Here is a 72089-nt window from a genome sequence, read left to right as displayed (position 1 = left end):
CTCGGCCTTCATGGTAGAGGTTTGGGAAGACCTTAAGTGGGCATGAGGTCACTTGACAGAGGTGTTTTGTGATCCTGATATCTTGGTATTCGAATGAAGTTCCAAGTCTTTGATATGGCTGAGAGACTTGGACACTAACCAGTGACCTAAGGTGATGACGTAGTACTCGGTCTCTTCAGAGGATCCTTGGGTAGACTCAAATAAGGAGTATCACTTGCATTGTGTTGTAGTGTCTGCTACAATATTTTGGTCATGTGGTGTATTTCTCTGAGCATGATCCAGTGTGTAGGTGCCTCAGGATTGAGGGGACCTTAGAAGATGGATTAGACCAAAGGAACACCAAGGTTTGACCTGGCTACACCAGAGAGGTGGTTACTTTCAAAAGGTGGAGACAGAGTGGTTGATTACCTGAATATTTGCCATTTAGGATCTGGAGTGGTTCCATGGTGTGGTGGACGTGATAACTTGTGGCACCGGCTCATGCACCCAGACTTTGCCTGAACTGATATGTGATGCCACCAACAGATACAAGTATATAATCAGTTTGGCAGCACTGACACACTATTTATGTAATAAATTTGGTCAAAATGGGATGATGCTTAGACTTGTGGGCCACACCGTTGTCACTGCTTCATATTTCCTTCTCAACTTTCCACCATCCTGGTGGAAACAGAGGAAAGATCTAAGCATACCCTTTAATCTAGACCTTTAAAGATGACTAGTCCCTTCTATTGGCCTGTCCAGGAACTATAATCTCAATTTTCCGATATAAAGCAACTTTTTTGATCCTCTGTACCCTTTCAGACCCTGTTGCTGTTTCCATCAAAGGTGAAAGACCTTGGTCTTTAAGTAAATAAGGGGTGTTAGTCGGTAAATCTATGCTGTTTACACTACAATGTTGTCCTTCAGTTTCAAGGTGTTGAAAACTGTTCAAGCTATGCCCTGATTGCGGGTTTTGGTTTCAGCTTTTATCCAGATAGGGAAAATAAAATAAGAAAACATTTTCATCCGCTGTAATTTCGAGCTTCAACATGACCAGAGTTTGGTGAAAGTCTCTGATACGGTCTTGGCAAACATGTAAACTATCATCCTCCCAAAGGCAGCGCTTGTTGTACTGAATAACAGCAGATTGGACAGGTGTTCCTATTATTGTTTCATGCCTCGTATCTTGGTGTTACTGCCCGTGTTCTCTCCTCCATCACCCTTCTTCACACACCTCTTCTTTTCTCGAACCTTGTGGCGTTACACCTCAATTCTGACACTCGATTTAGGTTTGCCGAGGCACACATGATGCCGGAATAAAGTCTCGTCTTTTCAGAAGATCTCTTCTCAGCCATCTTTCTTATCCTCCTGCATCTTGTTTTCTTACCATCCTTCTATCTTTTCACCTGTGTTTTTCTCTCTGCGGGGATGTTTTCCCCTTCAGTTGTCAGTGCAGACGGTGAGGTGCGTAGCACTGGTTCTTTTGTTGATGTTCCTATTTGCCTATCTGCAGCGCAGTGTGTTTTTGAAACTCGCCCTCCCTTTGCACACCTGCTGAGTAGCTGCGTGACACTGGGAAACATCCCACAACAGGGTCAAAACACTTTTATCTTAGTTTTAGTTGTGGATTTAGAAAGTCTCTCAGGAATAAACGAAGAATGTGGAGCAGGCCAGAACTGGAGCCCTGTATGATTGCCCTCTTTGACTGAATCTGGGACTTTCTTGAGTCACAGGAGGTGAGTTCATCTCCTTCTCGTATAAATATCGTAACCTCAGAATAAATGGGATTTCTCATTGCATCCACCATCTGCCTCATTTAGGCCAATGTTTTACTTTATAGTGTCTTTAAAGATGCATAATCGCCATTTTGATACACTTTTGCAGTCACTTTCCAAACCATTTAACGAGAATAGGGAAGAAAAAAACTTTTTTCCTACCAACTCTATTCAGTTAATAAATGGGACATTATTAAAATCAACTTTCTGCTACTTTGAAATCTTCATGATCAGCGGCGGTTCTAGCTTAGGGGGAAGGAGAGGGGTGACTTGGTTGGATCCCCCATTCAAATGGAGACCGGAGATCAGAAACCAGAATTCTGTTCTATATGACTCTAATTTGTTGTGTGTTCAATTACATTATTCTTCCATTGTACACGAGCACAATTTTTTCTTATGTCAGCTGTAATTTTCCTTTTAAGATATTGCCATCCCAGTCTCATGTTTTTTTTTTGTTTTGTTTTGTTTTTTCCCGTGCCCCCATCATGAAAAATGGGTGCTTTTCATGACACGGTTTCTTAATTTTGCTGTTTACAATCTTCCCCTTGTCCTAACTCTGACCACAACCATAGCGTAAGTAGAGAAGCTTGAATCTTCGACTGGACTGGGTTGCTACTCCAGCTTTTATGGCTTCTGTTTATTCTTCTCTACAAGAGTCAAGACAGAAGTCAGACTACCAGAGCAAGAATTTTAGCTGAGGAAGCTTCTGCGATTTGAAGCGAAACGTCCTCGCGTCAAGCAACCCAGTCCAGTCGAAGATTCAAGCTTCTCTACTATGGAAACCACCTGGACAACTGAGAGCCTACACAGAAACATAGCGTAAGTGTGTACCCTCCCCAAATGTAAACCATGACCCCCCAGACACCCCCCTTTCACCTCATATTTTATGACCCACCACGAAATCAGTTCCTGCCCTGTTACAAAAAATGCCCCATTTTTGTTCCCCCGTCACGAACCCATAGATTGATGTACTTTTCATAACCCAGTCCCACGAACTGCCGTGAGACTGGGTTAGGTATTACACATTTGAGAAAATGATCAGAGCAGATGACCTCCTTACTGAAGCAGCTGACAAAACAAAGAAAATGAAATTTAGATCTCCGTTTGTGTCCATTTTTGTCCTGTACAAATAATTTTCTCATTCTTTAAATACATTCCTTGACAGCTGATGTCTGGTGAGTCCGCAACAAAGTTGTGTTCATGCTCAAAACTTTGAGCAGAAATCAGACTGAGCTTCTCTGGTGGTTGCGTGTTTCTTTACCATTTTGTCCTGTACTTATTTGTTAGCTTGGCAGTGGACATCCAGTAGTAGTTAATTTTATCCATGCACTGACATTTCATCTTCTGTTTGCATCAATCCAGCACGTGGATCCAGCCGCATCTCAGACAGAGAGAAAAAGAAAACAGAATCAGGCGGCCAGAAAAACTACACTGAAGGTATAATTCATCAGCAATAAGCAACAGGAAAGCAGAAGAAATACTAAGGTGATCGCCGGCCACTCACCCTAAGCTTCACTAACAGACCCAGACTTTAGATAAAGTTGAGGCCGATACCCGCTCTGTTTACCAGTAAAATGAATTTAAAAGGGTAGAAAGCATAGGACCATACTATACCAGTATGCGCGCCATACATAAGGGAGAATAGATGCTTTTTAAGTCTGAACTTGAAAGTCTCTACAGAATCTGACTGTTTTATTGACGCAGGGAGATCATTCCACAGAACAGGGGCATGATAAGGACACAAAGTAGGCCTGCACCCTGAGAACCCACAGCCCGGGCCGAAACGTAGGGCTTGACTATGTCAGCTAAATAGGGTCAGCTAAATGGCCTGCTGACAACCCCAATTCCAATGAAGTTGGGACGTTGTGTAAAATGTAAATACGTAAAAACACAATACAATGATTTGCAAATCCTGTTCAACCTATATTCAATTGAATACACCACAAAGACAAGATATTTAATGTTCAAACTGATAAACTTTATTGTTTTTTTTTTTTTTGTTGTTGTTGTTGTTTTTGCAAATATTTGCTCATTTTGAAATGGATGCCTGCAACATGTTTCAAAAATCTGGGACAGTGGTATGTTTACCACTGTGTTACATCACCTTTCCTTCTAACAACACTCAATAAGCGTTAACAGTTACGAAGCCAATGCACTTCCCCATAGGTTGAGTAAGGTGTAGACTAGGGTGGTCCTCTTCAGTATGCCTAAAATAAACATGTGACTTTCTTAAGTTGCTTCCTGACAAAATTGTTCATTTTGATGAGAAAATGTTTTGTACAAAATTTTATTTTGATACAACTGTTGTAACCACTGCTGCACGCGGGGTGGAAATTGCAGTGGTTGAGCATATGAAAGCAAACCATCCATAGTACCTGTTCACAAATGAAATACAAATTGAAACAACAATCCTTTCTCCTTTAACTGACCACACAGGAGAGATTTAAAAAAGTATTACATGTCACTGTCCACCTATTTGGTAAAAACAGTCATGGGGAGTGATGTTTGGTTCCGATTTTCTTTGCCTCCTGGAGCTGATGTCGATGACACTCAACAACTTACAACAGGTGGCGCTGCTGTTCATCCGTGGTTAGGATCTGATTGTAATCCTGGATAAGTGCAACTCCTCACTCAACAAAATCATTGACGGCAGCAACGTTATCCAGAACCTGCTGGGACAACTGGAATGACGGGTGATCCTCCCACTCTGAGGGGTCCTTGATGAGGAAGTCCATGTTGACATTGAATGCCTCAAAAATGCGACCTGAGGCAGATGTAACAAAATCTGCCACTCATGAACTAATGTATCCAGTCCATAACGCAAAATGTCACTCACATGTCACAAAAAAACAAAACAAAAAAAAAAACAAGGGCTGTGTGGCAGGGGTTAATATTTTTCAAATTTCATGAAATTTGCATGTTGCAAAAGTTGAAGGTTGTTTTTTTGGACCTCGTCTAGACATTATGAGGGATGACTTATGTTATTGGCAGTCTATAGATAAATTGAATTGTATTGACTGTGGTTGTGAGAATCGGTGACCAAAGGTGACAACCGGATGTCTGTGGCACCATGTCCTTCCACAGAATCTGTGGATGCCACTGGCATGATTTTGTGTCAAATTAGCGGTTACAGGAGGCGTACTTCCTGCACTGTGAGAGAAAGTCATCTACGACACCATGACCATGTGGTGCCCTTGGTGCCTCAGTGCTGAGGAACCCAAGCATTTGGAACAGATTAGTGGTAAACCCACGTAGTATCACCGACTGGCAGATAGATGACCGCTTGGACCTAATGGATGGATGCCATCATAACTCAGGGCGGTTCCACAGTGTGGTGGTTGTAGTAACGTGTTGCTGCTCCCAGGCCTGACCTAACATTACCAGGTGACAGGTTAATGATAATCACTCATACCAACATGATTTATGATGTTATTTTGAATCCAGTACAACAGGATGTGGCTGTGGTCATATCCCCATTGTAAAGATTATGCTCAACAACACAATGAATGACTGTCATGTGGATCCGGTAGTTTTATGGTGTCCGTGATGTCTCCTGTCCTCAGAGTCAACACTTAAACAGTGGGTTACTTGATCAGCACGCCATTTCAATTTGACTCATCAGTGAAAACATTTGCTGTCACGCTGAGCCTCACACACCGAGTCCTTGTCAATTTAAACTAGCACAGGTAGAGTTTTGTTTGCCTGCTGCTGCATGTCGGGCGTTTTTACTTTATCATTTGTATGACACATTCAGGGTGCGGGTGAAGCTCAAAATAATCAAGATTTGTCAAGTATAATAAACTGGCAAAAGTTTCCAACCTAAGAAATATAATGGCTACAAAATGTAGTCATATCCTTGATTTTGTGTGTGTGTGTGTGTGTGTGTGTGTTGCAGTTGCATTATATTAAAATTGCAAATAAACATTTTGAAAATTGTTCTTTATACTCAAAGTTAAAAAGAATCACTAAATTGTGATCAAAATCATTGGCAGCTCTAGGATGTGACTTAAAATGGCTTTAGTCTCCACATAATCCGCCCCCACACTCCTTTCCTAAGAATTGTTGGCTTGAGGGTTAGTGACTTGGGGCTGTGGATCATAGGCTCTATTCCCAGATAAGACAGAGAAACCACTAAGCTGCCCTTTACCAAGGCTCATAATCATTAACTGTCTCCTGGTGTACAGATGGATACCTTGCATGTTTGCAAAGGGCTGTCAACATCTATTTACCACTACAACCCCATCAGAGTTTTGTGGGATAGGGGTTTGGACTACCAATATGTAAGCCTGGGTTTGATTCCCAGTCATGCTATCTGTTGATGAACAATACTTGGTCTGCATTGCCATCCACCCAGCTGTAAATGTGTCGCAGACTTGGTTGGGTTAGCACATCCACCTGTGCTAGCTGTCTGTCTGTACCATCCATCTGTCTGTACTGTTGATCCATCTGTTTATCTGTACCATCCTTCTATCCCCTCCATCCATCCCATCCACCTGTACCATCCGTCCATCTTTACATTGCGTTTGTCCCAGCTGGCCACCCGTACAGGCTGTCTTGGCAGACATTTGCTCACATAAGATTGGTTTTCTTTGCTTAGTCAAAACAGATTAGGCTCAGCATCACGCGCATTGTCTCTATACGTTATTAAACTTTTAATCCACCGCAAAACAGGATTTTAAGAAAAAAGGGTCGAGTGGGAAAAGAGTGTAATTATTCATCCTCGGTGTTCAAACACAAGCCCACGTCTTCTTTAGCAAATTCAGGAGAAGTTTGAAAAGCCGACAACACCGGTCTTTAGAAACACCTTTTTAAAATATTACCTGACTGCCTCTTCTTGGGACTTCTTTAGATTTTTCCCTGAAGTTGAAATTAAAGTTTATTTTGACAGATTGTGCCTTTCATAAGGAATGGTCTTTAACGAGCCATAACGAGCAGATGAATGGCTGGCTTCTCAAACTTTAAGGGTGTTATGCACCATGTCCAACTTCAAAGACCGTCTTAACTCCACACTTTAATTGTATCTTTTTCAAGCCTGTCTGCCTGAGCGTCATCTGATTCTGCTGACAACTGCACTCCTCTCTCCTTCATGCTCATCTGTCTATCTCTCTATTCCTCCCTTTTGCCATCTGTCAGGACAGATACCCCCCCCCCCCCTGCAACAGCCCCTTTTTTTCTTCCTTTTCACTCTTTCAAAGTCGCTGTGCTACAAGTGTCAAGTTGGCCACGAGCCCCAAATTACTTTTTTCAATGAGTGTTGATGCACCACTCAGCCTTCAGCTCATGCAAACACGATACTCTTTTTTTTCTTTCTTTTTTTTGCCCCCCGACTCTTTTTCTCTCTTGTTCCTTTTTTCTGTTTTTCTCTGAGTCTACAAACAGACATTCACGCTTCTCTCCATATGGGCTTTAATTTGCCATTGTCCCCCAAGATATTCCTCGCTCAGGCTTGAGATAAAGGGATAATCACTTCAAAGGGAGGCTGTGGGGGGGTTTGGGGGGTAGACTGCCCCCTCCCTCCAAGCTGAAAGGAGAAGTGGACAATACGCTAATTGAGAGGGGGAACTGATCACAGGGTCTGTTCAAAGGGAGGCCTGGCCACGCCCCCTCCTCCCTCCAACGCACTTAATGTTATTAATGTTTATGGTGATGCTTCAGTCAGAATTATCACTCAAACCCACCACAGCCTTTGAACTCCCAAATATTGGGTTATTTGCAATTATCCACCCTGTCCTCCGTTTTCCTGTGCTATTTCAGCACGAGTGTAGGATTTAAGCAGAGAAGAGAGAGAGAGAGAGGGCGCGATAAAACCGGCTGTACGGAATTTATTGTTCATGGAATAACATTATAGGCTGAAATATGATGCAAATCCAAAAGTTCTTATGAAAAAGTGACAAAAAGCCGCATTGTCTGACTGATGCAACTAATGACACACCATCAGACATCTGCCCCACAGTGCTGACAAAGAAGGAAAGTCACAGAGAGAAACTTTGAAGGCAGTGTGTCGCACCACTGTGTGAAGAGAGAAGACGCTCCGTGTTTCCTCCCACTCGCGACCGGATGCAATATCATACAACGACATCTTCCACAAATTAAATGGTAAAGACGCTTGCTTCTCTAGCATTTGATACTGCTGCATAATGAAGCACGTGTCTATGAATCTGTCCTGCCCCATTTACTCATTAAAATTTGGAACAACACAAGTATCCCCCAAAGCCCATCGGCCACGCAGGTTTTCGGTACCACATAAGGGTACTAAACAACACTTACAATTAGGGATGTCCCGATCAGGTTTTTTTGGCCCCGATCCGATTCCGAGTCATCTGATTTTAAGTATCTGCCAATACTGAGTCCCGATCCGATACTTTAAAAAACTGAATGAACAATGAACAAATGCTAAATATATAATATTTTCATTTTAATCACCTTATTTTATTATTTATCACTTAAACAGTGCACTTCTCCTTGAGGTAGCTTGAAGAATCAAGTAATAATCTACCAGACTTAAAAAATGTACAAATTTCCATGTTATTTTATTTGTCTAAAAATAAATGTCCAAGGTTCCTTAGGTTAAACAAGAAATGATCTAATCTGAAATAACAGGTGGTTTTAATTTACAGATGAAAGGTTTCTAAAGAACCATTTATTGATTTAACTATTTTAATTACAAGTGTTCTAAACTTTTTTTAGGCAGTAATCAGAAATTTTGAGGTAACAAACAACAACAAAAAAACATTTCCAAGGATTTTTCTTCAGAAAACTGCTGTGTATAAATGAGCAGTCCTGTGACACGTTTCTGTTTTGTACAGATCAGTGGTTTCTGCCACTAGTCTTCTGTGTTTTGGCCCGACGCGTCATTCCTATTGGATAGCGTGAAGCTACGTCACAGCTCAGAGCGTCGAAAGTTGGATTGGATTGAACTTATTTTTTTCTTTTGTTCAGTAAAAAATAATATAATAAAAAAGATTGGGTTGAACTTTGACCACGTCAGCCTGCCGACAAGTGGCAATGGGCGCTCCCATCAGAAGCGTCGCTTTAGTTCAGCTTTTGACGTGACGCTTCTGACGCCTCTAAAAAGCAACACGTGTCATTGAAAATAATGCTTTTTAGACTGATTCTTGACACTTCCGATGCATGAAAGGCCCATTAATCTGCAATAATGAGCTTGAAATAGCACTGATCAAAATAATGAGGATAAAATCTATATCGGATTCCTGATCGGGATGCAACGTCCGATTTCGATCAAGTCTGAAACCACGTGATCGGGCCCGATTTCTGATCACGTGATCGGATTGGGACATCCCTACTTACAATCCAGCCTCAGTATACTGTGGATTACACCAAAATATATGATGGCCATCCCAGGGTGGTACCTGTTGCTTTAGGGGTCAGTGAGGAATTACACAATGGTCAAAATTTAAAAGTGCTCCAATCATATGGAAAAGTATACTGCATTATTTGTCTAATCATAAACATTCCAACAATGTATAGTTTAGGCTATCTATGACTAAATGTTATGGAGTTATGGGGTAAAAGCAGCAAAAATGGTGACAACAGTCAATTTCAGTTTGTCAAACGTTAAAGTTGCTCCAATTTTGGCAAAAAGTGATAAATATTGGTTGAGTTGACAGGATTAATAAATGGTTTTGAACGTGTTGAATGTTTGCCATCAAAATTACAGTTCAAACAAAGTTGGAATCCATTGGATTCTATGATATATGACATATTAACCTATAACATGATAACTAAGCATGACACATGGTGCAAACTATTCCTTTTTAAAAACCTATTAACTCAACCACTATTTTTTACCAGTATTGGAGCAACTTTAATTTCTGACCCCTGTATTGTCCTTTGTCGCCATTTTTGCTGTTTTTAACCCGTAATTCTGTAACATTTCATCATGGATAGTCCAAACTATACCTTTTCAAATCTTTATTAGCAGATAAGTAATGTGATATACTTTGCAAAATGATTGGCACATTTTAAATTTTAACCCATATGTAAGTTTTCATTGACCCCAATCTGGCTGTAGCAACCAACCTGGGATGGATGGGATGGATCATACGTTATTGTGCAGGCCATGGTCTACTGACATTGGATTGTAAGAGTCATTTAGACCCTTTAAGTGCTATTGATTAGGTCAAAATTGTCTACTGGCTCATGGTCTAATACTATCAGGTCTTGGCGTATGCACTGATGCCACACATCCACCACACTATGGAACCACGTTGTGTCCTTGATGCCAACCACCCAGGCAGGCAACTGGTCAAACATACTGTCAATGCCTTAAATGGGTACCATCCCAAGAAAAATGCAGGATGTACGGCTCGAGCCCCATTTTTAATGTTCCAGAACACAAGTGACTGAATTTGGGAGGTGATCTGGAACATATTCTACAACTGAGCCCATAATAATGTTTGTTACATAGCAACATTTAACCCAAAAAGTTGTGAAATTTGGTAAGCAGATGGACTGTGTCGTAGAGCGCAAAGTTTTCTCATTCCTAGTCTCACTTTGCCCCTCACATGACTTCACAAACTTTCTGAATTTGAGAACAGACTAATACAGAAATAATGCCCAAAGAAAATTGAGCCTCTGCCATTGCTGGGTGTATTTTCTTTCAATGTAATCAATTCCAAAATAAACAAGAAAGAAAAGCTTGATGTGATACAATACCTGTGGGGGGGCTGGAAGCATTGAAATTATTTCTGTGCTTAAAACCATGATCCTTAAAGATGAGTTTGATTTCCAATCCCTGATACAACAGATGCCTTAAAAAAAAACCCAACCGTGACCTCTCCGTTAGCCTCCAGGTCACCCCGTTTTATTGGGGCTTCACAGCAAGTCAGTGGCGTCTCTCACATCCTGTATTGTGCTTGTAAAGCATTTGGATCTTCCTGTGAAATGCTTAGGTCCCTTAACAAAGGGGTCAGGGCAGGGTCAACATCAAAAAGGGGCTTCTTGTGACTGTTTTATAGCTTTTGTAGCTGCAGACCAGAAGAGTGAACATTCAGCACTCAGCAGGTGTTGTCTCATGGACTGAGCCTCTCCACAGAATTCCCAAATGAATTAAACCAGACTGGATTATTTTAAAGGAGCATACCACCTATTTTGATGTTTGTATCCTATATATATATATATATATATATATATATATATATATATATATATATATATATATATATATATATGAATGTATAGCGTCATTGTTGCATTACCGGCTGACAATTTCCAAAGCAGTGTTGGGAAAGTGTAGTGACACGGACCCACAACAGGGGGCGCAAATGAACGGTCAATAGATGAGCCAAAATATAACAATTTAATGTTGTGAATGTGCACAACGAACATACAGACAATCTCAGAATATCATAACAGTCAATACACAAAGGTGACGTGTGGGCAGGCTCGAGGATAGAAGACGTCTGTCCTAAGAAGAGCCGGAACCACACGATTTCCGCCGCCCCAGAACCTGGTGAATACTGGAGCCGCCAAGTCCCGAATTCCCAGGTGATCACCGTCCCCGACTGTCGGATCTGGTACTGCTGGCGAAGAACAAAGACAGTCAAGTGTGGGTGTGTGTACACCCAGTAACAACAACGGTGGGAATGCCACCTCCACCTCTCACTCAATAACTTGCAGAGTACTGTGGATTCCTCAGGGGAAAAGAGTGCCTTCAGCACTCTCACAGCTTCCACCGACGGAGGAACTGGTACTCCTGCAAACACTCACAATATACAAATATTGCAATTACAAAACGGCTGAGTATATTACCTCCAATGAAGTATGATATCTCGGCAACGAGGTGGAGATGACGTCTGTGTTGTGTGGGCCGCTGAAGAGGAGGTACTGCTGGCCCACCACCATCAGAGGGCGCCCTGCCTGGAGTGCGGGCTCCAGGCACCAGAGGGCGCTGCCGCCTTATGGGAGCAGCCTGGGTGACAGCTGTCACCCATCACCGGACACAGCTGTTCCACTCAGCACAGAGGTATATCAGGAGGACGGCGTCTCCACCTCAGTGCCGAGATATCGCCTTTAGACGAAGGTAACGTTCTCTGCATTTATATTCTGACTAAATAGCTAACAGATTTGTTAAACCTTTTCAGGACAGCTGAATTGCTTAGATAAGTACTCACCTGCCTGTCATACTGTAACTGGAGGTGGAGGCGGCTTCTCCCCTCTCCGTTGCTGGGTGCTGTCGCATCCACGCCTGTGTTGTTGCTCTCTCCCGCCAGCAGTACCGGATCCGACGAGCGGAGGCAGTGGCCACCTGGGAATTCGGGACTTGGTGGTTCCAGTATTTCCAGGGTTCGGTGGCAGAGGAGATCTGGGTGGTTTCGGTTCGACTGAGACGGACGTCTCCTACCTTCGAGCCTGCCCACACGACACCAGCGGATTCGACCCCAAATTGTGATTGTTGTATTCATTGTGCTCGTTTCACAATAGTAAACCTTGTTATTCACCTTCCTCCATTGTCCGTTCATTGCGCCCCCTGTTGTGGGTCCGTGTTCCTACACTTTCACAACAGGATATCTCGGCCAGCGTCATGGACCCCGAGGGGCGTCAACCGGCTGTTGAACGGCCAATGGAAGACCAAGGCGCGTCGGCGGCTTCGGGAGGGGTAATCGGTGAGTTGCAGCGGATCCTCACCGCTTTCACCTCTCGGATCGATTTAATGACCGAGCAGCACGTTCTCCTAAACCGCAGGGTGGAGGCTCTCGCCGCACAAGTGGAGGCGCGCCCTTCGGGCGCCGCTGCGGCTCTCCCTCCCGAGGACCCTGCGCGTGAAAGTGACGTTCCACTGGTCGTTCAACGGTCCCTTCCTCCGTCCCCAGAAGCATACATAAGCCCTCCAGAACCGTACGGAGGCTGTGTGGAGACGTGCGCGGATTTTCTGATGCAGTGTTCGCTCGTCTTCGCACAGCGTCCCGTGATGTACGCGACTGATGCTAGCAAAGTAGCTTATGTAATAAACCTGCTTCGCGGGGAGGCACGCGCTTGGGCTACAGCGCTCTGGGAGCAGAACTCACGGCTCCTTCATACATACGTTGGGTTTGTACGGGAGCTCAGAACGGTGTTCGACCATCCCAACAGAGGAGAGTCCGCTTCAAACCGCGCTACTGTCAATGAGACAGGGGCGTCGGAGCGCAGCTGCCTATGCAGTCGCCTTCCGCATCGCGGCGGCGAGATCCGGCTGGAATAGCACTGCCCTCCGCGCCGCCTTTGTAAACGGACTGTCATTGGTCCTAAAAGAGCACCTGGTGGCGAAGGACGAACCGCGGGACTTAGACGGGCTCATCGATCTGGTCATACGACTCGACAACCGGTTAGAAGAACGCCGTCGGGAACGAGGCGAAGGGCGTGGCCAGGCACGCGTCGTCCCTCTCCCTTCCGGTGCCGATCGAGCTCCGCCTTCCCCACGCTCCACAGCCCCTGCGCTCCGTGGGGTCACAGCTCCCCCTACTGACGAAGCTAGGGACACGAGTAGGGCAACATTTAGGGCACCAGATGCACAGAGGAGATGGACCCACGGAGCGTGTCTTGTTTGTGGTTCCATAGAGCACCATGTGAGAGACTGCCCCGAGCGGCCAAACGCCAAACGCCCGCCCCTAGAGACTGGGCCAGGGGTGGGCCAAAACATTCACGTGGGACACACCCACATTGCTACACGACTCCCAGTCACGATCCTGTTTGAGGATTCAACCCTGAAGGCCCCAGCACTGGTGGACACGGGCTCTGAGGGGAATCTGCTTGACAGTAGATGGGCCAGGGAGATAGGGCTCCCTCTGGTGACTCTTACCTCGCCTGTGCAGGTTCGGGCGCTAGATGGCTCCCTACTCCCACCAATCACGCATAAGACACCTCCAGTAACTCTGGTGGTGTCAGGTAACCACCGGGAGGTGATCGAGTTCTTTGTGACTCAGGCCACCTCCCGTGTGGTTTTGGGTTTTCCCTGGATGCTGAAGCACAATCCTCGGATCGATTGGCCGTCCGGGGTAGTGGTTCAGTGGAGCGAAACCTGCCATCGGGAGTGTCTAGGTTCCTCGGTTCCTCCCGGCTCCCAAGCTAAGGAGGAGGTCCGAGTCCCGCCCAATCTGAAGGCGGTGCCGGCGGAGTACCATGACCTCGCTGACGTGTTCAGCAAGGATCTGGCTCTCACGCTTCCTCCCCACCGTCCTTATGATTGTGCCATTGATTTGGTTCCAGGCTGTGAGTACCCGTCCAGTAGGCTGTACAACCTCTCACGGCCGGAGCGTGAATCAATGGAGACCTACATCCGGGACTCATTAGCTGCCGGGTTGATCCGGAATTCCACCTCTCCGATGGGTGCTGGTTTCTTTTTTGTGGGTAAAAAAGACGGCGGGCTTCGTCCATGCATTGATTACAGGGGGTTGAACGAAATCACGGTTCGCAACCGATACCCGTTGCCCTTGTTGGATTCGGTGTTCACCCCCTTGCATGGAGCCAAAATTTTCACCAAGCTGGATCTTAGGAATGCGTATCATTTGGTTCGGGTCCGGAAGGGAGACGAATGGAAGACGGCATTCAACACCCCCTTAGGTCATTTTGAGTACCTGGTCATGCCGTTCGGTCTCACTAATGCTCCCGCGACTTTCCAAGCGTTGGTAAACGATGTCTTGCGGGACTTCCTGCACCGGTTCGTCTTCGTATATCTAGACGATATACTCATCTTTTCCCCGGATCCTGAGACACATGTCCGGCATGTCCGTCAGGTCCTGCAGCGGTTGTTGGAGAACCGCCTGTTTGTGAAGGGCGAGAAGTGTGAATTCCACCGCACTTCTTTGTCCTTCCTGGGGTTCATCATCTCCTCCAACTCCGTCGCCCCTGATCCGGCCAAGGTTGCGGCGGTGAGAGACTGGCCCCAACCAACAAGCCGTAGGAAGCTGCAACAGTTCCTCGGCTTTGCTAATTTCTACAGGAGGTTTATTAAGGGCTACAGTCAGGTAGTTAGCCCCCTGACAGCCCTGACCTCCCCAAAAGTCCCCTTCACCTGGTCGGATCGGTGCGAAGCCGCGTTCAAGGAGTTGAAACGGCGCTTCTCGTCTGCACCAGTTCTGGTGCAGCCCGATCCTAGCCGCCAGTTAGTGGTTGAAGTGGATGCCTCGGACTCAGGGATAGGAGCGGTGCTCTCCCAGAGCGGGAAGACCGATAAGGTCCTTCACCCGTGTGCCTATTTTTCCCGCAGGTTGACCCCCGCTGAACGGAACTATGACGTCGGCAATCGGGAACTCCTTGCTGTGAAAGAGGCCCTCGAAGAGTGGAGACATCTGTTGGAGGGAACAGCCATGCCATTCACGGTTTTCACTGACCATCGGAACCTGGAGTACATCAGGACCGCCAAGCGGCTGAACCCCAGGCAAGCCCGCTGGTCACTGTTCTTTGGCCGTTTTGACTTCCGGATCACCTACCGTCCCGGGACCAAGAATCAAAGATCGGATGCATTGTCCCGGGTGCACGAAGACGAAGTCAAAACGGAACCGTCGGATCCCCCGGATCCCATCATCCCGGAGTCCGCTATCGTGGCCGCCCTCACCTGGGACGTAGAGAAGACCGTCCGGGAGGCCCTGACCCGTGACCCGGACCCCGGAAACGGACCAAAGGACAGACTATACGTCCCACCAGAGGCTAGGGCTGCAGTCCTGGACTTCTGTCACGGTTCTAAACTCTCCTGTCACCCTGGGGTGCGAAGGACCGTGACAGTCGTCCGGCAACGCTTCTGGTGGGCATCCCTGGAGGCCGACGTCCGGGACTACGTCCAGGCCTGTACCACCTGCGCCAGGGGCAAGGCCGACCATAGAAAGACCTCAGGGCAGCTACAGCCACTGCCCGTGCCTCATCGCCCCTGGTCCCACATCGGCCTGGACTTTGTCACGGGTCTCCCGCCGTCCCAGGGACACACCGTCGTCTTCACGATAGTGGACCGTTTCTCCAAGGCGGCCCACTTCGTGGCCCTCCCGAAGCTCCCAACGGCCCAGGAGACAGCGGACCTCCTGGTCCACCACGTCGTCCGTCTGCATGGCATACCATCAGACATCGTCTCCGATCGCGGTCCCCAGTTCACCTCGCACGTCTGGAGGAGCTTCTGCCGGGAACTGGGGGCCATGGTCAGCCTCTCGTCTGGGTACCACTCCCAGACCAACGGGCAGGCAGAGCGGGCGAATCAGGAACTGGAGCAGACACTTCGCTGTGTGACAGCCGCGCACCCGACGGCCTGGAGTACCCACCTGGCCTGGATCGAGTACGCCCATAACAGCCAAGTGTCATCTGCCACCGGCCTCTCCCCGTTTGAGGTGTGCTTGGGGTATCAGCCCCCCTTGTTTCCGGTGGTTGAGGGAGAGGTCGGTGTGCCCTCGGTCCAGGCCCACCTACGGAAGTGCCGTCGGGTGTGGCGTGCCGCCCGCTCTGCCTTGTTGAAGGCCCGGACGAGGGCGAAGACACATGCAGACCGGCGGCGGGCCCCGGCCCCCAAGTATCGTCCTGGGCAGGAGGTCTGGTTGTCTACCAAGGACATTCCTCTGCAGGTAGACTCGCCGAAACTTCAGGAACGGTACATCGGACCTTACAAGATCCTCAAGGTCATCAACCCCGCCGCAGTGAGGCTCCAGCTCCCGGCCTCACTGCGGATCCATCCAGTTTTTCATGTTTCCCGGATCAAGCCCCTTCACACCTCACCCCTCTGCACCCCGGGTCCGGCGCCGCCTCCTGCCCGGATCATCGACGGGGAACCGGCTTGGACTGTACGCCGGCTCCTTGATGTCCGTCGGATGGGCCGGGGTTTTCAATACCTGGTGGACTGGGAGGGGTACGGTCCCGAGGAACGCTCCTGGGTGAAGAAGGGCTTCATCCTGGACCCGGCCCTCCTGGCCGACTTCTACCGTCGCCATCCGGACAAGCCCGGCCGTGCGCCAGGAGGCGCCCGTTGAGGGGGGGGTCCTGTTGTGTGGGCCGCTGAAGAGGAGGTACTGCTGGCCCACCACCATCAGAGGGCGCCCTGCCTGGAGTGCGGGCTCCAGGCACCAGAGGGCGCTGCCGCCTTATGGGAGCAGCCTGGGTGACAGCTGTCACCCATCACCGGACACAGCTGTTCCACTCAGCACAGAGGTATATCAGGAGGACGGCGTCTCCACCTCAGTGCCGAGATATCGCCTTTAGACGAAGGTAACGTTCTCTGCATTTATATTCTGACTAAATAGCTAACAGATTTATTAAACCTTTTCAGGACAGCTGAATTGCTTAGATAAGTACTCACCTGCCTGTCATACTGTAACTGGAGGTGGAGGCGGCTTCTCCCCTCTCCGTTGCTGGGTGCTGTCGCATCCACGCCTGTGTTGTTGCTCTCTCCCGCCAGCAGTACCGGATCCGACGAGCGGAGGCAGTGGCCACCTGGGAATTCGGGACTTGGCGGTTCCAGTATTTCCAGGGTTCGGTGGCAGAGGAGATCTGGGTGGTTTCGGTTCGACTGAGACGGACGTCTCCTACCTTCGAGCCTGCCCACACGACACCAGCGGATTCGACCCCAAATTGTGATTGTTGTATTCATTGTGCTCGTTTCACAATAGTAAACCTTGTTATTCACCTTCCTCCATTGTCCGTTCATTGCGCCCCCTGTTGTGGGTCCGTGTTCCTACACTTTCACAACAGTCTGGTCTTTATGGAGTGAGATGATGTTGAGTAGATGGGTGACAGCTGTCAAGAGGTAATGAGCGACAGCGTCACCCCCCGGCTGTGGGCCAGCAGTACCTCCTCTTCTGGCGGCCCACACAACAGGACCCCCCCCTCAACGGGCGCCTCCTGGCGCCCGACCAGGTTTGTCGGGGTGTCGGCGGTAGAAGTCGGCCAGGAGGGCCGGATCCAGGATGAAGCTCCTCTTCACCCAGGAGCGTTCTTCGGGTCCATACCCCTCCCAGTCCACCAAGTACTGGAACCCCCGACCCATCCGACGGACGCCCAGGAGCCGACGCACCGTCCAAGCCGGCCCCCCGTCGATGATCCGAGCAGGAGGGGGCGCCGGTCCGGGAGCACAGAGGGGTGAGGTGTGATGAGGTTTGATACGTGACACGTGGAAAACCGGATGGATCCGCAGTGAAGCCGGGAGTTGGAGCTTCACTGCGGCAGGACTGAGGACTTTGAGGATCTTGAAGGGGCCAATGTACCTGTCCTGGAGTTTCGGGGAGTCCACCTGGAGGGGGATGTCCTTCGTGGAAAGCCACACCTCCTGCCCGGGCTGGTAAGCAGGGGCCGGGGATCGCCGGCGGTCTGCATGGGTCTTCGCCCTCGTCCGGGCCTTCAACAAGGCAGAGCGGGCGGAGCGCCACACCCGACGGCACTTCCGCAGGTGGGCCTGGACCGAGGGCACACCGACCTCTCCCTCCACCACGGGAAACAACGGGGGCTGATACCCCAAACACACCTCAAATGGGGAGAGGCCGGTGGCCGAAGACACCTGGCTGTTATGCGCATACTCGATCCAGGCCAGATGGTTACTCCAGGCCGTCGGGTGCGCGGATGTGACGCAGCGGAGGGTCTGTTCCAGTTCCTGGTTGACCCGCTCTGCCTGTCCGTTCGTCTGTGGATGGTACCCGGACGAGAGGCTCACGGTGGCCCCCAGTTCCCTGCAGAAGCTCCTCCAGACGTGTGAGGAGAACTGGGGACCACGATCTGAGACGATGTCGGAGGGTATCCCATGCAGACGGACAACGTGGTGGACCAGGAGGTCTGCTGTCTCCTGGGCTGTTGGGAGCTTCGGGAGGGCCACGAAGTGGGCCGCCTTGGAGAAACGGTCCACTATCGTGAAGATGGTGGTGTTGCCCTGGGACGGCAGGAGGCCCGTGATGAAATCCAGGCCGATGTGGGACCAGGGGCGATGAGGCACTGGCAGCGGCTGGAGGAGTCCTTGGGCCTTTGTGTGTACTGCCTTGCCCCTGGCACAGGTGGTGCAGGCCTGGATATATTCCCGGACGTCTGCCTCCATAGACGCCCACCAGAAGCGCTGCCGGACAACTGCCACGGTCCTTCGCACCCCTGGATGACAGGAGAGCTTGGAACCGTGACAGAAGTCAAGACTGCAGCTCTGGCCTCTGGTGGGACGTACAGACGGTTCTTCGGACCTGTTCCTGGGTCCGGGCTCCGTGCCAGGGCCTCCCGGACGGTCTTCTCCACGTCCCAGGTGAGGGTGGCCACGATAGTGGACTCAGGCAGGATGGGCTCCGGTGGATCCGACAGTGCAGTTTTGACCTCCTCTTCGTGTACCCGGGACAAGGCATCCGACCTCTGGTTCTTGGTCCCGGGGCGATAGGTGATCCGGAAGTCAAAACGCCCGAAGAACAGTGACCAGCGGGCTTGCCTGGGGTTCAGCCGCTTGGCGGTCCTGATATACTCCAGGTTCCGATGGTCAGTGAAAACCGTGAATGGCACAGATGCTCCCTCCAACAGGTGTCTCCACTCCTCAAGAGCCTCTTTCACCGCAAGGAGTTCTCGATTGCCGACGTCATAGTTCCGTTCAGCCGGGGTCAACCTGCGTGAAAAGTAGGCACACGGGTGAAGTACCTTATCGGTCTCTCCGCTCTGGGACAGCACGGCTCCTATCCCTGAGTCAGAGGTGTCCACTTCAACCATGAACTGGCGGCTAGGGTCGGGCTGCACCAAAACTGGCGCAGTAGAGAACCGTCGTTTCAACTCCTTGAACGCGGCTTCGCACCGATCTGACCAGGTGAAGGGGACTTTTGGAGAGGTCAGGGCTGTCAGGGGGCTAACTACCTGACTGTAGCCCTTAATGAACTTCCTATAGAAATTAGCGAAGCCGAGGAAATGTTGCAGCTTCCTACGGCTTGTTGGTTGGGGCCAATCTCTCACCGCCGCAACCTTGGCCGGATCAGGGGCGACGGAGTTAGAGGAGATGATAAACCCCAGGAAGGACAAAGACGTGCGGTGAAACTCGCACTTCTCGCCCTTCACAAACAGTCGGTTCTCTAACAACCGCTGCAGAACCTGACGTACATGCTGGACATGGGTCTCAGGATCCGGAGAAAAGATGAGAATATCGTCCAGATATACGAAGACGAATCGGTGCAGGAAATCCCGCAAGACGTCGTTAACCAAGGCTTGGAACATCGCGGGGGCGTTGGTGAGGCCGAACGGCATGACCAGGTACTCAAAGTGACCTAATGGGGTGTTAAATGCCGTCTTCCATTCGTCTCCCTTCCGGATCCGAACCAGGTGATATGCATTTCTAAGATCCAGCTTAGTAAAGATTTTGGCTCCATGCAGGGGGGTGAACACAGAATCTAACAATGGCAACGGGTATCGGTTGCGAACCGTAATCTCATTCAGCTCCCTGTAATCAATACATGGACGAAGTCCGCCATCTTTCTTGCCCACAAAAAAGAAACCTGCCCCCATCGGGGAGGTGGAGTTCCGGATCAGCCCGGCAGCTAATGAGTCCCGGATGTAGGTCTCCATTGATTCGCGCTCAGGTCGTGAGAGGTTGTACAGCCTGCTGGACGGGAACTCAGCGCCTGGAACCAAATCAATGGCACAATTGTACGGACGGTGCGGGGGAAGGGTGAGTGCCAGATCCTTACTGAAGACGTCAGCAAGATCGTGGTACTCAACCGGCACTGCCGTCAGATTGGGAGGGACTTTGACCTCCTCCTTAGCCTGTGAACCGGGAGGAACCGAGGATCCTAAACACCCCCGATGGCAGGTTTCGCTCCACTGAACCACCACCCCAGACGGCCAATCAATCCGGGGATTGTGCTTCAACATCCATGAGATGCCCAAAATCACGCGGGAGGTAGAAGGAGTTACAAAAAACTCAATCTCCTCCCGGTGGTTTCCAGACACCACCAGAGTTACTGGTTGTGTCTTGTGTGTGAGTAAAGGGAGGAGGGTGCCATCTAGTGCCCGCACCTGCAACGGCGAAGGAAGCGCCACCAGAGGGAGCCCTACCTCCCTTGCCCATCTGCTGTCTAGCAGATTCCCTTCTGACCCCGTGTCCACCAGTGCTCGAGCTTGAAGGGTTAAATCCTCGCTCAGGATTGTGACTGGGAGTCGTGTGGCAATTTGTGTGTGTCTCACTTGAATGTTTTGACCCCCCCTTAGCCCAGTCTCTAAGGGCGAGTGTTGTCGTTTTGGCCGTTTGGGGCAGTTTCTCTGTGTGTGCTCAGTTGAGCTGCAGAGAAAACACTCTCCACGGATCAGCCTCCCCATTTTGGCCCTGTGCGTTTCCCTAACAATGTCAGCAGAGGGAGCTGTTGCCCCACAAAGCGCTGCGGCTGTGGAGCGTGGGGAGGGTGGCCCCTTTTCGAACCCGGAAGGGAGAGGGGCGGCGCGTATCCGGTCACGTCCTTCGCCTCGCTCCCGACGGCGTTCCTCCAACCGATTGTCTAACCATATAACGAGATCGATAAGCCCATCTAAATCCCGCGGTTCCTCCTTAGCTACCAGCTGCTCCTTCAGAACCAATGACAGTCCGTTTATGAAGGCGGCGCGGAGCGCAACGTTATTCCAGCCGGACCTCGCAGCCGCAATGCGTAAGTTGACTGCATAAGCGGCTGCGCTCTCGCGTCCCTGTCTCATTGACAGCAGCACTGTTTAAGCGGTCTCTCCTCTGTTAGGGTGATCAAACACAGTTCTGAACTCCCCCACAAACCCAGTGTATGCTGATAACAACCGTGAGTTCTGTTCCCAGAGCGCCGTAGCCCAGGCGCGTGCTTTACCCCGAAGCAGAGCAATCACATAAGCTATTTTACTAGCATCTGACGTGTACATGACGGGATGTTGTGCGAAGACGAGCGAACACTGCATAAGAAAATCCGTGCACGTCTCCACACAACCTCCGTACGGCTCAGGAAGGCTTATGTATGCTTCAGGGGATGGTGGGAGGGGTTGTTGAACCACCACTGGAACGTTTATATCCTGCACAGGGTCGGCAGGAGGACGAGCTGCAGCAGCGCCCTGAGCGCTCGCCGCCATCTGTGCGGAGAGAGCCTCCACCCTGCGGTTCAGGAGGATGTTTTGCTCAGTCATTTGATCCAACCGAGCCATAAAGGCGGTGAGAATGTGCTGCAGCTCACCAATCACGTCTCCTGCAGACGCCTGCGCTCCCTGCTCTCCCATTGGTCGTTCAACAGCCGGGTGACACCCCTCGGAGTCCATGACGCTGGCCGAGATATCCTGTTGGGAAAGTGTAGTGACACGGACCCACAACAGGGGGCGCAAATGAACGGTCAATAGATGAGCCAAAATATAACAATTTAATGTTGTGAATGTGCACAACGAACATACAGACAATCTCAGAATATCATAACAGTCAATACACAAAGGTGACGTGTGGGCAGGCTCGAGGATAGAAGACGTCTGTCCTAAGAAGAGCCGGAACCACACGATTTTCGCCGCCCCAGAACCTGCTGAATACTGGAGCTGCCAAGTCCCGAATTCCCAGGTGATCACCGTCCCCGACTGTCGGATCTGGTACTGCTGGCGAAGAACAAAGACAGTCAAGTGTGGGTGTGTGTACACCCAGTAACAACAACGGTGGGAATGCCACCTCCACCTCTCACTCAATAACTTGCAGAGTACTGTGGATTCCTCAGGGGAAAAGAGTGCCTTCAGCGCTCTCACAGCTTCCACCGACGGAGGAACTGGTACTACTGCAAACACTCACAATATACAAATATTGCAATTACAAAACGGCTGAGGATATTACCTCCAATGAAGTATGATATCTCGGCAACGAGGTGGAGATGACGTCTGGTCTTTATGGAGTGAGATGATGTTGAGTAGATGGGTGACAGCTGTCAAGAGGTAATGAGCAACAGCTGTCACCCCCGGCTGTGTCCATGGCGGCAGCGCCCTCTCGTGCCTGAAGCCCGCACTTCAGGCAGGGCGCCCTCTGGTGGTGAGCCAGCAGTACCTCCTCTTCCGGCGGCCCACACAACAAGCAGAGCCAGTTACTTTCTTGTGTTCCATTCATTCCATAACTATATTAAAACCAACTTCCAGCAGTTTAAACTTTGGTATCAATGACCCATCATAGGAAATAATATGCCTGTTATTGTTACTTTATTATGTTTTTTGTCTTTACTCAAATTGAATAAAAATAGGGTATTTTTTCCCAAACTCTTTGGAAACACCTACACATGTACCCTGTAAAATGCAATGACAGAATAGATAGCTATCATCTCGGGATTCTCCAAATGAAAATGGCAAATAATGATGGTAAACTAGTTAAGTTTTGGTTAATTTGATGCACCAGATGAATACAAAATAACAATCAATACAATTTTTTGCTTATATCCTATGACTGCTGGGATAAACTCCACCCCCCCCCCCCCCCACCCCCCCAAATTGTAGGTCTGGTGGGCACCAAGGCCACCACTGGTTGTGCTGAATCCTTGGTGGATGATTGTTTTTCTAATCGTCCTGACCTACTTGTGTTGAAACAGACCTTGAAGCTTTTTTGTTCTTCAAGACGGCACATAAATGCACCAAACCAAAAATATGTACAAATTGCAAGTTGCACTTGTTATTGCACAAATACTCAAACAGTATGAACTTAAAATTAAAGAAAAAAATTACAGACAACTTGTTAAGTATAATGTATAACATATACTGAGGCATGTTCAAGTATCTTATTTTATTTTAATGGTAAAACTTGACAACACGTGTACTGTAATTAATGCAGTTATAACCATTAGTTGTCAGGGTTTGAATTTGTTTGACTATCTGTTTTCATTTCTTTTTTCTGATCTGTTTGTTATTTTTCTTAGCTAATTGTTTTTTGTTTGTTTATTCTCTTGCTGGAATTTTTCAGCTTGGGTCTGTCTGTCTGTATCTCTGTCCGGTCCTGGGTGGTGGCTGTTTCCCTCTGTGGCCACGCCCTTGTTCTGGTGCTTTCCATGCACACCTGTTCCTGATTTGCTGATTATCACCTAGGGCTATATAAGCTCACTGGGGGGGTGATTGATAGCTCTTCGCCAGTTTGTTGTGCTTTGTGACTTCATTCCAGCTCTGTACCTGCGTTCTTTAGTCCTGCCTGCCTCCTTTTGTGTTCCTGACCTTCATCCTGTTGCATCGACCATGCCTTTTTGCCTTATGATTTTTGTACTTCTGCTTTTCTTTGACTGCCTACTCGTGTACTGACCTCTGCAATCCTCACCAGTACAGCCTTTTTATAACCAGAGCTGTTTGTTTGAGCCGTGCATTTGTGTCCAACAATTCCTGACCATCCAGCCTGTTATTAGTTAACAATGAATTAAGACTTAACTATGTTTAGTAATAATTTATAAATTAACATGATTACTAGGGTATGGCTTTATACAGTATTTGATAAGGTGTAGAAAAATGATTGATAAACAAAGTCAACACTTAAATAATTGTTAGTTTCTACTTATTTCTATGGTAACTAACATGAACCACATTAATGATTGTTAAACACATTACTTAACTTAGTTAACTATTAGTTAATACAGTAATAAGCATTAACCAACATAAACACATTAGTTAACACAAAATTAACTATTAATGCTTATTACTGTGTTTACCAACATGAACACATTTATAAATTTTTACAAAACACATTAAACACATAATTAATTGCTAGTTCATGAGTATTACTGTATTAACATGAATACATTAACAAATAATTACAAAACACATTAGTTAACCCTTAATCAGGTGTTAGTAATGCTTATTACTGTATTAACTAACATGAATACATAAATAAATGATTACTAAACACATTAGTTAACAATTAATCAAGTGTTACTAAAGCTTATTACTGTATTAACTAACATGAATACATAAATAAATTATAAAACACATTAGTTAACACTTAATCAACTGTTATTAAGGCTTATTACCATATTATCTAACATGAACACATTAATAAAGGATTACTAGATACAATTAACTGTTATTAATGCTTATTACTTAGTAAACACTTAACTGTTATTAATGCTTATTACTGTATTAATAACATGAACACATTAATAAAGGAATAATGCATACACTTAAGTGTTATTAATGCTTGTTACTTAGTTAACACTTAACTGTTATTAATGCTTGTTACTTAGTTAACACTTAACTGTTATTAATGCTTATTACTGTATTAACTAACATGAGCACATTAATAAAGGATACGACATAATTAGTTAACACTTAATTAACTTATTAATGCTTACTGCTGTGTTAACGAATATGAGCACATTAATAAATGATTGCAAAACACATTAGTTAACACTTAACTGTTATTAATGCTTATTGCTGTGTTAACTAATATGGGCACATTAATAAATGATTAATAAACACATTAGGTCACACTTAATCAACTGTTATTAATGCTTGTTACTTAGTTAATATTCAACTGTTATTAATGCTTACTGCTGCATTAACTAATAGGAGCACATTAATAAATGATTACTGAAGGATTTAGTCAACACAGAATTAACTGTTAGTGCTTATTGTTGCAATTAACTAATGTCAATTAATGTACTCTTTTTGTAAAATATTACGGATTTATCGAGTTGTGTATTTTGTTAAATGTTTGCTAGTTATGTAACGCATGTTCTCGCTCTGTTGGGCTCAGACGATCATTCTTCAGCATTGCTGGATAGGGGGAATTTTGACATTCTAGTTTCTAACTCCACAAAAACAAGGCAGAAAGGCTTGAAAAAAATTAAGGTGTAACATAGTCAAATGTTCTATCAAACAACAAAGTTTGGTGATGATTGGATCCGGATTCTGGATCTGGTGATCCAGAATATGCAAAAAATATAGGGAAAATGGAAAATGTGTCAGTGTGAGGTGACAAATGAAGCTAGAGATGCACAATTAACACCAAATTGTAGCTGAATCTGTACTGATTCAGTAAGGTGTCATCAGATTTGATGTAGCTTCAAATGTTATGGAGCTAGATCCAGAAGAAAACCGCCATTACCAAAAAATCGTTTTTATACAATAACTTTTGAACTAATAAAGACATAAAAGTGATTCCAAGTTCTAGTGGTATGTTTTCATGGTCAAGGATGTCAAATATAAAGGAAAGAAAAGTGTATGTATCATAGTTTTGGTTGTAACACTGAATTGTTGAATAGATCACTGTGCCAAGGAGGGAATCTCTTTAGGGTCAGTGACCCTATGGCCTTGTTTAGAGAAGTGTTTCATAAATGTTAAAAAATTAATATATTTGCAGTTTAGTTGAATAATAAATTGAATTTTGTCTCTTATTTGTTTTTGTCTATAAGCACATGCAAAATCATTATCAGTGCTCAGATGACAGTAGCTTCTGGGAAAGGTGCAAGTTGCAATAAACTGTGATGCCAAGCACTAAGGATACATGCTATCCAGTCTCAGCAGATGAAACTTTTTTTACTACTGAGCAAACATCATTGTTAGACTTTTGTAGGTTCAATGATTCCACGGCGTGTAGATGTTATGGCGTCAGTGACCCCATGGCCTTGGCGAAGGTTTGTACTCTGAGTGCTTCTAGTTTAAGTAATAAACTTTAGGAGTTGGCGCACAGGTAACGTTTGGAATCGTCGAGTACACACACTTAACATTGCAAAGTGTTGCAGACGTTTCGTGCGTTTTTGAGTTTTCCATTGTTTGGATATGAAACAGTAAATGTTTGTTTTGCAGAACCCTCCAGTATAAACAGTGGCTATAAATGACCTCTGTGTGTTGTCACACACATGAAAACACAAACAGTTCAATCACTAAACAATACTGTGTGTAATCCTACATCGCACACTGAAAATGCATCTTATTTCAAAGTACTTACAGAAACTAGGAGAGAACTCGAAGCGTGAACCTGTGAGGATGTTACTGACAAACGGTCATTGGCAATACACGCTATTTGCACTCTCATACAAAATGCAGAAAGTTTGGTGTTGAAGTAACATATTGCAGGAGCTGTCAATGTGTTGAGATAAACTTAAAAACACACACAAAAAACTGTCTTACAATTTCAACTTTAAACTGTTTCATATAATCTATAACTGGTAGCAGCCTAACTTTACTTGTGACACACTTATGACTAGTTTTTCAAGTTAACTGCATGCTGCTCCTTCCCAAGTGCAGGACCAACAGACTGAAAAACTGTGACTGAGTACACCTGAATGAACTAATCAGTTTTTGGCAAAGCACTGATAGATGGAAAATATGGAGCGTAGGACCAGGATTGGGAACAGTTGGTGTAGAAATAATGCTGCCTCCTGGAGGAGACTGTGGGGAATATTCTGATCAAGCCACCTTAATGCTCCATTTAAACCAGAGGTCTCAAACCAGTTCCAGAAAGGGCCGAGAGGGTGCAGGCTTTCTGTGCAACCACCCACTCCAGCAGGTGATTTCACTGATTAACTGATTTCACCTGCTCAAATTGATTGATGTTAATCAGTGAAATCACCTGTGGAGTGGGTGGTTGCACAGAATAACTGCACCCTCTTGGCCCTTTCTGGAACCAGTTTGAGACCTCTGATTTAAACACTACCTAGGTTTTTCAAACAGCGTAACCACCACCATCCACATACTTCCATACATCCGTTACATTAACATGGTTATTTAAAAAACAGCCACTGGAGGGCACTGCAGACACTCATGAACATTTCTAACAATATCAAACATGACGATAGTCAAAGTTGTAATATGTTTCAACTGAAAGTGTAGACAGAGGCCATCTGTATAGCCATTAAATACTTCACAACGAGATAATATTTTTAAAACTCTTGTTCATGGGCTTCTTCTACTATTCTAGGGGTACTACTACATTTCGCTCATACCCATAAGTTTTCTGAAAACATACACAAATGTGAATGAAATGTACACAGTGTGAACAGAAGGCTCAGGAGGAAAACCTTCCAGATAAATCCAGATCGTAGTCCAAATATTATCTTTTAAATTACAGTGCATGCGGAAAGTTTTCACAGCACTTCACTTTTTCCAATTTTTCTTATGTTCTTATGCTAGCCTTATTCCAAAATGGATGAAATTATTTTGTCCCTCAAAATTCTACACACAATTCCCCATAATGACAATGTGAAAAAGTTTTTTTTTTTTTTTTTTTTTTTTTTTGCAAATATATTAAAAATTAAAAAAAAACTAAGAAATCACATGTACTAAGTATTCACAGCCTTTTCCATGAAGCTCAAAATTGAGCTCAGGTGCATCCTGTTTCCACTGATCATCCTTGAGATGTTTCTACAGCTTAATTGGAATCCAACTGGGGTAAATTCAGTTGATTTGGACATGATTTGGAAAGACACACACCTGTCTACATATAAGGTCTCACAGTTGACACTGCATGTCAGAGCACAAACCAAGCATGAAGTCAAAGGAATTGTGTGAAGACCTCCAAGACAGGATTGTCTCAAGACACAAATCTGGGTAAGGATATAGAAATATTTCTGCTGCTTTGAAGGTCCCAACGAGCACAGTGGCCTCCATAATCTGTAAATGGAAAAAGTTTGGATCCACCAGGACCGCTGGCCGCCCGTCTATACTGAGTGATCGGGGGAGAAGGCTGAGAACCAAGAACCTGATGGTCACTCTGTCAGAGGTCCAGCATTCCTCTGTGGAGAGCGGAGAACCTTCCAGAAAGACAACCATATCTGCAGCAATCCACCAATCAGGCCTGTATGGTAGAGTGGGCAGATGGAAGCCACTCCTTAGTAAAAGGCACATGGCAGCCCACCTGGAGCTTGACAAAAGGCACCTGAAGGACTCTCAGACCATGAGAAACAAAATTCTCTGGTCTGATGATTCAAAGATTGAACTCTTTGGTGTGAATACCAGGTGTCATGTTTGGAGGAAACCAGGCACCATTCCTACAGTGAAGCATGGTGGTGGCATCATCATGCTGTGGAGATGTTATTCAGCAGCAGGAACTGGGAGATGAGTCAGGATTGAGGGAAAGATGAATGCAGCAATGTACAGAGACATCCTGGATGAAAACCTGCTCCAGAGTGCTCTGGACCTCAGACTGGGGCGATGGTTCATCTTTCTGCAGGACAATGACACAAAGCACACAGCCAAGATATCAAAGGAGCGGCTTCAGGACAACTCTGTGAATGTCCTTGAGTGGCCCAGCCAGAACCCAGACCTGAATCTGATTGAACGTCTCTGGAGAGATCTGAAAATGGCTGTGCACCGACGCTCCCCATCCAACCTGATGGAGCTTGAGAGGTGCTGCAAAGAGGAATGGGCAAAACTGCCAAAGATAGGTGCACTAAGCTTGTGGCATCATATTCAGGAAGAAGACTTGAGGCTGTAATTGCTGCCAAAGGTGTGTCAACAAAGTATTGAGCAAAGGCTGTGAGTACTTATGTACATGTGATTTCTTATTTTTTTATTTTTAATAGTAAGTCCCTTCAGCTGCTCCCTTGTTTGCACTCGGGGTCACCACAGCAAATCCAAGGTGGATCTGCATGTTGAATTGGCACAAGTTTTGCACCGGGTGCCTTTCCTGACGCAACTCCACATTACATGGAGAAATGTGGCAGGGGTGGGACTTGAACCAGGAACCTTCTGCACTAAAACCAAGTGCACTAACCACTTGGCCACCACCCCCTAGTTTTTTATTTTTTGTTTTTAATAAATTTGCAAAAAAAAAAAAAAAAAATTCATGTTGTCATTATGGGGTGTTGTGAGAAAAATTCTGAGGGGAAAAGAAATTTCTCCATCTTGGAATAGGACTGTAACATATAACAGAATGTGAGAAAAAATGAAGAGCTGTGAATCCTTTTCGGACACACTGTATCTCATTCTTAAATGTTGTGAGTGCTATTCCTTTCATCTTATGACATCTCAAAAACTATATATATCCTTCCAATGCTTACAGTTCAAACTTTAGGCTCAGCCGTGCTTTATGATGTTGCAAGGACCTTTAATACCACTCCTCTCTTGGTTGTTATCCTGGCAGAAGCATGCGCTCTGTGAGCGACCTTTTCTTTTACATGACTCATGATCTCATGTCATTTGTATGACGACATATATTTTGGGGCCAGTCACACTGATAGTGTTGTTTCTGAGTGCACTGGAAATTCCTAGAATCACAGTACGGCTCGAAGCGGCTGAAATGTTCAGTACGGAGCCAGTGAAAAATCGGGAACACTGCTTTCCCGTGATGATTTAGATGATGTTTGTTTAATCGTAGCTAACATCATGTCATTAAGTGTGTTTCCTGAATGATAAAGATTCATACAAACACAAAAGGTGGTTATATGGCTCCAAATCCACATGGGAACTGTAACATATTCTTTTTTCTTTTTGTATAACTCAACAGGAATTCACCACCACTGGGGGACCTCTGAGAAATTAGATTTCATTAGTTCCCTTGTCCTGAACCATCATGAGAGTTTTGTGAATCTGAGTCCACTGACTTTTATAATTATATGCACTTTTAAAGTTGATTTTCAACATCAAAGGGACAATACAGCCTTTGAAGTACCATGGGATTGGATCACTGTCTAACCCGCTCTTTAAGATTCTGTCACAGTGACATTAGGGAACTCATGTGAATTAAAAGACTTGAGAGCAGCACTTGCCTTTGCTCTCTGTCCAATTTCAATCAAAATGTCACGCTGTGCCATTTTTACTGAATGTGGAACTGGCAAGTGTGTTTCACTGACATCTTTGTGGCTAAAAGCCTGTGACTAATATGTAAATTTTTTGACTGTTACAGTCTATGCGATTATTCACTCGACTATAACGTAGAATATCTTTTACATGTTTGAATAATAATACAATCTGAAATTATATTGTTAATATATGTTTATATGTATGGTAACCTTCATGATGATTGGTCACCCAGACTAGATTTAGTTAAATGTACTGAATTTTAAGAAGACATTTTAAATGTCTTCATAAATTAATGCAAACACCCAATTCTATGTAATCCGCTTATTTTACCACAATTCGAGCGTTTGTCTTTGTTCCCCTACTTATCCCAGGACCTTTGGTCGATTTCCAACAAACTTAATATGTGGATGAAGGTCAACCCCAGAACAGCCTTTAAAAAGTCACTGGGTCAAAGGTCTATTTTTTTTAACTCTAAAGTATAAGTAGGTTCTAGAACTGTCCATCACATTGATCAAAGATCAATCACTGGGGTCAAATGTCAAATTGTTTTCACTCAGATGCCCATCAATGTTGGCATGCATGTAGATGTATTCTGGAAATGGTCGGGTGAGATCAAATTAACCGTAGATCAATAATTGAGTCAGAGATTAAAATGTTCACTCAGATGTCCATCAAAACATGGCACACATATGGAAGGGGTCAGATGAAATTTAATTTCCCAAAGCTCAGTTGTTGGGGTCAAAAGTCAACATTTTTATTATGATCTTGTGTTAAGAGTAATACTTATATTTAGTTTGTCCAATTTGCAACCTCTAAAAAATGGAGTGACTGCATAAAAATGGCTGGAATCCCTTGTAATACTTAATTAGCTCCTTTATTGAAGCTTAATTAAATTCTGCATGATAAGTATATCTTGATTATTTCATTTCAGCTCCAGTGATGGTGTCACTGTCCAAATACTTTTGATCTGACTCTGATATTCTGGGGAGATTTTGTTTTTTGTTTGTTTGCTCTTTTTTATTGTGCATTTGCATTCATTTCTCAACATTTTAATTTCTGTACTTAAAATTCAGGGGTGCCAGTAATTAAGACCAGGTCCATATGTTCAGTCATTTGCCACTTGTGAGTTTGTCTATCGTAGCCAGATTATGCAGACAATAACTCAAACAATAAATGCCATCAAATAAGCTAGCTAGCGTGGGGAGAAACATGATGTATTCCACCTAGCTAACAAGCTAGCAAATGCTAGGACAAACATGATGTGTTCCACTCAGAACAACTAGCAACAGCAGCAGAGAGAAACATTTTGTGCTCCACCCAGCGTCAGGACAGATGTAATGTGCTCGTCCCGACCGTACGGAGAAACATGATGCTCTACCCAGCTAACAAACTAGCAACCATGTAGACAAACATGATGTGCCCTACCCAGCTAAAAAGTCAGCAGCTGTTGGGACAAATTTAATGTGCTCACCCCAACAAGCTAGTGGCCATGGGAAGAAACATAATGTGCACTCCAACCCTGCTAGCAAGCTAGCAAAAACCGGTACAAACATGATGTGTTCCACCCAACTAACAAGCTAGCAACCGCAGGGACAAATATGATGTGCTCGCCCCAACAAGCTAGTGGCCATGGGAAGAAACATAATGTGCACTCCAACCCTGCTAACAAGCTAGCAAACACCAGTACAAACATGATGTGTTCCACCCAACTAACAAGCTAGCAACCGCACGGACAAACATGATGTGCTCCACCCAACTAACAAGCTAGCAACTGCAAGGACAAACATGATGTGCCCTACCCAGCTAACAAGCCAGCAGCTGTTGGGACAAATTTAATGTGCTCGCCCAAACAAGCTAGTGGCCATGGGAAGAAACATAATGTGCACTCCAACCCTGCTAGCAAGCTAGCAAACACTGGTACAAACACGATGTGCTCCACCCAACTAACAAGCTAGCAACTGCTGGGACAAACATGATGTGCTCCACTAAACTAACAAAGTAGCAACTGCAGAAACAAATATGTGCTCCACCAAACTAACAAGCGAGTGACCATGGGGAGAAACGTGATATGTGCTCCACCCAGCTAACACGTTAGCAATCACACAGAGAAATATGATTCTTCACCTAGCTAACAATATAGCAACCATCGGGACAAACATGATGCACTCCATTCAACAAGCAATGGGTACCCATGGGAGGAAAATAGTTTTCTTTTAGATACAGATCAAAAGGGAGACATAATGCTGTGCTAAATGGTGCGTCAATGTGTCACCAACTGCTTCAAAATAGATATTTCCAAACAATCCATTTGATTAGCCCCCTCTGGTGTTGAAATGAGAACAAAGCCACTAGTTCTGAATTTCACATTTAACTCCTTCTGTCAGTGCAGGATCTATAGGTACACTGGCATGTGAAATAGTGAACTTTTTTACGGCACAAGGCACAAAATGGCCCCTTTAAAAGACGTCAATCATTTTGACACTACTTTTCTTCCATACAACTAAATAAATCTGTGTGTAAGGCTGTTTAAACACGTTGTAACGTATATTACAATGACTTCTCATCAGTAATGAGGCCACTGCTGTCATTTGGGGGTGATGACAAAAAAAACCCCAACTTATTTTACGTCTTTGCGTTTGTAACTTTGTAATATTGGACGTCCTCGCGCTCGTGGACTTGGCTGTAGATTGCCTTTGATAAGGTCCTGGCACGCGTGTAAAGTCTTTTACTATCCACCCCTTCCTGAAAGTGTATAACGTGTTAATAAGCACCAAAGAGTCTGTTTCTTTTCTGAGAAGAAGTGATTAAACGATAAATATTCTGCAATGCCATCACGTTAGTTGTATTCGACGTCATGTTTTGATGTTTAGTTCTTGCTAAAAAAAAAAAAAAAACAGCAACGCGGAGGGTTTTATGTATCTTCCAGGACCAGGCCAGCGGTTCTTCACTTTGAAGTTAAATCGTCATCCCGGTTGGAGGATTTTTTTTTTTTTTTCGCTGTATGACTTTTTGAAACATTAACTGGGGAAAATAAAACAGGAGGGAACACTTGTCTTTTTTTATGTTATTATTATTATTTTTTAATCGAACATTATTGTCCGACGTGAACGACGTTACCGGACGCGGCGCGGATGGTAAGTTGTCGGAAAGCCGTTCCACAGGCCCCCTCTCTCGGCCGCTTTGATGTGCTGCTGCCGGCCTTTGAAGTTTGAGAAATGCGGGCTGTGTTTCTTGTTACTGGGCGAGAAATACGGTGAAATAGATAAGAAGCTTACGCGCTCGAGTGTGTGTGTGTGTGTGTGTAGCCCAGATAAAAGTTGAATCGGCGGTGCGTCTTCTTGCTGGGAAAAAAGAAGTGGAATGTTTTCTTAAATCAGAACCCCCCTCCCCTCCTCTCTCTCTCTCTCTCTCTCTCTCTCTCTCTCTCTCTCTCTCTCTCTCTCTCTCTCTCTCTCTCTCCCTCCCTCCCTCCCTCCCTCCTCCGGATTTTGACACCCCCGGTGATGTACATAGGGACTGAGCCTGCCTGCTCTGGGGTCAGTTGTTGAACGGGACAGGCAGCGTTTAAACTCCTGCGGTCGTTTTGCTCCGACTCACGTATGTGGCACGGCGCGGTCCGGAGTCGCGTTTTTTGCTTCTGGATTAACACTCGGAGAGTTTGGGATTGTACGCAGCTCTGCTGGAAATGGGGGAATAGTTGGAACTTTTTCACGGTTTATGCACTCTCTTCGGATCTGCTCTGCCATGGTAGGTTGTTTTACGCACGCTGATTACGCAGGATTTTTTGATTTGTTGTAAAAATGTTGCGCTCGCGTCAGGTTTTGCAGCCAAAACAGCGACCATTTATACATAGATTATAACAAGTGTTTGTCGCTTTGGCACTCCAGAAACGTCGCTGGGGCTCCGCTTTAATAACGAGCTGTCGTCTTTGGCACGTTTTACGGCGATTGATCGTCCTCTTTTACGCACGGGCGCCGAGCTTCTCCCGCTGTTTTTTTTCCTCCCATCTCTCGCAGATTAATGTTATTGTCACTTAAATGCACATTTTCTTAACGATGTAAGGACAAACGAGTCTGTCCGAAACAGTTTGGGAATTAATTGGAGTTGAAGACTGACATGAGCTCGTTAGGAAAACACGTGTAAAGCCACAGTTGTGAGAAGGCGACTTTTAGTGAAGAGTGAGGTGATTACTGTTGAAGAAATGTTTTCTGATGTGACAGATCAATGCACGCTGAGAATGTAGACTGCCATTGATCTCTCATTTAGATTATAAATAGATAAATGACACGAAAAAAGGCCCTTTCATATTTCCTTTCTCTGTGAACCCAGTGAGGGCTTTTTTTCTTTCTTTCTGAGACTGTTTACTTGATGTCTGTCTTTGAAGTTCAGCGGGATCTGGCTTTGATTAGATCAATACTTTGTGTTTCAGAGTGAAGAGGAGCTGAGAAGCTCCCCCGCTGCTTTTAGAGAGTGAGGAGGATTAAGGCTGGAGCTCAGTGGAGGCACGACGGCACTCTCATTCGGGAGCCGGAGCCATGAGCAGGGCGCTTACGGAGCACATCAGCACTAGCTTCCGAGAAGATGCTCCTCGTCCTCCGGTACCGGGGGAGGAAGGAGAGGCGGCATGCTACAACCCCAGCAGGTGTGCCAAAATGAGACCTCAGAGCAAGGTTAAAGACAGCCCTGCTCCTCCCGGATCCACGCCGAGGAGGAACGAGGATGGACTCGGAGAGCCGGAGGGCAGCGCGTCCCCAGACTCGCCTCTCGTCCGGTGGACAAAGTCTCTGCATTTTCTCCTGGGCGACCAAGACGGTGCTCATCTCTTCAGGACCTTTTTGGAGCGGGAGAACTGCGTGGACACTTTGGACTTTTGGTTCGCCTGTAACGGCTTCAGGCAAATGGACTTAAAGGATACCAAAACCCTGCGAGTTGCCAAAGTTATTTTCAAGCGCTACATCGAGAACAACAGCATCGTGGCCAAGCAGCTGAAACCCGCCACCAAGACCTTCATAAGGGATAGTATTAAGAGACAACAAATTGACTCTGCCATGTTTGACCAGGCGCAGACAGAAATCCAGTCCAACATGGAAGAGAACGCCTACCAGATGTTTTTGACCTCTGACATATACCTCGAATACGTGCGCACCGGCTGCGAGAACGCGGCTTACCTAAACCACAGCGGGCTGGGCAGCCTGAAGCTGATGTGCGGATACCTTCCACCTCTCATGGAGGAGGAGGAGTGGAGTTGTGCTGACTTGAAGGGGAAAACGTTAGGCTCTGTGGTTGGACTGTCAGCCAAAACCCTGAGGGCTACTGTTACCATCCGGACAGCAGCTGAGATGCTGGAGAGTGGTTGCAGGTAAGGTGTAGCGCGCACTGACGGATAGATTATTTTGACTGCTTTTAAACGCTCCCCACCATTTGTTTAGGATTCCTTTTTAAATGTGGCACTTTTTTTCATAAATGCCTGACAGAGATAAAGGCACTTGATCAAAGGGTCTCAGAGGAACATGCTTGTGTGTTTGTGCCCTCTTGCCTTGCAGTTAGTCAAAGGGGGGGGCTACAAAACATCAATGGATCTGAGCCTTCCTTTTAAGTAAATAGTATCTTCCAGGCAGCCCTCTGCTGGCTTGCTCAAGTTTCCTGTGCTTTGAAACGCTTCCTCCGGATCAGGCACCAAAACCTCATGACTGCTGCGCTTCACCAACAGTGTGATCACACTGTAAAGTTATGCAGCATTCCTCTTCTTTCTCTCTCTCTCTCTCTCTCTCTCTCTCTCTCTCTCTCTCTCTCTCTCTCTCTCTCTCTCTCGCTCTCTCTCTCTCTCTCTCTCTCTCTCTCTCATTGCACGCTGACACTGCGCAAAGTGGAGCCTGAGAGAGTCAAAAGGACTTGTGCAGTCAGCTTCACGCCAAGCGCAGATATTGTTCTCTTGGTCGGAGATGAAAGCAGATGTTTTTGTGGGAAGCATCTGGGCTTTTATCTTGAGAGTTGGTCTCACACTTTGTCCAACAGCTGAAATCTTTTCAAGCTGGGAACGTTTGTTTAAAAAAAAAAAAGTAGGGGGGGGGGGGGGTTGTGGCTGAATCTGCATCAAAGAGCACTTTAAAAGTTTTCATGGGCTTTGTCCGCACATCTGGATGCAGTTATTACTGAGAGGTTTGACAATGGGTTATTACTGTGGTGTAATTTATAGTTGAGCTGCATTTTCTGTCATGGCACTAAAACATTTTGCCAGATTAGGAGCAGAGTAAGTGCTAATTGAAGTCCAACGACTCGTGAGTTTTTCCCACTTGCTTGGAGGATGTATGTGGGTTTCCTGGTGTGATCCCCACGTTTTTGTTTCTTTTTTTCCACTCCGAAACAGCAAGAGCCCCCTCTTTTCTCCGTTATGTCATCTGCTCTCTCTCTCTCCCCCCCCCTTTTCTTTCTTGCTGCCCCTCAAGATCTCTCTAGGTCAACCAATTTCCATCTCAAACATGTGGAACTAATTTTGCCACTGCACAGATTTCTTTTCCCCCCTTCTTTTTGGAAAAAAAAAAAAAATTCAATGCTCAACTCCAAAGTGACAGCAAAACACAACAACAAATAACATCCGCTCAGTCCCGCGGCTCCAACCGCCATTCCCACTTTTCCACAGTTTGGGCGTCTGTGTTTCTCTTTTCCCTTCGTTTCCAACCAGAACTTTTATCTCTCTTATTTAAAACAAACAAACAAACAAAAAAAAAAAAAGAAGGAATATCAGTCCAACAGAGACAGGGCATGCTTTGAAGGGGGAAGACGGGAAGGAGGGATCATGAAAGTAAGAAAAGAGATGGAGAATGTTTGTGTTGGGGGGGGGGGGGTGCATGCAGGGAGCCCAGCTGTGCTAAATACCTGACTCTTTGCAAGGACCTTTCAAAGGTCAGGTTCGTGCTCGGGGCCTCCAGCTTTAGTCATGCTGGGGTTCTCCTCTCAGCTCTCCTCTCAGCACTCCCTGCAGAAGGCTTTCTCATAAAGAAAGCCCCCCCCCCCCCCCCCCCCCCAAAAAAACCACCCTCTCCTGCTTTCGCCCCCTTCCCTTAGTAAAGCTCAAGTTCCCCCTTCCTCTTCTTTCCTCCTCCTTCCTCATCCACCCCCTTCACAACTGGAACAGGAATGCAACACAGCAGGAGAGAGTAGAAAGACAGAGGGAGAGACTTTGGAAAGGAAAAAGGGATTGTTGAAGCAAGAGAGAGAGAGAGTGGGTACAGGATGGGGCTCCGGACTGGGAGAGAGAAGTTGGAGAGCGTGGAGCAGAAAGAAACGCCGGTGAAGACGGCATGAGATGAGTTGCCTTCCAGCTCGTGAAAAAGTGCAGAGAGGGGAGAAAAATGGAAATGCAGTTCATTCATAGCTCACTTCACTCACTCCACCTTTCATCCTTTTTGACACTCCTGTACATGCACATAAAATCCCTGTAAGAAGGGAGGCGTGTGAAAGAGCGAGAAACGGTCCGAGCGCCACCGCCAGCGCTGTTGTCACATTCCTCAGGAAACAAAGTCACTTGAAAGTGAGTCGGATTACAGAAAGCAGAGGAGCACGTCATGAAAACAAATCCAACAACTGCCACCTTTGATTTTAACATTAAATAAAACGTAAGGCACAAGCACGTAACATTCCCTTAATGGTATCATATGAAAGGGTGGAATCTCTTCTTGGGTCTTCGGTGATATTGGTACTGGGTCTCTTTGGAGCATCCTTGAGTACCGCTGGATTGACTTTGTGTCAATCAATTGGTTACTGAGAATCGGTTGAGAAGTACAGCTTGAATTGTGAGGGAGTGCCACCAATGATGTTTTGGTCATAGGGTGCATTTCTGCAGTGCGTTGGGGCCTCAGCGACTGGAGAAGGCCACAGAGACACGCATGTTTCACCAGGCTGCAGCAGAGAGATGGGGATGGATGAGTGGTTGCTATCCAGGACCAGAACCAAAGCAGGTTCCATGGTGTGGTGGCCGCAGCGACAAGCAATACCAGCGCGTACTCCCAGACTTCACTTGACTTGTTTTCACAGGTCTCACCGGAGAGGAGAACCTGCCAGTCCCTACTTTGTCAACTCCGGCTACATCTTCGCCCCTGCCACCAGTGCCAATGACAGCGAGATCTCTAGCGACGCCACGACGGACGACTCCATGTCCATGACGGACAGCAGCGTGTAAGTCCTTCCCACGGTTATTTATTTTTTTTTATTAAAAATGACAGTGGAGACTTTCATTTTTAAGTCAGCCTGCTTTGGAGATAATGCAGCAACATCAAAAGGCTCATTTCCATTCAGCTGACCCCAGTCCAGCTGAGCCCCTCTGAGTTTTATTATTTCCAGAGTGTCTAAATGCACCTGGATCAAAGTTCAGTTTCCAGGAAAAAAGACGAGGCGTGTGAAGAAAAATATTTGGCCCTACAGTTCAACTTCTCCTCTGGCCAGTGCGTGCTGGTGTCTTTGCAGAATAATTGTAATATATTTTAATTATCAGCTTTGATTGACTGCAGGTAATTTCATGAATGTGCAGTTCTTGCTGTAGCCTCCAGGGAGGTAACTGGGAAAGTAATTATGTCTGAAGAACTTTTGAAGTTTATTCTGATGCGTTAGAGGCTGAAGACAAGGAGAGGGGGGAAAAAATGAGAGCGTCTTGATGTGGGTGGAGTCGTTGCCTCATTTTCCTCAAAGTTGAAATGTATCCATCCCACCCACCCTTCTGCCACAACAGACTTGTTTTTTTTTCATATTATCTAATCGCTTTTTCCCTTTGAAGAGCTGGAGGAGAGGGGGAGGGAAATAGCCATTTGGGCCTCAAGACAAACTCATTGAAAAATGTTGGCACCAAATGAAAGAAGGCTTACTCACATGGTGGGTCGGTTTCCTGCCACTGGCCTCTGCGGCGTGCTGAGATCATGTGTCTGCGAGGCTTTCGCAGGGGTTACTCATTTCTATTCCTCGGGACACGGCGTGAGGAACTCCCCCCTGGCAACACTGGGGCACCCCCAAAAATCACCTCCACTCACCCTAACCTTCTGCAGCCTCTCTCCTCCGCTCGTCGCAGCCAATCGTAAAAGCGGCGAGGTGCAGGGGAGTGAGAAAATAAAGTGCACAGAGTATAAAGGGCTTAACTGAATCGCTTTCAGCCTATTGTTAGGTGAGGGGAGCTTAGGGGGATAAGAGGGTGGCTGGCTGCTTTGAAAATGACTTGCACAACTGAATAGGAGATCCACAAAATAAGAATCCACGGATGGAGTCTGCTGCTGTTGTCTCCCAGCTCCGCCAGTGCGTGTGCACGGTTTGCCGGGGCGGAGACTGTGTCATTAAAAGGAAAACTGTAGATAGTGCGAGAGCAAAGTTTGGGGAATTTTGTTTTGCAGCCAAGATTGGGATTCTTGTTGGCTCAGGAGTTCCTCTGGGGTGTTGAGTTGTACTTTTGAAGAGCTTCCTGTTTTCTTGCGCCGTCTTCGGGGAGGACGGCTTGTCGTCTCAAGGGTGCAGTTTGTGAAGCGCTGATTGTTGCGGTGAGGTTTGCAGCGACTCTGCAGCTTATCTGATTCTTCGTGACAATGCCCGGTCCGGATGATTAATGAAGAAGGGCGTGATAAAGTTTGAGTTTTATTAGTAGGTCTTTGATGCTCTGTTGTCCTTGTCCCCAGCTGTTGTCTCTCTCCACCCTGAACTGATAGGAATTTAAAATCCAGACTTCTACTGAGGAAACAGTTTGATTACTGTGTCCTTTTATAGTGGTTTAAAGGCACAGTGTAAATTTGAATCTCATTTCCCAGATAAAGAACAAGTGGAGGATTTGGAAAAGGGTGGGGGGGTGGGGGGGGGGTAGAAGAATGGGCGGTTTGGGGGTGGGGGGGGAAGCATTTTTTTCTCCTTCTTCTTCTCTCTTTTTGCTTATATCTTATTTATGGATTTACTTGGACGCTGGGGAATGCTGCTGCACCAACTTCAAACATTACCTTATCTTACAAACCAGCCTTTTGATGTTGCTGAGATCAGAGGCTCACAGCGGAGCGCTTGCCAAACGAAGATGGCAGCGGGTGCATATGTGCATGAGTGTGAGATTTCAAAGAGGCGGCAGAAAAAGTAGCGTTTGGGCTGGGTCAGACACTTCTGAGCAGCCAAAACGGCCAAGATAATTGCCCCAGCTTAAGTGGCAGCTGACTGGAACAGTGAGCAGACACAGAATGGGAGAAGAAAAAAAAAATGAATACGATTCTCAGAATAAACGCTTAATTGTCCAGAGACTCATTTTCTCGTTCTCTATAGTCATAATAACATGTCGGCTGCACCTTGACAGGAACTTGAACCAGTTAGCGCTAACCCTTCCGCTGTCAGCGATGACGAGGACTGAGATGTAATCTTATCAGTGGGGCTTTCTTTTGAAGTCCACAGTGGGGTGTTTAGCATATCTTTCCCATTGTCCTGCCGTGTTTTGTTGTGTGTTTTTGTTGCCTTGGCTTCAAAAGTTCCATGGCCTTTTGATTTTGCTTTAATGTGCTCAGTGGGTGGTTACTGAGTCGTGCTGCGTTGGGTCACTTCAGTAATGTTTTTTTTTTCTTCACAGCCATTGGATAATGGTGCCTAATGCACCCACAGTTGCTGTGCAGAGTATTGTGACCTCATGGCTCAGGGTGCATATGCACAAATATTTGCTGCATGATGTTTGTAACACCATTCAGGAGATGAATTGAGTGCAACCCCTTGACTTTACCATGTGCGGCTTTAGCATGTTGCTTATGTTGTGTATTCCATCATGCATTAAGAGCTTCAGCATTTGTTTTATGTGTTCATTTTGGGATTTTTGATTGATTTTTGTGTTTGTACCAGGGGTGAACAGTCTATATCAGGGCCAAGGCAATGCAGGGGTTCCTTGTAACCATGCTTTTACCCATAAGCTCCTCTCAGCTTAATTTAATTTAACTTTTATTTAACCAGGTTAGTCCCATTGAGATCTGGACAAGTATAAAGTTTCCAATTCACCTAATCTGCATGTCTTTAAATGTGAGAGGAAACTGGAAACCCACACAAACACGGGGAGAACATGCAAACCCCACACAGAAGGGCCACAGGTGGGACTCGAACCCATGACCTTCTTGCTTACTCTATCATGTGTCCAGGGGAGACCACCCCCTGTTGGTGAGAGCCAGTACCATTAGAAATGTGAGACTAAACCACACCCACTGTTAACACCCACATTGTATAAAAGTGTTGTACAAGTTACTTCAGGGGCCTCTCACAAGATGGACAGTGTCTGCGAGGGTCCCAAGCCTGGTTTCTAACGTGACCTTGAATAAACTCAAAATGAGAAATACAATGGTTTGGTATTGGTAAGGGGCAGAATTTTACATAAAAGAACCAGGTAGAAATAACACTATTCTTGTGTTGACTTGTCGTCTGGGTTATGAACTATGTGCAGTTTGATGCAAATAAGTAAATCTACTTATCCCTGGAAACTGTACCATCAACTGGCTGAGAGCTTACAACTTTCCCTGGATGGGGCACCAAGCCATCACAGGTTACTTCCTGAGCCAAAGCGATGCCCATCTACAGCTAGATGGGCAGGAATTGAACCCAGGTCCACATATTGGAAGCCCAACTCCTAAAAGATGTGCCTTCCATCAAAAAATTAACTTAATGTGTCGTCTTAGTGTTGGGTGTGTCTGAATTCCACTGTGGTGCTGCTGGTGGATTCATAGTCATTGTCTCGAATGTCCACGATCAGCTCTGGAAGCATGAGGTGACACAGTCATACCTGGTGGAATTTAGTTTTAAATGAGGTCATTTTAACTATGAGTAACTTTTGTTTTTGACCAACTAAATCATGTTTTGCTTTGTTCTTTGTTTTTTTTTTTTTTTTTTTGCAGAGATGGCATCCCTCCATACAAGCTGGGAACCAAGAAGCAGCTTCAGCGAGAAATCCATCGCAGTGTTAAGATCAATGGCCAGGTTTCACTACCCCACTTTCCTGTAAGTTCTACTTCCTGTCTCAGTGTTCCTTTTTTTAAGTAATCTACTAAACTCAAACTTTTACACACTGACAGACAACTAGGCCCTGATTCCCTTGAGGAGTTCTACATTTTATTTTATTTTTTTTCCAGAGCGTATGTTGTGACAGAGTACTATATTTCATTCCCTGCTCGTTTTCATCTAAAAGTCGGGGTAAATGAAAGGCAGGATTTGCATAGCACTTCACTTCTTCCCCTGCTGCCTCCCCCATCCCATCCCAGCAGCTTCTTTCGGGCTGTAAATATAAACTTGTGTTGTTTTCTTTTGAGTTTTTCCTCAGTAACTGTAGTATTTTATGCCTGAGTTACATGCTTTATGAGTCAGTGGCGGTGCTGATGGCTGCTGTGTTGGAGATAGAGATGACAACAATGTTGTAACATTACAGTTACACTTTGAACTAGAAACATTATTGCTGTGCAGATGGGGGCGCTGTTCTGCCAAATTGTAACTACCATGGGAGTCATAAAAATATTGGTTGAAAATGATCTTGCGACCCAAGGCCCAGTTTGTGGCTAAATATCAGTGGTCGGATTGTTTATTTATTTATTTATTGGAGACATTCTGCTAAAAACAACAACAAAAAACAAATATACAATTAAATGAATAAATGTAGATGAAAGCTTAACCTTTTAGCATTGAAAGCTGTCTGCTCAGGATGGGAAATAATTCAGTACTTCTCTAATTTGTGTCTGTAGCATGGCCCAAGCAGAGGGTCACCCCTTTGAGTCTGTTCTGCTTGAGGTTTCTTCCTCAGAGGGAGTTTTTCTTTACCACTGCTGCTCTGGGGGTTAATAAGGTCAGACCTTACTTGTGTGAAGCACCTTGAGGCAACTCTGTTGTGATTTGGAGCTATATAAATGAAAATAAATTGAAAAAAAAATTGTACTCACAATATTGTGATGCTTATTTTATAATCACAGATTCATTTTTAAAAGTTCAGAATCTATATAATTTAAATTCAGGTGCTTATAGAGGTAAAGCTGAAATAATGTAGTGCCACTTTTATTAAGCATGACAACATCTCCATTTCAAACAGACGGGGTGGGGGAACAATAGCAGACTGTGAACAATTTCACAGGAGATCACACTGAGCAATAATGAATATATACTTTAAAGAGTGGCAGCCAAAGAGTGCAAAAATTAAGGGTATGGATAATATGTTGTATTGCAGGATTGGCCGGCTCGACACATTCCCAGTGGCAGTGACCAAGCATGGAAAAAAAAATCAAGATAGCAAGAAGAGTTCAGCTGCCCGATGAACTTATATCATACATTGTGATATACCAATTAAGTAGATGTTGCCCAACCCTTATGAGAATTATTTGTACTACTTCTTATGCAGTCAAGTCTGGAGTTGTTAAAGATACACTGACGGGAGGTAGTTTACTTACAAAAGTGTTTTAAATATTTAATTAACATATATGCAGCATGGTTCTCCTAAGGAGGAAAAAAAACTGAAAAAAATGTGATGTGTATTCTTTTCCTAAATATTTCCTAAATGATTTATGATATACCAATTTCAATTTATTTTCATTTATATAGCACCAAATCACAACAGAGTTGCCTCAAGGCACTTCACACAAGTAAGGTCTAACCTTACTGACCCTCAGAGCAACAGTGGTAAGGAAAAACTCCCTCTGAGGAAGAAACCTCAAGCAGAGCAGACACAAAGGGGTGACCCTCTGCTTGGGCCATGTCACAGACATAAATTACAGAACACTTCACAAAACAGTTCATATACCCTCCCTGTAAGTGTAATATCCAACCTTTCCCCATGGGCTAGTGTTACAAAACGAAAAAAAAAAAAAATCACTATATTGCAATATCGAATCTCATTTCTTAAGTATACTGATAAGTTTGTCATCTCAGCTGGACTATTTGCTACAGTGGTACTTTATGAAGTCAACTTTCACCATCTAACGTTTACCTCCATACCTCACCCCATGTGGGATCACAGGATTTGTGTGACTTTGCTGGCCTGCTGAAGTTGTTGTGGTGAGGTTTAAACATCTGGGTTAGAACATATAGACACAAGTTCGGAGGTGGGTCTGTTTGAGGCAGGAAAAGAAATATCAGATTCTTTTGTCTTCATATCCAAACACGAATATGTGGATGATGTGGATGAGTTTGTGTGTTTGTGCATGCTTTTGACAGTGTTGTCTGTTCCCCCCTCGCCTTTTTTTCCTCTCTCTCTTCCTCCCTGTCTTTTTCTTTTTGTTGTGCTCTCTCTCTCTCTCTCTCTCTCTCCTTTCCCACTTGCACTCCTTTAATGTCTCCCTCCTGATTTGGAGATGGCTCTGTCTCCCATGATGCACCAGCCCCAGGCAGCGGGGGCCCCGTGCAGGGCTGGCGCTCCTTTGCCAGCAGCTCCGCTTGCCTTTCTTCTTCTTCCCTTCATCGTGTCTACAAAGAGATGAGAGGAACAACAAAAAAAGGGAGTCAAAATCAAGAAAGCCAGTGTGCCAAATAACAAAAAAGTAAGAAAGGGAGAGAGAGGAGACGGCGCATATAGTTAAAGAAAAAGGAGGATAATGTGACTAGAGTACCTCTGAGCTGCCCTGCATGCAGCCAGGAAATAAATTACTACTTCCCCTCAGATCTTCTCAGTATTTGACTCCTATATCCTCTCCCTCCTGCTTTTCCCTCCTTCTCAAGCACACTGTTTCTCTCTCGCTCGCTCTCTCTGCCACCATTGCAACTTCACAAACACACATCTCAATCCGCTTCCTCTTTTTTTTCTGCATGCTGTTAATTTTGCTCCCCCCCATCTCCCCGTTTTCTTCCCCTCTGCTCACCCGCTCTTCTCTGTCGATATCTGGCTTTTATTCGGAGATTTAAAGCCGCGTGTCCCTCCCATCCCTAGCGTGTGTTTGATGTTTGACAAGGACCCTTTGAAGTGTGCTGACTTCAGAGGCTGCCTAGCTGATGGTTTGGTCGGGCTACAGTGGGTGCAAGCAGGAGGCCTCCCCTCCGAGCGAGACCAACTGCTACCTCGCCATCATTACCCCCTTTGCTCCCCCTCGCCCGGCAGCCTGGCACTGCCAAGGGCACTGGGCATGAGAAGATCAGGGGAGGGAAGGGGCTGCAGAGAAGATTCAGGTTAGCTCAGGGGCAAGGGCATTGGGATTAGGACTTTTAGAATAGTAGCCAGCATTTTTGGAACAAGCTAGGATTAGGGCAAGTGCACTGGATTAATGCACCATATTGCATCTGTCAGAAGCGCAAAGTTAGCCTACAGACACATTAAAACATCCTTCTGCCTGTGTTGTTTCTCCTGCAGAGGACACACCGGCTCCCGAAGGAGATGACCCCTGTTGAACCCTCGGCCTTTGCAGCTCAGCTCATTGCCCGACTGGAGAAACTGAAGCGAGAGCAGGACACCATGAGTTCACTGGAGGAGCGACTGCAGCAGATCCAGGAGGTAGGTCTTTTCCACCAACATTTTGCCTTCCTGGCACTTATCCTAAGTTAGCTTGGCGCAGTGATTTCACACAGCGTTGCAAAGTGTTTATGGCAGTCTTACCATGTCGAAGAACAGGGAAGAGACTCGCCAAGTTTAAAGTCTGCCTCGGTTTAGCTCTTTCTGTCCTCCACTATTTCATCTGGAGGAACTTTCAAACTTATGTTTCTCGACACATTTGAAGTTCCTTCAAATAGTTACCACTTAGCTACTCTCCAGCGGCACGTTTGCTGAGTAGCGTCTGTCTCTTTGTGAAGTGCAGGCATACTCTGCATTATAGATGAAGCGCACCCAAATCCTGTTAGCGAAGATAACAGTGCGGCAAAAAAGGAAGCTCAGATCAAGTTATCCAAGCGTTTGCTCTCACTGACATCAGAGGATGATGGATAGAAGTTGGTATAAGTTGTGATTTGAATTCCTCTACTTGCTGTCTTTCTTACATGTGAACTTTTTTTCTCTACTATGTGTCTGTCCAGGAGGAGGAGAGGGAGGACAGTGGTGATGTCTCCAGTGCCACCTCACTCCAGCACCCTCTGCTACCGTCTGGCAGCCAGTGCGAGGAGGACCCCCAGGCTATACTAGATGAGCACTTGTCTCGTGTCCTCAAGACGCCCGGATGCCAGTCACCAGGCATGATTCGACACTCGCCGCGCTCGCGATCTCCCGATCGGACGGGTGCTCTGGTGACCTCTGGCCACGGGCCTTTCTTCAGCACCTGCGCCGGAGCTGCCAAGGTTTTGATGACAGGCAGGCAGTCCACAAAGCACATCCACCACCACTACATCCACCATCACCACGCTGGGCTCAAGACCAAGGAGCAGATCGAGGCCGAGGCAGCTCAGCGTGTGCAGTGCCTGTGCCCTCAAGGAGGCGCCAATTACTCAGATTTCACCCCTGCGTAAGTCTCAAATTCAGAGCGGTCACTCAACAAACTGGCTAAGAAAACATTTGTCTTTGGTTGTAATGCGCCCCGCATTCTTTCTACAGTCGCTGTAGCACTTTGTCCAAACGGCCAGTCAAGGCCATCGATGAGGGCATGTCTTCACCACGCCTTCCCCTAGATGCCACCGACCGCTCACAGAATGTTTGGCAGTGGATCCTAGAGAGCGAGAGACAGGGCAAGCACAAGCCACACGGGTACGAGCGCGTCAACAATCAGCTGGGCATCAGCTTGAACAACGATGTCACTCCAGTGTGAGGTCACAGCTTGTCATGTGTTTACTCTTTCATCCTATTAGCACTCAAGGCCCAAAGAAGTCCAACCAGCTAGACTCCAAGACCCTGACAAGTCGAACTCACTCCACTTGGGGGGGAGGAGGCATCGGGAGTGGGGTTCACCTCCGTGGTCACCATCCAGGCCACCCGTTCATCCAGGACCCAGCCATGCCACCTCTACCCCCACCCAACACCTTGGCACAGTTGGAGGAAGCTTGTCGCAGACTAGAAGAAGTGTCCAGGCCCCCAAAACAGAGGTAGACAGCCACACACATGCATACATATAAAAACAGCACATAGTGTCAATAAATTGTGCACGTTTTTATTATTTTATGCGATCATAAACGGTTGCTTCTGCAGTCACCACATAAAGGTGCAGTGACACAAAGATTGTCATTGTAAAAAAAAAAGGCAGGTTTGCAATATTGGTAATGATTGACTTCAGTGAACTCCAGTGCTCCCCCCCCCCCCCCCCCCCCCCCACAAGTGTTGATTTATTTGTGTTACACTGAAGAATGTGACTCTGGATTGCTTTATAATTTAATTTAGATCATTTTGTAGAGATTTCTTTTCACTTTGGGAACAAAGAGCATAATTATTAATGTCATTGTATAAAGAAGGCTGAATCTTTTGATGTGGGTTTGATGTCATAAAACAATAAAAGCATGTAAAAGCCCAAAGGGGCTGTGAGCACATTTTAAACACATCCAACTGCACACAAAACCAACCCAAACTGCCAATCACAAGTATTCCTCATCTTCTGCAGTTGATTGATGACATGAAAGTAAATTTTAACAGTGTCCAGAGGTTTCTCTTCATATTGATGTGAGGAGTGAATAGTCATTGATCTCTTTGTGTTTTTGACAGGCATTCAGCCGAAGCCAGCAGTCTTCAGAGAGACAGAAGCCATCCAGCAGCTGCCTTCCCCATCGGAAGCCCTCTAACCAGCCCGGGACTCCAAACAGACGAGTACGACTTTTTCCATACTGCTCGCGCTCTCTCACCTGTAGTCATCGTAGTCTTTAAAGGGGTCATAGATAACTTTTGCACGTAGAAACCCTGCACTCAGTGAAGCCATTCTTTCACTTGTGTTATATGATGTTTCAACACCAGAGGGCGTAAATCAATTGAAACTTTTCAAAACGCGTTTTAAAAGACTCTTGAACAGTGTTTCAAGTTTGTCATCATTAATTTGCATTACTGAAGAAACGTTTTTGTATCATCCCCAGCCACGCATTCTATCGATTCTTTAATTACAGTTTTACTTTCCCCCATTCGGTTGTATATTTTGCACTTAGTGGGCATCACATTTCTCCCCACAGTTGTTAGTTTAGCTTGTTTGCAGTTGTTTATGTGAAAGTATGCACCAGTGGATGGAGCAGAGCAATGCGCACACAACATGCCCATTGTTTCAGCCGGTAGCAGACAAACTACTTATTCGTTCAATAATCCAGAATTTACTTAACAGACACATGTATGGGATATTGCATATGCAGAATAAAGGTACATTTTTGATTAAACTGGTGAATGGAAGCTGACCACAGTCTAATCAGTTCTTCACCATTATGTGATCTTTTAATGTAGTGAGTTACAACATGATAGCTTATATTGTTTTTGAGTTATTGAGTTCACAAGCTGGCTAGAATGAACTAACCTACCCACACACTCATCTACATTTTTGTTATTTTTGCTGGTGCCCATGCAGGGGAAAACAAACATGATTATTGTATTGACACTGAGCTGATGCATCTGAACAGTCCAAATATGGATGTCTGACATATGTCATGCAAACCCAGAATGAGCTGTTGCAAACCTAAATTTTGCTTAAAGCACCATAGTTTCTAAATGCACAATCATAGAGCAGTGGGACTTTGAGGATTTTATTGGGAAAGCTGATCCAGGTGGACTAGGTAGATGAAAAAAAATAATGCACAACATGACCCCTTTAAATTAATCCTACACAATCTTACCTTACTTTTGTTCCCACTTTCTTTGGCGCTTTCCAGTTTTCCTTATTTCTCTCACACTCGTACTCCCTCTCTCTAAGCTTCTGTTTTCACCCCACTTCCTCAAAGATTTTCTCGCTCTGTCTTCAAAGAGAGATGTGAGTCAGCATAGCGATGGCTTTGAACTCCTCTTCTCTGGTTTTTTAATCATTTAAGATTAAACATGCTTTAATACAGAAGCCTAACTACCCACCCACTCCTGAAACCTAACAAAGATGTGTTACGTAGCCCCTGGTAACGTTATCTGCTCCCTTCATGCATTTGTTGTTGAACGGGGCGGGTGTTTGATGTTAAATCACAGCCACCTGACTGTGAGGCTGCTTTTACTTTTAATTGGTTGACCTCCACTCAGCCGCTTGTCTGTTGGCAACTTTAATTATAAGCTCAGAGAATCTTTGTTCCCGGTCCGCTGTCCGACCCCGTCTTCACTAAATACATCTATTTGAATCCGGTTTTCTTTTCTGCTTTTTTCAGGTCCAAAGAGCTCATGGTCACTTACTTCTTCTGTGGTGAAGAGATTCCTTACCGCAGCATGATGAAGACCCACTGCCTCACTCTGGGACACTTCAAGGAACAGCTCAGCAAGAAAGGCAACTACAGGTAATGACACATCACGCGGCTTCAGGTGGTGCTAGGTGTGATTTGGTGCCGTTAAGGTTACACTCTCACATGGGGCTATCAAGTGTATCACACACACTACGGCACAACATGAGAACACCGTTATTCTGGTGCCTTCCTGCTTTGGTGTCCTCCAAAGCAGCAGGTGGCAGTAGTAAAGAAAAAAACTTTGTCAAGAAAGCACATAGTTTTTTCTGTGTAGTGGCGATACAACACTCCCAAGTAGCTACGATAGAGCCCAGCTACACCATGTGGTATTATCAGTATTGGTGTACTACTACTTTATGAGAGGTTTCAAAAAAAAATTCTTCATGTATTTATCAAACTTGTTGCCATTTTTAATTTTGGTGCAAACTGCACGTGACCTGGCAGAAATCCTGCCGTAACCACAGGAAAAAAAAACAAAACACAGATACAATACGGATAATTACTGCAAGGTGCTACTGAGTTGGTAATAGTAATAGTACTGCAATACATTGTTCGTACATTGTTAATAGTACTGGGTTCTGTCGTAGCCACTCAGAGTCTCGGAGCGCCACTGCATGGAAAATGTCTTGCCTCATACTCGTAGCCGCGTCCATCGAGAAAAGTCAGCTGGAAGGACAGCTGTCATGACAAAACTTTCTCTTTAAAGAAAGCTCACATCATAAAAGTTTGTGTGTGCACAACTCAAAAAGTAGAGAATGGATTTCAGTAACGTCTCGGGAAGAGATTATGTCTTGGATGAGCCGATAAAGTGTCGAGGCAGTTTTACTTTTGTTTCTTTTCATTTATTCTGGTACTGGAATAAACTCCATTATGACTTCACAAAGATGCACGCACATAAAGAATTCTGCATTTACTCTGCTGGCCTTGTTTGTTTGTTGTCCATTCGGCTGCTCCCGTTTTGTGTTCGGGGTCGCTACAGCAGATACAACCAGATCCGCATTGATATTTGGCACAAGTTTTACACCAGATGCCCTTCCTGACGCAACTCCAGTGTTACCTGGAGAAACACACACGCCGTTGGTGTTCCAAAGAGGTCTCCCATCCAAGTTCTAACCAGGTCCCGCACTGCTTAGCTTCTGAGATGTGACAGGATCAGGCACACAGAGCAGATTGGCTGCTTTTACTCCGCTGGCCTTATGATGTCATAAAGACCCATAGTATAGACCAAAGTCAAAAACTGCACCAGAAAATCATAAACCGGCAGAGCAGGTGGAACTGTGGGATATCAGTTGTATTTCCAATACACAATACTGTGTATTGTGTATAATGGCTACTGTCCTTGCAGTGGACTGGCATCCTGTTCAGGGAAAGTCGTGGACTTGATTCCTATTTGTTCTCTAGTTTCCGGGAATAAGGATTGATTGGATGTGCCTCACAGCCTGTGTAGTATTGATGTATGCGGTTTTTACCCCAATAATTTACAATTACAAGAAGGCACAGTCAGTTTTGACATGGAGTGATGCCAAAATATCTGGTATATATCTGGTATAAAATGTAACCATTTAATAAGCAGTGATCGGACTAACACACAAGCCTTCCGCCATATTTATGCATATTGGCTTAAAAGTGTTGAACACCAGCCGGGTTACCATTACAGATTTGAATAAATGTTAATGTTGATAAAACAAATTGAAATGACAGCGTTTCCATTAACTGTTGGAATGCAGCTGCTGGTCTCACAATAACTGCCATTCAAATGAACTGTAGTTCCAAAAGTCATGGCAACGGAAGGGTAAGTCACCCTAAATATTGCGATTTCATTGGTTCTTTTTTGTAAATCCAGTGTTGCCATAACATCATCTCTTCTAACGTTTAACAAGCTTTTCGTCTCTTACACTTTCTACACATACCGCGCCATGTATTCTAGAATGTTATGTGACAATTTCTGTATGTCATTTGACCTGTATGAGCATAAAAAATATTGTGTGTTAACTTTTTAGCAATATTTGAGTTTTTCAAAATACTTTTTTAAAATTCACTATATCAAATGTTTTTCTTTTAAATGAATGAAATAAATATTAAAGAAAAAAAAAATTGTGCAATTTGGAGGGTAATGGAAACCAGCCTAGTTATGATCCTGTCAAGGTCACCAAAGGTCAAAGGACATGTGATTAATACAACTTTCTATGAGTAAATCATAGGAAATCACTTTCCCCCTGACTGACCCTCAGTCATTCTGTCATACCTGGTCCAAGTCAAATCAGAAATCTTCGAGTTATCATGTTCACACACGCAGGACCGAAAACGGCACCCTCCACATTACCACATGAAAATGTCAAAATCAGCCAAACAATTTGCCAAAACCTTAAAATGGTTGTAAAGTTGTGCTCAATACCAGTATAAATAATCATATTGCTGCACGGCATCACGTTGCATGTCCTCGGCACACGCTGTTGCAGAGGTCCAGCAAGATGACATCACTTGTGTCTCACGACGTGAAACAATAGCAGGCACAGAACAAGCTTTAGTTAGCGGCGCATCTGTGTACTTGTTGTTTTGTGGGTTTTTCTGACTATTTGCTGACTGGGAGCATGAAAAATTAGAGGCTAATAGTTGAGAAGAATCTGGGCTGATCCACTTTATTCAGTCAGTGTTTTTTTTGGGGGGGGGGGGGGGGGGGGACAGCGGTTCTGGAGCAAATATTTTTTCACATCTGTTCCTGATTTCCATGGTAAGGCAGCCTTAATAAATATGTCTTTGAAGCCTGAGCCATTTTATTTTGTGCACAAAGACCATCAGCAGGCCTTCAAATTCCTCCTTCACAGTGTTGCATCAGGCGTTAAAATAAAAGGCCACCAGCACCTCTTTTTCCGTTATAGATGATTCCTGCAGCACAAATCCCTCCTGTCGATGGCAAACCACCAGGATAATTTCCTAAACAATTTTGGGAACCTGTTGGCTTAATCTGACATATATTCTTCAAACACTTTAAATAACCTTCATATCCAGCCGTGCTGTATTAAATAAATGTTGCAGGACCATGAGGAGTCCAGGACATTTTCACCAGGTTCCATCCACATCTGCTTGTTAGGAGAGAGAGTCTGCAAACAAGTCGCTGCACCCCTGCTATCCCATAATTCTTCAGTCAGGATAAAGATTTGGGGGGGGGGGGGGGGTGCGCGTCTGGCTTCAATGGCAGCAGAATGTATGGAGTTGGTTAATTTGGACATGGCAGCGGTACAGCAGAGAACAGTACGCCGCCGCTCTGCCAGATATTGGTGCCAGTTGTTGCGAGAGAGAAAAATCCCGCCACATAAAACATGTTCCAGTGGAAAGACTCATTCTGTGTCTGCGCTCCTCGCAGCAAAACGATGACTTTGAAATATTTGTGTTCTTCTGAAAACAATTAAAATTTTGAGAAAAGGTTGCGCATTTACTCTATTGGCGAACAATGGTGAAAATCCGCCACTTCTTTGCAAACACAGCTGGTCACTCACACCGAAACTCCTCCTCCTACGTTTGTGTGTAATTACAATCAAGATGAAAAATAAAACTCAGCCTGTATGTTTTCTACGCCCTCCTTAATGTATGAATGACTCGAAGCGGAGCGACTGCTCATAAAAACACGCCGTTTTTTTTCCCCCCTTCCTCTTCTTTTCTGTTTTTGTAATCGTAGCGCCGGCCCACATGGGCAAAATGAGCCATTTTTCCATTACAAAGCTTATCATTAAATCCCCTCCTGCTGATCTTTTGCTGGGTTTAAAGTAAAGAGGAGAAATCATTAGGAGCTCCAGGAGACTTCATAGCGGCTGGAACCAAGCAAACCCGGGGAGTTATCTCTGCTTGAGAGAAGAACAGTGGGCCTGCTCGGTGACCCGTGACCTCCAGGAGTCTATTTGAGCACACACACACACACACACCCCTTGCTGAGGGGCGATGCTGTCCTCACTATGCTGGTGAAGGCCTCTGCTCCGCCTCCCCCCCGTGTCCCCCTTTTCACTTCATTCTCCGCTGTTGATCGGGAAGCCGTCCAAAATATGTGTGACAGACTCGGTGTCCACCAGGGCTCAGACATCAGTGTGTCTGAATCAAAATCAGACGTTTCAGTCATCTTTCTCATGACTAGAGTTGTGAGTTTAAGGAGTCTTTTGTTTTTAAGTGTTTCAATAAGCTGCAGCTGAGAAGAACTCTGGTTCTTTTTAGTCCATGGTTGTTCTTAAAAGGTGGCGATTTTGCTTGCATAAGTGATTTTTTTCTGGTTAAATACAGATCACTTTCAGAACACGCAGAGTGTAAATGACCGAAGGCTCAGATCTGCTGTTTTAAGGTTTATGATTACCAAAAAGTTCTGAAGGATTATCTCCAGCAGCTCATGCAGTGTGTGGTGCTAACGTTAGCTCGTCCCGTCAGTGTGTGGTGCTAGCGTTAGCTTGTCCTGTCAGTGTGTGGCGCTAACATTAGCTCATCCTGTCAGTGTGTGGTGCTAACATTAGCTTGTTCTGTCAGTGTGCAACACTGTTATCTCGTTCTGACCATATGTGATGTTAATGTTAGCTCTGCCTGTCCATGTGTGATGCTAGTATATTTTGTGCTGTCAGTGTGTGGTGTTAACATTAGCTCGGCCTGTCAGTGCGTGATGCTAGTACATTTTGTCCTGTCAGTGTGTGTTACTAGTGTTGGCTCATCCTTTCAGTGTGTAGTACCAGCGTTAGCTCTTCCTGTCATTGTGTGGTACTAACGTTAGCTCATTCTGTCAGTGTGTGGCACTAACATTAGCTCTTCCTGTCAGTGTGTAGCACTAACGTTAGCTCTTCCTGTCATTGTGTGGTGCTAATGTTAGCTCATCCTGTCAGTGTGTGGTGCTAACATTAGCTAGTCCTGTCAGTGTGTGGTGCTAATGTTAGCTCATGCAGCTTAAAGTACACCTGGAATCTACGCTGTCCAATGTAATTTGCCACCATGTTATACAAGGGGAACGTATACTGTCAGTTAATGAAACATTACCTTTGAATGTCAAAGCATCAGTGAGATAATCTCAATGGAGGAGTTGAGGAACTCATTTAAACAGTTTCCCAACTGAGAAATTTATAGCAGCTTTGATGCACATACACAAACCTGAACCTCAAGTAGGGTTGTTTTACTGCCTCCAGTATTATTTATAAATCTAGTATTTGAACTAATCATGCAATTTCCTGTGTTTTGACAACCCGTGTGACCCCTCATTTGTCCAATCAGAAGTGGCACAGTGAAGGGAGGGCGTGGCTTTGTTGGCGACAGCCTCTAACAATTACAGGACATAAGAGAGCAGTGCACGAGGCGATGGGCACACTCGGATGCTGGAATTTTCAGAGGGAGCATTTTAACGACCGTTACAGCCGTGTTTGCGCAAAGGCGTGATGCGGCGTCGGCCCGTTCCTTTGAAGCGAGCAGGGGTGGCGTTGAAGGCTGTGACTCAGTTGTTTTGAGCGGGATCCATTTCTGTCTGTCTCTCTTAGCGTGTGTTTGATTTGGACTAAAGGGAGCTGAGCGCAAGCCTGTATATGGAAGACGCTGTGTGGGCGCCTCAAAGCACTTTAAAACATCAGGTGCCCTCCCGCCGCCATCCTGTCAGAATGCTTTTTTCCTTCTCGCTCACACCTACGCGTGACTTTTTCTAATCACTGACCTCTCTGTTCTTATTTTATCCTCAGGTACTACTTCAAGAAGGCCAGCGACGAGTTTGAGTGCGGCGCCGTGTTTGAGGAGGTGTGGGAGGACGCCTCCGTGCTGCCCATGTACGAGGGCAAGATCCTGGGCAAGGTGGAGCGCATGGACTGAAGCTATTTTGTCACTAAGCAACCACTCCCCCTCCCCACCCAACCAAAAGCTAACCTGAACGAAAGACTCTGTAATTTACAAAAAAAAAAAACACTCTGGACTGTTTTGTTTTTAATTATTATTTCTTCTATTAAGCTAAACAGAGTTAATATATCCAGCACAAGAGGATTGAAGGAAGACGAGCCAATGAAGTATGCCGCACCAGAGGAGGCGCTGCGTTGCGCCACGCCCCCCACCCCCTCCTCGAATTTCTCAACCAATCAGCCTTAGAAACACAAGGGACACAAGAAGATGATTGGAAGGCAGCGGCGGGGAAGACTCTGCCTCTTTCTTGAATATAACCACTGAAAATGTAGAGGACTGTTGCGCATTCTGGAAGACGCAGCACCACCAACCTGCTCTTAAGACGCCAGCGTCGTTACGTGTGCATATACATACGTCCATATATGTATATATACAGAGAATTTTGATTTTGTCAGGATTTGAAAGGTTTTAAGTATTTATTGAAAAAGAAAACAAACCCAACCCACCTGTTTCCACCTCGACCAATCACGTGTGAACCTGTGCTCCTCCCCCTCCCCTCCCCGTTTCCAGCCAATGCACAAGCTGCTTTAAATGTTGGGAGAAAATTGTGGTGACGTGATTTAGTTTGTTCCACTCGTCTCGTATCCCCGTCTGATCCAAACTAACAACGTTAGCGGCGGTCATTTGTGTGGCGCCCTCCCTTCACCATGACAACAGTCCATCCCAGTCTTATATGCTGCTGAAAGTTCGTAAAGTTTGTCACACTCGTGTTGTTTCGTTTCCACTTGTCTCTCAGTCCGGCGACAGAGCTCAGTCATTTTTTGTTGTTGTTGTGCCTTTGTTGGTAAACCAGGCGTTCGGGGGGGCGGCTGCAGAATCGACCTGGAGCACAAGTCGTACCATCTATTAATGGTGGCGTTTTGAGCCTTGCACACTAAAATAATGAGCAAGAACCAGTTTGGGCCACTGAGAACAACTTCTGCAGGAAGTCTGCAAGTGCATAAAAAAAAAAAAAAAATCAAACTAATAAGAGTAACAACACTATTGGAGAAGCAACCACAGCTCGGACATCCTGTGAATGTTGTGACGGTTTCTAGCAGAGCTCCTGTATACTTTGTAATTATGCATTGTGAAGTATGGATACTGACACACACACTATCGCTGGTGTTTTTCTGAGTACAGCACCTGTGCCTACATGGATACCATACCATGTGCTACCCTGTTTCAGGGTTTTAATATATATCCCTCGGTTTTCACAAGGGTTTTATGTTGAAAAGATATTTTTATGCTTTTAATAATATCTTGTAATCATGGTTTTTGTTTTTACACCACAGCCTTTTTGTGTGTTTTCATTCTATCTATACTGTAAATTATACATTATATAAAGAGTTTCATTTAAAGATTTACATGGACCTATAATTATTGTAATTATTGAGAGATGTAGCCTTTATTAAAGTTTTATATTTTTCAAATGAAAGCAGCTGTGCCCGGAGTTGTTTTGTTCTAAGAGGTTTGCTACTTTTAAATGGGATTTATTGAGCAAAAGTCCTTATATGTGCATTTATTGCTTAAATATACTCAAGAATTCTGTGCATGTAAAAGCTCTCTTTCTGGAAGTAAAGTTTTTGTTCGTCAGTTTAGACATACCGTATTTTTCAGAGTATAACCTGCACTTGAACAAGAAAAAGTCACAATGCAGTATAAGTTGCAGTACGCTGAAAAAAGAACAAACTTTAAAAAAAAGCATTACAATTGGTAAAACCTGAATGAATTAAGTTGTTTGAATTTACGTTTGTAAGTTAGAGGTGATCTAAAGTTGATCTAATTTACAAACGTAAGTTCAAACAACTCATTCATGCAGGTTTTACCAATTGTAACACTTTTTTAAGTTGGTTCAACTATTCTCTTTATTCTCTTCAGTGTACCAATTGCAACTTTGGCATGTGTTGGAGAGGTTTCCAAACCCATGTCAAGTCCAGACACACATACTGGGCCAGTCTGCTTTTTGTGACACTCACATGTCTGGAAGGGAACACAAGTGATACAAACAGGTGTGTTTTAAAAAATATTTTTTTATGCATCTGTTGATCTTAAACTTGGTAAAAAGGTGTGTAGCATGACTATTTTTTTTATTTTTTGCAATATGACTTATTTAATGTTAAATGTGATAAATCACTGACTGGATTTTTTTTTGTTTGTTTTGAGCCATATCGGTGCCATGCCGCGAACGGCTCAGTGTTCTAAATCTGCTACTCCAAAAGTGAGAGTGTGCATGAAGAACACTAGTGAGAGTAGCCACCAAGATATGACAACTTTGGATCATCAGTGGCTGTGATTGGAGGGACTGCATGGCACAAAATTTGGCTGTTGTCCCACTTTTATGGTAGAACATCACAGAGAGCCGTAACGAAGAAAACAGGAACTGTGAGAGAAACAAAATAAACTGAAAATGACGCACTGTCAGGAAACAGTTCTGTTTACAAGTTCCATCCCTTAAACAACAGTCAAAGGCTCATCGAAAGAAAAGAAATTCAAAATTAACTTAAGTACTTCAACTTTTAACTCCACCCACAGCCCCTCTTATGAAGTATCAAAAGTGTCACCTCATTATTAACATAATGAAGTGGGGTTTGGAGCCACACATCACTGATGACTATAAAAAGTCTGTTTTTGGTTCAACCCCAAAATAGAGTTTAGGTCAAACTGATAAAAAGTAATTTGGAAAAAAAAAACCCTGCAATGCTAAAATACCTTCAGCCGTATGAGCACTGTGTTCCTTATAATTTGCAGTTTAAGTCATTATTAAGATCCTATTGTCTTATATACTGTACAATTTGTACACATTCAAAGCAAATCATCATTTGTTCATGTTGTGCAAGTCAAGGAATATTTGTAAATCACCCTCTGCATTTGCATGTATTAATAATAAGACAAATTTAACTCCACGGAATTTCGATTTTTTGTTTTATTTGATTTGCTTATTTGGCAAATAATGCATACAAACACGCAACATGTAAATATGGCATTATAAACCAGGATAACATGAAAGGAATGTTAGCTTTGAGTTAGAGAAAGTTAGGGTGCAAGCTAACATCCAAAAAATGTCTTGTAAATCACTCCAGAGATGTTATTAGTTTACAAGAACAGCGTTTTCAATTTTAGAAGTATTTTTTTCTTGCTCGCCTTTACATAACACACCAGAAAGGAAGCGGTTAGCAACTACACCAGGAAGTGACATCACCATGCTACGTAAAATGTCTATAAATAAGTTCAGAGGTGTTAATAGGTTCCGAAAACAGCATTTTTACATTTGTGAAATTTCATACTGTCTTCTTAAGTTAACTATTTCAACAGTTCTTTTAGTCAGACAGGAAAGATTGTTTTACCTGCTTTACATGTTTCAGCTACTTCCTGTAGCCTTCCTCAGAAGCGTCACAAGATGGGGAAGTGACGTGTCTTATAGGCTGCTACTTCTTGATTTGGCCAGACAGCAGGGGAACTTACGCCCCCTACTGTCTGACGTCTTCTCCAGGACGGCATCCCATGTATGTGATAGGGTGTAGGCCCCCTCATCCCGATTCATGCTTCTTGGACCTCGCTTGCAGATCTCGATGATCTCTCTGATCCAGCGGTGGTATTTGTTGCTTTCAGCACATATGACCCTGGCATTGGTCCAGTCCATGATGTGATTTTTCCTCCTGCAATGGTCGGATATGGCTGATTTGAGATTTTCCTGCTGGGCTTGTTCTTTTATTGCTCTTGTTTGTCTATTGGCTGTCTCTTTTTCACATTCTTTTTGATTTCATTTTTCCTTGTTCCAAATTGTCTCCCTGTCTCCCCAATGTATGTGTTGTTGCATGATAAGCATGGTATTTCATATATTACATCGCATTTGTGTTCTGGTTTTATTTTGTCCTTGGGCCTAACTAGAAGCTGTCTGAGTTTGGTGTGTGGTTTGATCGGTGTATTGATATTGTATTTTTTAATGACTCTGGATGCGTTCAGTGACCCGCCTGATATATGGCAGTGTGACTATGGCCGGTTTGTTTTTGTTGAGAGTGTTCTTTTTCTTCTTTTGTACGTGTTTTTCTGTGTTTTGTACCTGTTTTTTACCTTTTTCTATTGCCCATTGTGGATACTGGCAGTTTGTGAGTGCATTGTGTATGTGTGTCTCCTCCTCTTCCCTGTCCTGTGTATCTGTGACTATAGTGGCCCGGTTGTACAGTGTTCTGACTACTGACAGCTTATGTTCTGTTGGGTGTTCTGATGTCCAGAGCAAATATTGGTCCGTGTGTGTGGGTTTCCTCTGTATTTTAAGTTTGATACTGCCGTCTGTGTAATGGTGTATTTTTAAATCCAAAAAAGCTATTTCATTGTTTGTTTCCTCTTCGTACGTGAATTTGATGCTGCCTGTATGGTCTGTGGTGTTGAGGTGATCTGAGAGCTGTTGTGTGTGTCCGGTTTTTATTTTTTCTAAAATGTCATCGACGTACCTTTTCCAAAACGATATGCTACAATCTGCTGGTGCTGTGGATATAGCTTGTTGTTCCAGATGCTCCATGAAAAACCCGCTCATAATGGCTGATAACGGGTCTCCCATGGCGAAGCCTTCAGTCTGTTTGTATATGGTGTTGTTGTATTGAAAGTAAGTGGATGTGGCAGCGAAACTGAGTAATGACATGATGTCTTCAACTGTGAGTTTGGTTCATTTCCGGAGTGATTTGTTCTTACTGAGTCTACTGTGTACGATGTTGAGTGTGGCTTCTACTGGGGTTTTTGTGAAAAGTGATATGACATCGTGTGATATGAATATTTCATCCTGTCCTATTGTGATTTGTTGTAAGTCCTTTGCCAATTGTGACTTCCTGCAGTGCTGTTCAGTGAGTCCGAGGAGGGGTTTTATGATTTCTACAAGAGATTTGGAAAGGTTATAAGTGACGGATCCTATGCTATCGACAATGGGGCGGAGTGGTGTGTCAGGCTTGTGTATTTTCGGCAAACCATATATCCGGGGGGTGATGGTGGCTGTGGGCACCAGGTGGTTGTATGAGTCCTGAGTTATTTTGTTTTCAGCTAACATGGGTTTTAGTAATGATTTAAGAGTCCTTTTTAGTTGTTCTGTTGGGTCTTTTTGCAGTGTGTGGTATGTGTTGTGGTCCTTAAGCAAGATGTCCATTTTGTTGTTGTAACTGTCCCTATCCATAACTACTGTGGTGCGACCTTTGTCTGCTGGTAGTATAATGATGTTGTCCTGTTTACCTAGTGTATGTATGGCTCTCCTTTCTTCCTTGGTGATGTTACTGGGTGGTAAATGTGCGGTTTTGAGAATGCCTGCTACCTCATTGCCTAATGCTGATTTCTTTCCCTGATCGTGTATGGATTGACAAGCTAATTCCGTGGCTAAAGTGAAATCCTCGTATGGTATTGTGTCTGGTGTTATTGCGTAGTTGAGTCCTTTTGCTAATACTTGTGTTTCTGTGTGTGTGAGCTGATGTTGTGAGTAGTTTTTTACCCAATTGTCCGGCACAGCTGCATGTTTTGTTGTGTCCCTGTTAGCTTTTGTTTTGGTTAAGAGTTTGTCCAGTTTTTCGATGTGTCTCTTCTTGGTTTTTATAAATTCCTTTTCGTATTGTTGTTTTAAATGCTCCGTCATGTCCGCGTTTATTTCAGGTTGTGGATTGTAGATGCGTTTAAAATCCTGCCTTTTTTCCTCCATGTCTGCGTTGATTTGCGTGATGTTGTGTGTAATAATCCGTATCTGTTCTTTAATCAGGGCCTTACGTGCTTTCCGTATGATGTCCTCAGAGTTCTTGGTCTTTATCGGGTTTCTGATGTATAAATTCCTTGGGATTATTCCCTCATCCCAGCACCTCAGATGGAAACGTAGGTGGTTCTTGTACCGCGCTAACTTTAAAAATTGATGTTCCAGCACCCGGCATGCCTTGACACCGCTTGGTCCAAAACTGTCATATAAACATTTGTGAAATTTCATACTGTCTTCTTAAGTTAACTATTTCAACAGTTCTTTTAGTCAGACAAGAAAGATTGCTTTACCTGCTTTACATGTTTCGGCTACTTCCTGTAGCCTTCCTCAGAAGCGTCACAAGATGGGTAAGTGATGTGTCTTATAGGCTGCTACTTCTTGATTTGGCCAGACAGCAGGGGGAACTTACGCCCCCTACTGTCTGACGCCAGACAGTAGGGGGGCAGAACCAGAACACAAATGCGATGTAATATATGAAATACCATGCTTATCATGCAACAACACATACATTGGACCCGCGACTGACGTCATGGTGCGACTTCACTCTGACTGGATGTCACCCGCCTCACTATCAGATTATAAAAGAATGCCACTTTTTAAACCTGTTAAAATGCAGGCTATCTTTGAACTTGTCCAAGGTCTGTGTCCCAAGAATGTTCCCTGTGAATTTCAACACTCTGGCAGTATACTGGACTTATCCTGAGCACAAACAGACGGATGGACGGATGGATGAAAAGCCTTCGCAGTACCTGATGCCCATATTTTGGTCTCGGGTAACAAATCAGCTTTAAACTGGTGAATGAAGCGTTTAGTTGAGATTGTGAAGAGAAAAGCGCTGATGTGTGCGACGGTGTGTGTGGTGATATTAAGGATGTAAATGAGGCTAACTGGTGATAATTAAGAGTAATAACAGTAAATTTTGCTGAGTAAATATACTCTGCCGAGATAACATGTGGTCCCAGTCTAAATAGAGTAAAATACACTCTATTATAGAGTGAAATCAGCTCTACTGTCTTGTCAAATCAAGTGTTTCTACTCCAGTAGGAGTTGATTTTACTCTGTGATAGAGAATATTTGACTATTTGGACTGAGACTAAATGTTATCACAGCAGAGTAAAGTTTACTGTGAAGGAGCAACATTTTAACGAAGGCCCTATGGTGGCACCGCGGCTGTTTACCTCCATCGTCTGGTTTTTTCGTTTAATACTGTAAATAATTCAGAGTGAGACGCTGTCGGGTGCTCATTTGTAAAACTCACTTCAAATTGTTGACAAAACACAGACTTGTATTTGACAAAAAAAAAAAAAAAAAAAATATATATATATATATATATATATATATAGCAGTGCTAGCGACGAAACAAAGACAACAGTCTTTACTGACAAGCTTTCACTTTTCTCAAAACAATTTAATGATTTCTTTCCCCCCGTTCTAACTGTAGGATGGAGGAAAAAAAAAAACAGAAAATTTCCCGTCACGTATTCTCTGAAACACATTTTCTCTTTTGTCTCAGACGCCTCAAACACGCAGCTATGTCTAATTAGTTTGTAATTTAACTTCTCAAATCCCACATTTTAACTGTAGAGTTTTATATTTTGTAAACTTCACTTTTTCAGGGTGAAGCTTTACTGTCACTTGATGGATCTGAATTAAATTTGGCAAAGTGCTCCACCAGAGTCAGGGTCAGTGCCTATTTAAATTCCCCCAAGATCAGACCAGAACCATAAAGGTTATTTGGTTTGAAATAAAACTCTTTTTCTTTGTGACATCATTATAGGTACAGTTGTTTATTTTGTCCAATGCCCGGTGCACTGCAAAAGGTCACTGTAGCAATGTTGACAGTAGAGTGGCCTTGTGACAAAAGGTGATAGGTTCAATTCCCCAGTGAAAGAGAAAATCACTAAAGTAGCCTTGAGCAATGTCCTTAATCACCAGGTTTCTCCCAGTCAGTAGTTCAGTATTTTACATGGTAACACCCTGATGTATGAAATGTATCATTTCAAAGCACTTTAAAGTGTGGGTGACACAATATGTAATTTTTTGAGTATTTAAGACTAAAATTAAACAGTTAGAAATGAATGTTTTCCCTGTACGTGTACTGAAAAGCCAAATATTCTGGTTTTGAACTGTGCGCCACTAAAAACCAGGAACTTCCGGGCAAGTCACGACATTTGAGAAGAAGGAGGAAGTGATCACAGCGGGAGAAACATTTACTTACAGTGGGGTAAAAAAGTATTTAGTCGGTCCCCGACTGTGCAAGTTCTCCTACTTAGAAAGATGAGAGAGGTCTGTAATTTTCATCATAGGTACACTTCAACTATGAGAGTCAAAAGGGGAAACAAAATCCAGTAAATCACATTGTAGGATTTTTAAAGAATTTATTTGTAAATTGTGATGGAAAATAAGTATTTGCTCACCCACAAACAAGCAAGATTTCTGGCTCTCACAGACCTGTAACTTCTTCTTTAAGAAGCTTTTCTGTCCTCCACCTGTTACCTGTATTAATGACACCTGTTGGAAGTCGTTATCTGTATAAAAGACACCTGTCCACAGCCTCAAACAGTCAGACTCCAAACTCAACCATGGCCAAGACCAAAGAGCTGTCGAAGGACACCAGGAAGAAAATTGTACCAGTGTGCACCATGGCAAATGTGCACCAGGCTGGGAAGAGTGAGTCTACAATAGTCAAGCAGGTTGGTGTGAATAAATCAACTGTGGGAACAATTGTAAGAAAATGGAAGACATACAAGACCATTGATAATCTCCCTCGATCTGGGGCTCCACGCAAGATGTCATCCCATGGGGTCAAAATGATCATGAGAACGGTGAACAAAAATCCCAGAGCTACACAGAGGGACCCGATGAATGACCTGCAGAGAGCTGGGACCAAAGTAACAAAGGCTACACACTGCTTAAGCCAGTACATGTCCAGGCCCGTCTGAAGTTTGCCAGAGAGCATATTGATGATCCAGAAGAGGATTGGGAGAATATCATGTGGTCAGATGAAACCAAAATAGAACATTTTTGTAAAAACTCAACTTGTCATGTTTGAAGGAAGAAGAATGCTGAGTTGCATTCCAAAACACCATATCTACTGTGAAGCATGGGGGTGGAAACATCATGCTTTTGGGCTGTTTTTCTGCAAAGGGTGTCAGGATGACTGGTCCGTGTTAAGGGAAGAATGAACGGGGCCATGTATCATGAGATTTTAAGCAAAACCTCCTTCCATCAGTGACAGCACTGAAGATGCAACGTGGCTGGGTCTTCCACCATGACAATGATCCCAAACACACTGCTTGGGCAACAAAGGAGTGGCTCTGTAAAAAGCATTTCAAGGTCCTGGAGTGGCGTCGCCAGTCTCCAGACCTCAACCCCATATAAAATTTGTTGAGGGATTTGAAAGTCCATGTTGCCCAGTGACAGCCCCAAAACATCATTGCTCTAGAGGAGATCTGCATGGCGGAATGGGCCAATTTATGTGGCAAATGTATGGATTTTTACAGGGTTCTGACAGCCCCGTTTCCACCGAGTGGTTCAGGTCGGCGCTGCACGGTATTATATGTGTCAGAACAGTGAAGTCTGGCTGGCAGAAGACTTTTGATTGGCAGATGGAACATATTGATGAGCGCGTGCACAGTGTTGTGCATCGTCTCCACTCCACACGGAGGCAAAACTGAGTATTTTCACATGATTTTATTTTTATTTCTTTATTTTATTTTGTGGCTCATGGAATAATTTCATCGCGTGCAGCAGATCAGGTGCTGCGAGTCTTTCAACTTGCGGCACAGAGAGGCCCGGTGAAAGGATCCGTTCACAGCAAAGACTCGAACGCAATTAACAGATTACACCTGTGCTGGCGTTGTAACCTGGCACCAAACTGCCGGTGTGACAAAGGGACTTTTTTCAGCCAGGACAAGGAATTAAATTATTTTCAGATGTCGTTTTCCAAAATCAGGCTTTATGTGGATACATTTTCATCACTCTGTGAAGATGATCTCACTGAAACAGACAAATAAGACTATATTTACTCCTTGTGTGAATGGTTTTAATATTTAATAATGACATGTTACGCTACTAACGGACAGTACACTAACTGTATTCAAGAATTCATTTATTTTTAAAAACAGCCCTCAGTCCCTCACAGGCGCTGTCATTTTTCAGATTTGAAATGTATGTACCTGTTTCTAAGAAAAAACATAAATTAAAAATCCATACTTCCTAAACACTTTTTTTCTGATGTCAAGGATAGTAAAACAAACTTTTTGAAAAAAATTTTATCAGTTGATTATGACCACAGAGCTGGGGGGACAACGACAGTTTTTCAGCTCCACCTGCATGCCGAAATCGCCTGCATTATTTTTTTTTATAATCACCATTCTGTGTTCTAAACTCTGCCAATATCTTCACTGTTATCAGACTGATGGTCTTCCTCCAAGGTGTTAGTCTCCCTCATTGTGGTCTAAATAAGGCTGAAAACCATAAGGCTGTTCCTCCTCAACAGCTGGTTCAGAGTCACCTTCAGAGTGGACTTGAAAAAAACCTCGACCTCCGCTGTGTTTGCAATTGATTTGGGCTTGAATCAGCAGGTTCCGTTCTCATGATGACGTAGCAACAATATGGTTGCGGCTGATGGCTGAAATAGAGCGCAGGCTTCAGCCAGCTGTTGTTTATCCTTCACTCGTGCACTTTTCATCGACTTTTATTGTTCAGGATTTTTTAAAAATATCAACATTTCATCATTTTTAGTGATTATTTGTGCACATTTTTTTGTGTCACCTACACTTTAAGGATCTGCACTGGACTGAGAGGAGATGTAGAAACACAATCCATTTATTCTACTATAGATCCCATAAAATTTCCAATGGCAGAATGGTGAAGTCTTATATTAATGGAGCTGTGTATATTTAGAATAATTTGATTTCTACAGTCTCTGAGCAGATCAGATTGAAATTTGGCGCAATGATCTTAAGTGTTCTGGGCCAGTACATACTTTAATTTTATCAACCTCAGACAATAGCTGTCAAAGTTATTGGGCTAAAAAAAAAGTCCTTTTTGATATAAATCAGACCGCTATTAAAAGTGTGGTGTCTCCAGGATATGTACAGTTGAATATCTGTGCATGTGCCAATTTTGCAAAGATTGGACCAGAGTTTTGTGATATTGGGGGTCAATATCTGTTTTTCCTTTGTGACATCATACCACAGAGCAACAGGTATACTTCTGTGTCCCCCAGCTGTGCAAAATGTTATTAATACATAAAGGTATGAAAGCGTATCCATTTAATGAAAATGTCTCAGTTTAGTGCATGTGAATGAATGATGTTGGAAACCAGGTTTTGACTGTGATTTACTCTTATGTAGGTCACAAGAGTCACATGTGTGAACTCATCCAAGATTTTTGTCCATAAAACCTGTGTATCCGATATGAAAGCAATACCTGGAAGTGTTCATGATGTTCTGGTCAACTTTTTTTGTCCAAAAATCCCAATCTGAGTCATTTAATATTGAAGATCTGCCAATACCGGGTCATGATCAATACCTGTGTTTTCTTAGATATTATACTTACACAGGACACAGTGCAGCTGCATTATTATAATCCAATATATATGTACTGGACAACTGAACAGCTCTGTAATGCATTAAGAAAACAAATCTACCTGCAATCCACATGCTTGTTCATGTTTTTATTTTTAATTTGATCAAAATCTAAAAGTAAACAAATTGAATTTTATTTTATATGGCGCTTATCAATTACACTTAGTGCAGCACTGTAGTAGTGTTCACGTCACAGAAAGGAGGACGTGACAATTATAGTGATTGGTATAGTGTTTTAATTTTGACCACAAGGGGGCAGTAATTATGATGGAAAAGAAGTTAGTACTCCTGTACAGTTGGTGGCAGTAACACATAAACACACTAACAATCTTCCATAAATGCTGCAGAAGAAGAAAAGAATACAAAAAAAGAGTAGTAGTAGCAGTAGTAGCAGCAGTAGCAGTAGCACCATTAGAAGACGGCTGGATCAACAAAAATCTACATGAAAATTACAAGGAGTTTAGATGTGTCCTTTAAAAATAGACCATTTGCAGATGTGAAGTGAGCACTGATATGTTTTAGAAATGCGCCATGACGTTACTGGTGACCAGTGAATGGAGTTGTGACACACTACTTCCGAAATGGACTACAGATGGACTGGGGTGAATCGTGATTAAGCCGATTCTGATGTGTCCATATATGCTGATGATGGCTTTGTTTCCCTTCAGCTTAGCTAAAATTTCCATAACAATTGTTCATTTTGTGACTAAAGCACCAAATTTTCCACACATGTTCTAAATTAAATAATGTTCATTTTCAGATGTGGAGGCATCCTGGAGCTGACCTCTAATGACCTACAGGGGTCAATGAAGAATTACACAGGGGTCAAAAATGAAAAATGTTTCAATCATATTGAAAGGTATACCATATTATTTGTCTGATCATAACGATTCCAAAAAGGTATAGTTTGGACTATCTACAACTGAATGTTATGGATTTATGGTGTTAAAAACAGCAAAAATGACGACAAAGGTCAATTTCAGTTTGTACAGGGGTCAAAAGGTAAAGTTGCTCCAATTTTGGTAAAAAGCAATGCCAACTGTTGGTTGAGTTAATAGGGTTTTCAAAAGGAATATTTTGCACCATTTTCCTTGCTGATAGTCCCCTACCCTTACAAAAATGTTTACTAGCAGTATACATGGTGTATACTGCTAAACATACAGAAAACTCTAAAAGTGTACTTGGTGTATACGGGAAGTTGTAAGTATACTTGAATTAACTGACGGCTATGCTTTGAGTGCCTTATACTTGTAGCTATTAGAAGCAGGTGTCTTCAGGTAACACATAAATCACTCTTTGCAAAACTGGACTTTCGGGGGTTTGGTACGAGGTAGGTGGGCTTGTGACCAGAGGATCAATAGGTTCAAACTTGAAAATCACCAAATTCCCTTGGGAAAAGGTGCTTTTATCAACTAAAAAAGTGGGCTACAAGTATATAACTACTACCTAAGAGTTAATTTGAAGTGTAAAATAAAACTATACTCAAACTTTACCTCATATAATCTTACAAAATAAAACGTGGGCCAGTTTAGTCCTAAGAAATATTGAAATAGTACACATACAAGTATACTATGAAGTATACATAGGAGGGGAACTTGAGGTTTGCTGAATTTTATGTAATAAAATCAACTTTAAGTAAACTCTTTTAGGGGTAAGCTTTGACAAACAGAAATATTAGCATTGAAAATGTGAAACCACGTTGAGAGAACCACAAACCAGTGTTTTGTTTTGTTTTTTCATGCACCATTGCATGGAGTTTTTTGGCGTTATGGATGATGACTAACCGCTGTATAGTTCACAGTTTTCCTACTGAGACGATGCCTACTTCTGCATCCCGCCGGATTTCCACGGGAAATGTGCTCGCGGTGTATCATTTTGCTTTTTCAATCAAAGACACACTTCAGTACTCGAGCCATGAATTCTGAACCTTAAAACAAATTCCACCATGGTTTGAGCTTCACATTGACGTGCACTTAATCGGCCTGAACGACTTGTTTCTGTTGAACCACGTGGACAGCCGGCGCTGCCGCACTGCCACCCTTCAACCGCCACAGCCCTCCTGCATCTTCCAACTCTATTTTTACAGCCTCTTGGGGCTCTGGCTTTGAAGAGAAACCTATCCAAGAAAATTGCTTGCATTTTTCCTCAGCGAAGCGTTGATGGACGGATATTGACTGTCGCATTCTCTCTCTGACTTCTCCTTCGGCCCGCTATCTAGCACGGCCTTTCCGTGGCATTCCAGTCCTAATAGGTGCTTTGTTGCGGGTTCTGCACAGGTTCTGAAGTTCCAACTTTCACAGAAAGTCCAATTTGATGCTTTCAACTTGCACAGTATGTTTTTATCAATGGAGAACAAGGACTTTTTGTGTGTGTGGTGTAACTTTGATTTCACTGGCAGCGTTATGCTTCATGTCCCGTACACCAATGCAGTCGTTCCCGTCTTCTCTCCAAACAGCGGCGTTTATTTCTCCGTGCATTGTGCTAATTTGTTGGGGCTATTGTAAACATGGTTGTGTGAGACTGGTATAAAGAGGCACCCGTCCCTCCCCAGGCTAGGCGAGCGCGCGCGGCGTGCAGGGGTTTGCTGCCTATTGTGTTGCTGAAGCCTTTGTAGATTTGCAGCGGGCCTCTTTTTAATCGCCTTCTCATACACCGCCTGCCGACTTGCTTTGCATATTTAATTGCCAGGTAAAATCATTTTGTCGACAATCCGTTTAATTATTTGATTGTACAGTAACCGTAAAGAGTGAGCGAAGGGAAGAGGAAGGGATGAAGGGGGATAGAGAGAGAGAGAGAGAGAGAAAGGGAGCAGCAGGCAGCGGAGAAAGAAAGAGGTCTGTTGCCAGAATAGACATCAAAGCTGTGCCTTGATGTTGATGTTGAATGGGCATTAATGGTTTCTGAAGGCAAGAGATTGCACAGGGAAAAAAAGGAAAAGAAAAAATAAACCCTCCTTTTTCTCTGACAATCCTGCCAGAAATCGCAGTAAATGCATAAACATTGGAACTCTGTGCCAGATTGGGGGGATGAACAGAAAGAAAGAAAGTGAGAGCAAGAGAAGTTAGTTGGATTGTTCACTTTCATTTCCTGTAATGACTGAAGGCAGAGCGATGGCGAGGCGGCGGGTCAAACAGCCAGACAGGAAGCTGGCAGTGATTAGGAGGTGGTCAGTGTTAAACCTCAGTGTTAGAAGCCGGCAACATCCAATCTGTTAACTCGTCTAAAGCCACAGAGAAGTCAAAGAAGAATTCATCACTTTGTGTCTGTAAACATTGATTTTTGCAGCGGTGCATGCTGGGAAGTGACTTAGGAAGCACCGAGCAGCAGTTGGAGCTCCGCTGATCCTAATAATAACTGGATGCTGAAATCATATGAAGAACCGTAGAAGTAGAGAGATGGAAAGCCAACTCAACATCTCGTTCCACTGAGTTCTGCTTCTGAGTTTGCAACCCCGAGATTTCAGCCACTCAGCTGCGAGAGTTGGGGTGATTTGCTTCCGGTCGTCTGCCAGCAATATGTAACACCAGTTGTGCTTGTAAACGACACTTTCTAGGTGTTTTCTTGCATTTTCTGCTATGGCTTCAACAAGTTATCCCCTCGAAGTATGTTCAAAGTGCAGCTTGAATGAAGTTCTTGTTGATTGTAAATCGTATTCACGACAAAACTTTATAATATTATTGATAACAGCATGCAGACTGTCAGCAACTGTGGCGGAAAATCATGGTCAGTAATCATTCATTATTTATAAAACGTGTAAAAATATAATGAAAGCACACACCATTCATCATTTAAAAAGCATCATAGGAAAATTCATAAATATAACAGTATAAAACTCATAAATAGCAACATAAAAGTCATCAAACACCATAATAAAATCATCAATCACAACAAAAATCAAACACCGTAAAAATAACCAAAGTATTCCTTTCAAGTACACTTGGATTATTTACCACATGATGAGGGAGGCTGTTCCACAAAATTACAACTAACTACATTACAACTAAATATAAAATATTTATAAATTATATATATATAAAATTATAATTATAATAAAAATATATTTTTTTATTATAATTATATATATATATATATATATATATATATAAATATATATATATATGAAGCAGCAGGACCTTCGTGGCTGGAACAACGGTGGGGATCGAACCCACGCGGCGCGCACAAAAGACCGTTCCTCTACCAGGTCAGTCAAAGGGGAACTCCCCGTTAGCCAAGCTAGCGGGAATGTCTTTTCAATTGGGACCCGGGACTTTCATCCCGCTACACATCTCCCCACCATTTTTGACTTCGTCCCGAAGTCACAGGTGCATGTTAGCATACTCTGTGATCCACATCCTGTTCATGACGCCAGATTGAAGCAGCAGGACCTTCATAGCCGGGACGACAGTGGGGGATCAAACCCACGCGGCTCGCACCAAAAGACCGTTCCTCTACCAGGTCAGCCAAAGGGGAACTCCCCGTTAGCCAAGCTAGCGGGAACGTCTTTTCAATTGGGACCCGGGACTTTCATCCCGCTATATATATAAAAAATGTTATTTATAAATATTTTGAGTCATACCTGCATCTTTGCACCTCAAAAATGTGAGCGTGAACTCTCAAATACACTCTATTTGGAAAAAAAAATTGCGGCCTGAAAAAAATATTTATTGTGTGTGTGTGGGGGGGGGATTTTACTCAGTCCAACAGCAACATGCAGAGATGTGTGCACTGCAGCAATTTCTATTTTTTTCCCCCAGGATTTCAAGGAAATATTGGCTGGTACCAATTTTGGAGATCCTGATATTGTTCCAGAAGAACCATGTTCTTTTGCTGAACAACAAAACTCATTGTTAAAAAAATTTAAATTTTATTTTCAGTCATAAATGATTTTGATATCACTGAGGTGTCACACAGTCAATATGATGAAATATGCATCATTTTATGCATCATTTATTTCAGTCCACACAAATCAAAGTAAATATGAGAGGCATCAAGAAGGACCTGACACCTGCCTTCAGTTTCTATCAAGCTGCCAAAACTGTGGAAAAATCACCAGCAAACCCAGCTGTTATATCAATGTAGCACCCATCTTCATCTTAGGTGCATGTCCACTGTGAGAGACATAATCTAAAAAAAATTCGGAAATCACAATGTATGATTTTTTTAATAATTTATTTGTATGTTACTGCTGCAAATAAGTATTTGAACACCTGTGAAAATCAATGTTAATATTTAGTACAGTAGCCTTTGTTTGCAATTACAGAGGTCAAATGTTTCCTGTAGTTTTTCACCAGGTTTTCA

At 44.3% G+C, this 72089-nt stretch overlaps 1 protein-coding gene and 1 long non-coding RNA gene across 2 annotated transcripts; one reads left to right on the top strand and one right to left on the bottom strand.

Moving 5' to 3' along the window:
- Positions 1-27960: 27960 nt before the first annotated feature.
- Positions 27961-48470, bottom strand: LOC117525521. The gene is made up of 3 exons (XR_004565079.1): positions 48207-48470; positions 36028-36033; positions 27961-27971 (listed from the first exon to the last, which is right to left on the bottom strand). It is a non-coding gene; the product is annotated as an uncharacterized LOC117525521 (long non-coding RNA).
- On the top strand, positions 33878-56910 carry LOC117525520 (axin-2-like). The gene is made up of 11 exons (XM_034187379.1): positions 33878-34097; positions 34780-35709; positions 38385-38525; positions 42224-42326; positions 45646-45786; positions 46302-46723; positions 46813-46962; positions 47064-47297; positions 47908-48009; positions 49521-49646; positions 55283-56910. The coding sequence occupies exons 2-11, from the start codon at positions 34886-34888 to the stop codon at positions 55407-55409; spliced, it is 2370 nt and encodes a 789-aa protein (XP_034043270.1). The 5' UTR covers positions 33878-34097; positions 34780-34885; the 3' UTR covers positions 55410-56910.
- Positions 56911-72089: the final 15179 nt, after the last annotated feature.

Source organism: Thalassophryne amazonica, chromosome 15 (genome assembly GCF_902500255.1).
Source record: "Thalassophryne amazonica chromosome 15, fThaAma1.1, whole genome shotgun sequence".
Lineage (NCBI taxonomy): Eukaryota > Metazoa > Chordata > Actinopteri > Batrachoidiformes > Batrachoididae > Thalassophryne > Thalassophryne amazonica.
The sequence above is the reverse complement of the archived record's forward strand: the minus strand, read 5'-3'. Positions and strand labels throughout refer to the sequence as shown.

Coding starts and splice junctions, on each gene's coding strand:
- LOC117525520 (XM_034187379.1), top strand. CDS start 34,886: ATGAGCAGGGCGCTTACGGAGCACATCAGCACTAGCTTCCGAGAAGAT. Junction 42,327..45,645: donor TTTCACTACCCCACTTTCCT/GTAAGTTCTACT, acceptor TTTCTCCTGCAG/AGGACACACCGGCTCCCGAA. Junction 45,787..46,301: donor GACTGCAGCAGATCCAGGAG/GTAGGTCTTTTC, acceptor GTGTCTGTCCAG/GAGGAGGAGAGGGAGGACAG.